General features: G+C 40.3%; 2 protein-coding genes, 1 long non-coding RNA gene and 1 other non-coding gene across 4 annotated transcripts; 3 read left to right on the top strand and 1 right to left on the bottom strand.

The window, feature by feature from the left end:
* Positions 1-8,506: 8,506 nt before the first annotated feature.
* On the top strand, positions 8,507-21,193 carry LOC135538714 (insulin-induced gene 1 protein-like). Its single transcript, XM_064964621.1, has 6 exons — positions 8,507-8,707; positions 8,908-9,255; positions 10,135-10,259; positions 11,292-11,458; positions 16,607-16,706; positions 18,856-21,193. Exons 2-6 carry the CDS (start codon positions 8,922-8,924, stop codon positions 18,883-18,885), a joined length of 756 nt encoding a protein of 251 aa, XP_064820693.1. The 5' UTR covers positions 8,507-8,707; positions 8,908-8,921; the 3' UTR covers positions 18,886-21,193.
* Positions 21,194-43,068: 21,875 nt separating this feature from the next.
* Positions 43,069-47,701, top strand: LOC135538712 (homeobox protein engrailed-2a-like). The gene is made up of 2 exons (XM_064964620.1): positions 43,069-43,887; positions 45,683-47,701. Exons 1-2 carry the CDS (start codon positions 43,404-43,406, stop codon positions 45,997-45,999), a joined length of 801 nt encoding a protein of 266 aa, XP_064820692.1. The 5' UTR covers positions 43,069-43,403; the 3' UTR covers positions 46,000-47,701.
* Positions 47,702-48,598: 897 nt separating this feature from the next.
* LOC135538713 (uncharacterized) lies at positions 48,599-71,876 on the bottom strand. The gene is made up of 4 exons (XR_010455472.1): positions 71,701-71,876; positions 68,256-68,329; positions 53,742-53,928; positions 48,599-49,491 (listed from the first exon to the last, which is right to left on the bottom strand). It is a non-coding gene; the product is annotated as an uncharacterized LOC135538713 (long non-coding RNA).
* On the top strand, positions 58,240-58,401 carry LOC135538720 (U1 spliceosomal RNA). The gene has a single exon (XR_010455474.1). It is a non-coding gene; the product is annotated as a U1 spliceosomal RNA (small nuclear RNA).
* Positions 71,877-72,089: the final 213 nt, after the last annotated feature.

The raw sequence follows: 72,089 nt of genomic DNA, 5'->3' as shown, positions 1-72,089 counted from the left end.
CTAAAGTAATACTTCAAAAGATGTGGCAAAGCAATTCACTTTTTGTCATGAAAACAAAGTGTTATGTTTGGGGCAAATCCAAAACAACACATTACTGAGTAACACTCTTCATATTTTAAAGTATGTTGGTGGCTGCATCATGTTATGGGTATGCTTGAAATTGTTAAGGACTGGGGAGTTTAACAGGATAAAAAAATCTATGAAATGGCAAAATCCTAGAGGAAAAATTGGTTCAGTCTGATCTCCACCAGACACTGGGTGATGAATTCACCTTTCAGCAGGACAATAACCTAAAACCCAAGTCCAAATCTACGCTGGAGTTGCTTACCAAGAACACAGTGAATGTGTCTATGTGGTGGAGTTACAGTTTTGACTTAAATCTACTTGAAAATCTATGGCAAGACCTGAAAATGGTTGTCTAGCAATGATTAACAACCAATTAGACAGAGCTTGAAGAATTTTGAAAATAAGAATGGACAAATGTTGCACAATCAGGGTGTGGAAAGCTCTTAGAGACTTACCCAGAAAGACTCACAGCAATTACAGCACCCTGATTGTTATTTACAGCAATTCAGCTGTAATTGCTGCCAAAGGTGCTTCTACAAAGTATTGGCTCGGGGGTGTGAAAACCTATGTAAACGACATACAGTTGTAGTCGGAAGTTTACATACACTTAGGTTGGAGTCTTTAAAACTGTTTTTTCAACCACTCCACAAATTTGTTGTTAAACAAACTATAGTTTTGGCAAGTCGGTTAGGACATCTACTTTGTGCATGACACAAGTAATTTTGCCAACAATTGTTTACATTAAGGGGGGGGTGAACTTTCACCTTCTGACATCCAGTGACTCCAGCTGTCCTGGCGTCGTGAGGGAGTTTGACAGATTATTTCACTTATAATTCACTGTATCACAATTCCAGTGGGTCAGAAGTTTAGATACACCACGTTAACTGTGCCTTTAAACAGCTTGGAAAATTCCAGAAAATTATGTCATTGCATTAGAAGCTTCTGATAGGCTAATTGACATTATTTTAGTTCATTGGAGGTGTACCTGTGGATGTATTTCAAGGCCTACCTTCAAACTCAGTGCCTCTTTGCTTGACATCATGGTAAAATCCAAAGAAATCAGCCAAGACCTCAGAAAGAAAATGTGGACCTCCACAAGTCTGGTTTATCCTTGGGAGCAATTTCTAAATGCCTGAAGGTACCACGTTCATCTGTACAAACAATAGCATGTAAGTATAAACACCATGGAACCAAGCAGCTTCTGGTCTGATGAAACAAAAATATTTGGAGGAAAAAGGGGGAGGCTTGCAAGCCGAAGAACACCATCCCAACTGTGAAACACATGGGGCTTCTGGTCTGATGCATCATGTTGTGGGGTGCTTTGCTGGCAGCATCATGTTGTGGGGTGCTTTGCTGCTGGAAGGACTGGTGCACTTCACAAAATAGATGGCATCATGAGGCAGGATAATGATGTGGATATATTGAAGCAACATCAAGACATCAGTAAGGAAGTTAAAGCTTGGTCGCAAATGGGTCTTCCAAATGGACAATGACCTCAAGCTCACTTCTAAAGTTGTGGCAAAATGGCTTAAGAACAATAAAGTCAAGGTATTGGAGTGGCCATCACAAATACCTGACCTCAATCCTATATAAAATGTGTGGGCAGAACTGAAAAAGTGTGTGCGAGCAAGGAGGCTGACTCAGTGGCACCAGCTCTGTCAGGAGAAATGGGCCAAAATTCACCCAACTCATTGTGGGAAGCTTGTGGAAGGCTCCCTGAAACGTTTGACCCAAGTTAAACAATTTAAAGGCAATGCTACCAAATATTAAATGAGTGCATGTAAACTTCTGACCCACTGGGAATGTGATGAAAGAAATTAAAGCTGAAATCAATCATTCTCTCTACTATTATTCTGACATTTCAGATTCTTAAAATAAAGTGATGATCCTAACTGACCTAAAACAGGGAATTTTTACTAGGATTGAATGTCAGGAATTGTGAAACTGAGTTGGCTAAGGTGTATGTAGACTTCTGACTTCAACTGTATTTCCTTATTTAATTTTCAATAAATTAGCAAAAATTTCAGGAGGGATATCACTTTTATTGCTCATAATATATCTGATTCCATGCTCAGATTTGCATATTTATATAGCTATGCCTATTATAAAGGTATGAGACTGCAATCTGCCTCTGAGGTGAAATATGCAGGTTTTTTTCATCTCTCTCTTTGATGTTGAAGGACAAAGGGGTGGAGGATTGTGTCCCTGCCACACCCCCAGGCTCCAGGGCTGCAGCCTGCACCATGCCCTTTGTTAGTCTGGATGGAATACACTGTTTATTATAAAAATCCTCTCACAAGACAAAATGGTAGAGAGGAAAATGTATGCAGTGCTGTCCTTGAGCTGTTCTTTCCTACTAATGTTCTGTATTATGTCATGTTTCATGTTTGTGTGGACCCCAGGAAGAGTAGCTGCTGCTTTTGCAACAGCTAATGGGGATTCTATTAAAATACCAAATACTCCCAAAAAATGAACAGGTCAGTGAGATCTGAAGAGCCATGTGTTGGGGTGATGATGGGGGGGTTTGGATAGTAGATTATGAGTGAAGATGAGGGTGAGAGTGTGTGTGGGAGTGAAGAGGGAGCTTTGAACTGATTGTCAATTCTATTGATTTAAACAGAAGACTAGCTAACTCCTATGTTGTCTGGCTGCTTTGGAAATGTATGAACAATTGAAAAATGATTCACTCAAATTAACCTCAGCAAACCTGCATCCATAGACATAATTTTATAATATAATAATATGCCATTTAGCAGACATTTCTATCCTAAGCGACTTACTGTGTGTATACATTTTTGTATGGTTGGCACCAGCAGGAATCTAACACACAACACTATCCTTGCAAGAGCCATACTCTACCAACTAAGCTACACAGGACCATATGATTAAGGCAGCCCCCGCACCTATCTGATTCAGAGGGGTTGGGTTAAATGCAGAAGACCCATTTCAGTTGAATACATTCAGTTGTAAACTGACTAGGTATCCCCCTCCCCCTTTCCCATGTATGTCATACTGGAACCTTAATTCAACGCAGGAGAGTAAAGAGACTTGTATAAATGGGCTGAGGCACTAACACAGTATTATACATAAGGGAAGTTGCTCTAATTTCATCTGGTTCCTTAAAAAAATTAAGTAAATGGAAACTGATTTCAAGTCTTAATCTTGTATCTGCAAGGACAGATGAGGATGTCTCCCTTAGCTTGTTAAATTACCTATATGTAACAAAATACTGTTTTAGTGGAATACAACATAGTTTGTTGCATAGTGAAAGCATGCAAACACTAACGAAACTTCAATAGAAACCATGATCACACCGTTGCAACACTAACTCTATCCTTCCAACCCTTATCAGGAAAACGTGTGGCTCCACTTTTCTCCCTGCTGTTTTCTCCCCACTGTTAACACTGTTTTAACCGGTCAAGTGGAAAAACCATGACCACAGAAGGCAGGCCAAGTTTACTCTTTAACATTATGTTTCTCACTGACACTCTTTCGCAAGAGCTGTCAGGAGTTAAACAGTTCACCTCATGAGTAGATGGAGCCACAAGTTCAATATTCACATGGGATGCATCCCAAATGGCACATTATCCCCTACATAGCACTATATAGGGAATAGTGGGCCATTTCTTATCTGAAGACATAGAGGTCTATTTTTTTAACAAAGTCTCTTTGCACAAATTAAAGCGTAATCTTTGTTATCACTAAAACATTGTCTAAGCTCCAGTTTAAAAGCAGTCTCAAATCAAGAAAACAGTGGCAAAGCAACATTAAGAACAAAACCATTATATATTTTTTATCTTAGAAACACACACCCCTTACACACACACACACACACACACACACACACACACACACACACACACACACACACACATGCCCACACACAAACACACACATGCACAAATGCAAACACACGTTAAGGAATGTGACTCATGCACTGTGAAGGCCTGTCTGTGATTGGTCAACCATGACACCTGAGGAGAGAGCCGGGAGCTGATTGGCTGATGATCATGGGACCTTCAGATCCTGTTTATTCAAAAAGACAGGTTACATTAGGTTATAATAACACGGAGCAGGAAATAAGAGTAAACGCACAATGAAAACAATGTGCAGAAAAAGATAAAAGCACATTCATTCTGTTTGAATTCAGACTGAAGGAATACAAAAAGGGAAAATCTAAACTATGTTACAATGAAAACTGTGTTACTATGTTTAGACAGTGAACATCCTCTTTCTGTGCAGTTTTTATGCATTCCCATCTTGAAGATAACTATGAAGTCTGTATCGAGTCGAAGAAAAAAAAGATAAGAAAATGTATCGATAAAAAGAAAAGCAAGGAGGGTTGTTCAGAGGGAGTAAAGGACAAGTCAGGCATGGAAAACGTTGTGGTGATAAGAACAACAGTTATCACTCTGAACCAATGATGAGGGATATAAATAACTACTGTCAACACAGGTATGCCGTCCCATGCTTGTGTTGAGAGTGTTAAAGCAGAATATTATCAGGGTTGCGTCCCAACAGGCACCCTACATAAGCGCAATACTTAAAATAAAATAAAAGATATATCTTGCCTAGTCCTTACCTTAACACTTACCTTACCCCTATACATATCTACCTGGATCTCTACAGCATCCCTGCACATTGTAACTGACTGACCCTGTGTATACATTGCTTTCAGAACGTATTCACACCCCTTGACTTTTTCAACATTTTGTTGTGTTACAACCTTATTCTCACTGGCATACACACATTACCACATATCGTCCAAGTAGAAATATGTTTGTCAAACAACACATTACTGAGTACTCTCCATATTTTCACGTATATTGGTGGCTGCATCGTTAAGGACTGGGGAGTCTTACAGGATAAAAAATCCACAGAATGACAAAATCCTAGAGGAAAATCTGGTTAAATCTGCTTTCCACCAGTGGGAGATAAATTCACCTTTCAGCAACAATAACCTAAAACACAAGGCCAAATCTACGCTGGAGTTGCTTACCAAGAACACAGTGAATGTGCCTGAGTGGCCGAGCTACAGTTTTGACTTAAATCTACTTGAAAATCTATGGCAAGACCTAAAAATGGTTGTCTTGCAATGATCAACAACCAGTTTGAAGAATTTAGAAAATAACAAAATGGACAAATGTTGCACAATCAGGGTGTGGAAAGCTCTCAGAGACTTACCCAGAAAGACTGACAGCTGTAATTGCTGCCAAAGGTGTTTCTACAAAGTATTGACTCAGGGGTGTGAATACCTATGTTAATGACATATTTCCTTATTTAATTTTCAATAAATTAGCAAAAATGTCAAGAGGGATATTGCTTTTATTGCTTATCGTACATCTGATTCCCTAGTCAGATTGGCATATTTATATAGCTATGCCTACTATAAAGGTATGAGACCCTGCCTGAGGTGAAATATGCTGTTTTTGTATTTCTCTCTTTGATATTGAAGGACAAAGGGGTGGAGGATTGTGCCCCTGCCACACCCCCAGGCTCCAGGGCTGCAGCCTTCACCATGCCCTTTGTTAGTCTGGATGGAATACACTGTTTATTATAAAAATTCTCTCACAAGACAAAATGGTAGAGTGCAAAATGAGCAGGTCAGTGAAATCTGAAGAGCCATGTGTTGGGGGGGATGATGGGGGTTTGGATAATAGATTATGAGAGAAGATGAGGGGGAGAGTGTGTGTGGGAGTGAAGAGGGAGCTTTGAAATGATTGTGAATTCTACTGATTCAAACAGAAGAATTGCTAGCTCCTATGTTGTCTGGCTGCTTTGGAAATGTATGAACATTTGAAAAATGATCAACTCATAATAGCCTCAGCAAACCTGCATCCATAGACATAATTGTATAATATAATAATATGCAATTTCGCTACAATAGAGCCATACTCTACCAACTGAGCTACACAGGAACACATGCATGTCATACTTCAACGCATGACAGTTAAGAGACTTGTATAAATGTGCTGAGGCAGTAACACAGTAATGTACATCAGGGACATGGCTCTAATTTCATCTGGTTCCATTAAAAAAATGTAACCGTAAATGACAAATGAAAACTGATTTCAAGTCTTAATCTCTTTTCTGCAAGGACAGATGAGGATGTCTGCCTTCATAATTCCATGCAGGATTGAGGGAAATAAATTGTCAAGTGCTCGTTTGATAGATCAATTTACGGTTGCCGCTAACGGTCTTGCTCTCTTTCTAATATGATGCTATTTCATTCCTCTTTTTTGGTCTAACAGCAATCTATGGCACGCTTGATCTGCTTTTCATTTGATGTGTCATGACATTCTGCTTTAAGTTCTGATGAAGGGGAGACCTCCTAGGCGAGAGAGAGAGAGAGAGAGAGAGAGAGAGAGAGAGAGAGAGAGAGAGATGCTATTATGTCAAATCATGTCAAGAACCCCACACTTAACTCAAAGGTTACGGTAACATACTGTACTTTAAATAAAGTAACTTACAGGTAACTGGCTGACAGTAAACTATCTTAAAAACAACTGGATTATTTTACTGTGTAATGTTATATTTGACATAGTATGAGTGCTTGTCTGCAGCAGGGTCTTTTGAATATTTTTGGGTGGGGGACTCTTGAACTTTTAAAAAATATTGTTATTGTTCATAGCACACACACAGGAGCAGAAACATTACGCTTTGAAACTGCTGTCATAATTTATCTGGCATTAAATCCTTAGGAGAAATTCCCACATTTTTTAAATAAGTCACATCTATTTTTTTTTTAAATCTCAATTCACACTTGTTAGAGATAATTTTATGCCAAATCAATTTGCAAGTGAAAGTGTATTGGATGAAATTAAGATGTTTAGCCAAGGGATTAACCAAAATAGTTCAGTGGATTTATCCAAATTATCAGCCAAGAAGTTAAAAAATATGGCTAGTGTTTGCTCACTAGCTGCTGGCACTTTGTTGAATGCAATACCACGGGTGAATCATTGTTTTCATGCAAATTGGCTACCGAAATTAAGAGTGTGACTTCCTAACCTAGAGCTAATTTGGCAGGCAAAAAGCACATACTGCATTAATGAGATCAGATTAATTTTCAATTAAGTTTAATTAAAATCATTTTTAAAGTAATTGTTTACTGTATATGTCTCCAGGAAGTTTTCTGTGTTGTTTTTGTGATTTTAGGTACTGCGGATACACAGAATGAGTTAATCATCAGGATGCTTATTTGCACTTAGGCACTTTTGAGGGGATTAGGGTTCTGGTTGCCATCCAAACATCAGCTTCAAAGCACCTTCTGAAACATACAGTAAATGGATTTCTTTGTTTCTGACAAGATTGTTACTGTGTGTATTCTGACAACAATGGAGTCACTGTTGATAGACACACCAAACAAAGGAAACATATAAAAATATTTCAAATCAAACTTTATTTGTCACATGTGCCAAATACAACAAGTGTAGACCTTACTGTGAAATGCTTACTTACAAGCCCTTAACCAAGAGTGCAGTTTCCATCTACCATGAGAATTTATTTGATAGAATTCTGTGATTAGCATTGAACATGTACACTGAGTAAACAAAACATTAAGAATCCCTGCTCTTTCCATGAAATAGACTGACCAGTTGAAACTAGGTGAAAGCTCCGATCCCTTATTGATGTCACTTGTTAAATCCACTTCAATTAGTGGAGATTAAGGGGAGGAGGACAGGAGGACAGGATTAAAGAAAGATTTTTAAGTATTGAGACAACTGAGACATGGATTGGTTATGCGTGCCATTCAGAGGGTGAATGGGCAAGACTAAATATTTAAATGCCTTTGAAAGGGATATGGTAGTGTGTGCCAAACGTACAGGTTTGTGTCAAGAACTCCAACGCTGCTGGGTTTTTCACACTCAATCGTTTCCTGTGTGTATCAAAAAAATAGTCCACCACCCAAAGGACATCCAGCCAAATTGACACAACTGTGGAAGCATTGCAGTCAACATGAGCCAGTATCCCCATGGAACGCTTGACGTGTCCCTAATGTTTGGTATACTCAAGTGTATATTTGGACAAGGCAAATTCTCCAGTGTCTGGCTGACCTGGTTTTTACCAATCTGCCTGGAAGGTTTGTACTGGAGTGGATCTTTAAAAGATCACCTGCCAGAATTTATGTCGGGCCTTTACGAACTATCACACTAACTAGGCCTGCCTGTTGAAGTAGACCTGTGTAAAATGTATACCTGCTTAATCGGAATGACTTTTGAATAAGTTTGTTTCGTTTTCAATTGTATGTTTGCTCACTTTGTTTGAAGTAATTCACTGGTTTACGTATCCTACTCCACCCTTCCACGAATGCAGACAGACAGCACGAACGCAAGCACCAGACTCTTGTGGCTGTCCTGAACGAGGGGGCGGTGGGGTGTCGTTGCGTCATATCACCCGCCTCGCTCCCATTGGCCGACACTACTCACCCGACACAGCTGTGATTGTTTTCTGCAGAGGAAGTCTGTCTCTGCTATGAGGTCTGCTGTTAGGAATGATATAGAAGCTTTTTCTCTCTCTCACCCAAACGATGATGTGACCAAACACCGTGATAACACTCTGAGAGCAGCAAAACGCACAGCATTGTCGGATGAACAAAATCGGGTCTCACTCGATCAGACAGTGTGAACGTCTGGAGAACAAGGTAAGAAGAGATCAATTATATCTGCTTTGCTATTGTCAATTGATATGATAATTATAGCGAGATTGTGGTAAATCAGCTTGAGAAAAGCATGGGCTACAAAGGTCAGTCTGCTCTAGGCACAAACAGTCTTAGATTAGATCCAATTTAATGAGGCATACCTGTGTTAGCTACAATCTAATAACGCATCTGTTGTTCTCCAGCGCTGAAGTGCCAAATGCCAAGACTAGAAGAACACTGCTGGAGACGCTCTTGTACATCGAGGGTGGAATCTAAGAATTATTATAGGGAAAACTGGGTCGCATCGAAAGCTGAAGAAATGATGTCAATTATCACATCAGTGCTTAGCAATGTATACGGCTCGCTGCATAGTGTGCAAACAGCAAACTTAATCAGACGGGGTCTAGTCCTTTTCACCGTGGGAGTATTTCTTGCATTGGTGCTCAACTTGCTACAGGTTCAAAGAAATGTGACTTTGTTTCCCGAAGAGGTGATGGCAACTTTGTTTTCATCGGCGTGGTGGATTCCCCCTTGCTGCGGCACGGCAGCTGGTGAGTTGTTACTTTTCCAAAAACCTTTAGTTTATCATTCTGTCTGAGTGAATGAGATTGCTATGTAGGCCTACTTCTAATTTGGAGAAAGGAATGTGAATTGGGCTTTCAGGGGGGAGCTTGTGTGTTTCATGATGCCATTATAGGCTACCAACTATAACCTGGACTACATAATAATTTACCGTTTTTTTCCATCATTATCATTGTTATTATCCATTATGTAAGTGTTCTCGCAGCCTCGAGGCCATATAATGATGAGTGTTGTGTCTGGGAAAACCATACAGTAGTATTTATATTGCCCTCCAATGCTCCAATAGGCTTCCCTAGAAACAGCCGGACATAGAGAGTCATTATGGGTGTGCTGTGTTTTCATTGGCTGCTTTCATAACGGGTGAGCTGTGGAGGCGGTCCATAATTGGCTGTTGCCTCGAACATGCCACTATCGAAAAAGAGAAACAAGGAAGTCGTGTGCATTGTGTAGTCAGAATTAAGTAAATTATTTTCACCACCAACCCGTCCCCCATGTTCTTGAGAAGTAGGCTACAGTGGTTCACACTTGAATGAAATACGAATGTAAAAAATGTTGGAGACAATTGATCCAACGTTTTTATTTCAGTGATATACTGCAATGTTCCAGACTTATCTTTTATCACTCGGTTGCAGACATGTTTGTGCAAGGACTGATAAGAGAGAAATAATCATGTGTGCCTGAAAGTGAAACTAGAAAGCAATTATGTTTGTTTCATTTCTGCCATTTTTTTACCCCCAAATTGAAACTCAAAGAACTTCAGAATGTTCAAGCCCTTAAAACAACATGAGCCAGTTTGATTTGTATGTAGGCTATTCAGTGATGTACTAACTCAAATGTCCTTTCTGCAGCTGTTGTTGGCCTACTATACCCCTGCATCGACAGCCATCTCGGAGAGCCCCACAAGTTCAAAAGGGAATGGGCCAGTGTCATGAGATGCATTGCAGTATTTGTTGGCATCAACCACGCCAGTGCTGTATCCTTTCTATAACAATGTCACAATGTGCACACTCTCATGTTATCTTCAATCTAGAGACGGACTGACACATATTTACACCAGTGATGTTTAGCACGTCCAGAGCTTAAACAAGGAAGTTGTGGACTAATTAATGTGTAATACATATGAGTAACATTCTGTGATTAGTTTGATATACACGCCTTTTGGGGGCAATAAGCAAGATTTGGTCGGGAGGCCCCCCACCTTGCAGGCAAAACGTTTTAATGCCCCCTCTTGGCAATGCATTTGGTTTATTTTTTAGTGCACAAATGTATTTTCTGCAATTCTTCACATTTTGCCATTACGTATTCCATGTTCATATGATATCTGTGTGAGATAGTCAAAAAAAAAATCAATGGGGGCCCCTGGAGGTCCGGGCCCCTGAGCACATGCCCTGCATGCCCGGTCGTTAATTTGGTGATGATTAGGCCTACTGCAAGGTTTAGATAGCTGGCTAGACTACCTTTCCTAGCAATTGAGTGACTGGCATAACAAGTGAAAAACTGCTGATGCGCTACCAAATTTTTGTAAGTTGAGACCCCGATGGGGTTCCTTTTTTTAGGTTGAGGGCCCCCATGCGACCTCTGGGCCAAACGCACAGCATGTAGTCTGCGTATAGGAAGAGGCGGCACTGTACACTCCATTGTTGTTTTGCTACTTTTACGGCCTTGAAGGCAATTCATCTAGTGTCAGTGGGACAGTGGATGGAAGTCCCAACTGCATTCCTGCTTGTTTTGACTCCTTTACATACTTTCTAAGTATGTATGGAACTTACAGTTGCTTCAAACATACACTGCTTGTGCCACCCACACTAACGCTTTGCTGCAACAGTCAAACAAATACAATATTTTTTTGAAACGCATTTTGAAACGTATTTTAAGGGATTCTTTACTGAGCAGATACTGAGAGAGGATCACAGATAGGGAGAGGTTGTGTCAAAGGACAGTAAGCTAGATTGGAACCTATGCAAACAAATAGTCTTATTTTGCCCTTAACTGCTCCATCTCACAGAAACTAGACTTTGCCAATAATGTCCAGCTGTCCCTGACCCTGGCTGCCCTTTCCCTGGGACTATGGTGGACGTTTGACCGCTCGAGGAGTGGCTTCGGCCTGGGCATTGGGACGGCATTCCTTGCCACCGTTATCACACAGCTGCTGGTCTACAACGGTGTATATCAGTAAGTCAAATCATGCTTTTATTTTTCCATGTTACTCTAAGAGCCAATTTATGCTTGATCCGAAAATGTGGTCAGAGACTCCGTATGGATGGTGTGATGCAATTATGGCGCCTCCGGAGTCACGCAGAGACCAAATTGAGCTCTGTGCTGCATCGCTGTGCACCTCCCAAATGTTGTAACAATGCAGAGGGCTCCGTATATACAGCTGAAGTCAGACGTCTTGGCCAAATACATTTAAACTCAGTTTTTCACAACTCCTGACATTTAATACTAGTACAAATTCCCTGTTTTAAGTCAGTTAGAATCACCACTTTATTTTAAGAATGTGAAATGTCAGAATAAGTGTAGAGAATGATTTATTTCAGCTTTTATTCCTTTCATCATATTCCCAGTGGGTCAGAAGTTTACATACACTCAATTCGTATTTGGTAGCATTGCCTTTAAATTGTTTAACCTCTCTAGGGTACGTGGGACGCTAATGTCCCACCTGACCAACATCCAGTGAAAGTGCAGGGCGCCAAATTCAAACAACAGAAATCTCAAAAATAATTCCTCAACCATACATGTATTAAACACCATTTTAAAGATAAACTTGTTGTTAATCCCACCACAGTGTCTGATTTCAAAAAGGCTTTACAACAAAAGCATACCATGCGATTATGTTAGGTCAGTGCCTAGTCACAAAAAAACAGCCATTTTTCCAGACAAAGAGAGGAGTCACAAAAAGCAGAAATAGAGATCAAATTAATCACTAACCTTTGATGATCTTCATCAGATGGCACTCAAAGGACTTCATGTTACACAATACCTATGTTCGATAAAGTTCATATTTATATCCAAAAATCTCTGTTTACATTGGTGCGTTGTTATGTTTTGTCTCCAAAACATCTGGTGAAAGTGCAGAGAGCTACGTCAATTTACAGAAATACTCATCATAAATGTTGATGAAAATACAACTTATGCATGGAATTAAAGATATACTTCTCCTTAATGCAACCACTGTGTCAGATTTAGAAAAAGCTTTACGGAAAAAACACACCATGGAATAATCTGAGTACAGCGCTCAGAGACCAAAACAAGCAATACAGATACCCGCCATGTTATGGAGTCAACAAAAGTCAGAAATAGCATTATAAATATTCACTTACCTTTGATGATCTTCATCAGAATGCACTCCCAGGAATCCCAGTTCCATAATAAATGTTAGTTTTGTTCGATAAAGTCGATAATTTATGTCCAAATACCTCCTTTTTGTTCGCGCTTAGTACAGTAACCAAATGCGCAAGAACTAGGTCCAGACAAAGTCAAAAAAGTGATATTACAGTTTGTAGAAACATGTCAAACAATGTATAATCAATCAATCTTTAGGATGTTTTTATCAGAAATCGTCAATAATGTTTAAACCGGAGAATTCCTTTGTCTTTAGAAATGAAAGGGAACGGAGCTAACTCTCACGGGTGCGCGCCTGACTGAGCACATGGCCTTCTGGCAGACCCATGACTCAATCAGCTCTCATTCTCTCCCACTTCACAGAAGAAGCCTGAAACAACGTTGTAAAGACTGTTGACATCTAGTGGAAGCCTTAGGAAGTGCAATATGACCCTACAGACACTGTATATTGGATAGGCTAAGAGTTGAAAACTTACAAACCTCAGATTTCCCACTTCCTGGTTGGATTTTTTTCTCTGGTTTTTGCCTGCCATACGAGTTCTGTTATACTCACAGACATCATTTAAACCGTTTTGTAAACTTCAGAGTGTTTATCCAAATCTACTAATAATATGCATATCCTTGCATCTGGGCCTGAGTAGCAGACAGTTTACTCTGGGCACGCTTTTCATCCGGATGTGAAAATACTGCTCCCTACCCCAAAGAAGTTAACTTGGGTCAAACGTTTCGGGTAGCCTTCCACAAGCTTCCCATAATAAGTTGGGTGAATTTTGGCCCATTCCTCCTGACAGAGCTGGTGTAACTGAGTCAGGTTTGTAGGCCTCCTTGCTCGCATGCTTTTTCAGTTCTTCCCACACATTTTCTATAGGATTGAGGTCAGGGCTTTATAATGGCCACTCCAATACCTTGACTTTGTTGTCCTTAAGCCATTTTGCTACAACTTTGGAAGTATGGTTGGGGTCATTGTCCATTTGGAAGACCCATTTGCGACAAAGCTTTAACTTCCTGACTGATGTCTTGAGAAGTTGCTTCAATTTATCCACATAATTTTTCGTCCTCATGATGCCATCTATTTTGTGAAGTGCACCAGTCCCTCCTGCAGCAAAGCACCACCACAACATGATGCTGCCACCCCCATGCTTCACGGTTGGGATGGTGTTCCTCGGCTTACAAGCATCCCCCTTTTTCTTCCAAACATAACGATGGTCATTATGACCAAACAGTTCTATTTTTGTTTCATCAAACCAGAGGACATTTCTCCAAAATGTACAATCTTTGTCCCCATGTGCAGTTGCAAACAGTAGTCTGGCTTTTTTATGGCGGTTTTGGAGCAGTGGCTTCTTCCTTGCTGAGCGGCCTTTTAGGTTAAGTTAATATAGGACTCGTTTTACTGTGGATATAGATACTTTTGTACCTGTTTCCTCCAGCATCTTCACAAGGTCCTTTGCTGTTCTGGGATTGATTTGCACTTTTCGCACCAAAGTACGTTCATCTCTAAGAGACAGAATGCGTCTCCTTCCTGAGTGGTATGACGGCTGCGTGGTCCCGTGGTGTTTATACTTGCGTACTATTGTTTTGTATAGATGAACGTGGTACCTTCAGGCATCTGGAAATTGCTCCCAAGGATGAAACAGACTTGTGGATGTCTACAATTTATTTTCTGAGGTCTTGACTGATTTCTTTAGATTTTCTCATGATGTCAAGCAAAGAGGCACTGAGTTTGAAGGCAGGCCTTGAAATACATCCACAGGTACACCTCCAATTGACTCGAATTATGTCAATTAGCCTATCAGGAGCTTCTAAAGCCATGACACAAATTTCTGGAATTTTCCAAGCTAAAGGCACAGTCAACTTAATGCATGTAAACCTCTGACCCACTGGAATTGTGATACAGATAATTATAAGTTAAATAATCTGTAAACAATTGTTGGCAAAATTACTTGTGTCATGCACAAAGTAGATGTCCTAACCGACTTGCCAAAACTATAGTTTGTTTACAAGAAATTTGTGGAGTGGTTGAAAAACTAGTTTTAATGACTCCAACCTAAGTGCATGTAAACTTCTGACTTCAACTGTACCTCCTCATTGAAATGATTGGTTAATGGTAGGTGGGTGCGAAAGGTCCTGTATATAAACACGGAAACTCACTTCCTTGACAACTTCCTTCACAACAGCTCTGCGAAGCACAGTAAGTATGAATGCTCTGACTTCTGCAGATGCCTTATCACAGTAAATGCTGCACAGCCAATGCAGACGTCGGATTGACCATGCAGCACGAACTGTAAAAAATGCATGGATAGTATATTTTGGTGAGATTATAATAATAATAATATATGCCGTTTAGGAGACTCTTATTCAAAGAATACATTTTTCATATGGGTGGCACCAATAGGGAATGAACCCATATTCCCGACGTTGCAAGTGCCATGCTCTACCAACTGAGCTACACAGGACCATATTATTATGTTATTATACAACGGGTGGGTCAAATTCTGAATGCTGATGGATTAAAACCGCATTCCAGCTGGTGTCTATCCCACAAGTTGCCACAGGCATTTTAATTTACTCTGTTCCATCTGACTGCGAAATCCATTGTCTCATCAGCCCAGCCAGGCAATTTATACATTTTATCTCCACTATAAAATGCATCAAGACATTATCTCACATTTCTATTAGACTAACATTTAGTTTTCAACAGCGGAGATTTGTATAAACCTTGCTGTCTGTCTCTCCAACAGTTGCAGCATTGTTTCAATATTTAAATTCGATCTCCTGCTGACCTATAGCAATGAACGTGTCAGGACGAGACAGGCAGAGTCAAACAGTCAATCATGAATCAGCTGGCATAATTTTTATGGATTTATACAGAAAATGTCAATTGATAAAAGGTAAGACAAAACCCAGCTAATTTGCAGTCTTTCCAGCTTCAGTTTGAAGTGATTGTGAACCTATGACTGTGTTGTTGGCTAGCTCCTCTGAACAACATTGTCCTGACGAGTGAGCACATTTTCTATTCCAGGTGAAATCGCTCCTCATTAGCTCATTGTTATGGATGTATCCAAAAACAAATCACTAGAAAACTGCTTATGCAAATGCAGCTACTTTGCTGTTATTCTGTCTGCACTTTTTGACTTGACTGTAAGTTAGCCGTAGTTGGCTAGGTAGCATACAAGGCATAAGAACGTTGCCAGGCAGTATGGCAATGGAACATTTAGAAAGAACGTCTGGGTCGCGTCCATAGATACAGAACAGCAACCTTAGATTTGTGTCGGGACTATATCTTGTGGAAGGATTAAATAGTATGAATAAATTAATCAAAATAATGTTTTTAATGAAAATGTCAATCATTATTTGAATATGTTGGTAACCCGTTGTATAAAAGTGATAATACCCTCAAAGCCAGTATTTGGAGGATTTATTGGCACGGTTTGCAACAACACCTACCTTTTCGTGGACATTATGGTATCATTTACTTACCTCATAGTTTGAGAATAGCCAGTGAATCAAATGAGGTGTCTTTAAAAAAAAGCTATCCGCTTTGTGAATGATGTATTTAAGTATATTTTCTGGAACTGGTCCCAGTCACTTGATTCCATCAAAGAGGATCTGACCGATGAAATGAAAAGCAATTCATTTGGAGTCCCCCATGCCTCTACGCACAATTATTGGCCCTCCTACCTGCCTCTGTGGAACCTCTTCAAAAATATCCTGGGAAGGAGGAGCACTCTGTTGCTTCAGTGAGGGTTCTTACAAAGAGCTGAGTTCAAAAGGCCTCTGCAGCTTCTGTTGAGTGAAGGGAAGAAGGAGAGAGATGAGATGGAGAGTCAGGATGATTTTATATTTTTTTTACCAAACCTTAATAATGCTGCTTTTCCCCCTTCCCCCATAGGACTCGACACGTTTCTTATTTGAGGCTAGATTTGACTAATGGGGCAGATATTTCATTTAATCTGATGTATTTTTCTCCCTCTCCTGTAGATACACATATCCAGACTTCCTGTATGTGCGCTCTTGGCTTCCATGCATATTCTTCTCGGGGGGAGTGACTGCAGGAAACATAGGACGCCAGCTAGCCATGGTAAGTCCTGCCCCCCCCTCATTTTCTTAGTCAAATTCTTCTGGATTGTAAAGCACATGAACACATTGACACAGCACATTGACATGTTCATGTGGTACAAAGTTTTGTGAGAGGAAAAAGCCTGACACCACAGTGTCGGCAATAATGCCTTTACCAGGTGTACTGCCGAAGTCGGCCCTTATTCTGTGTAGAATCCTTCACGGTCATGTCCGTTATTCAGTTTGACTCAATTAAAGTGTGAAAACAGATTAAGCATGTTGTTTTTCACGGCAGCGAGCCAGTCTTCGAGCCAGTCCTAGAGCCAAATGTGTATCAAAGGGTCATTTTCAGCTTGTTGTTTTTGTTTGATGGGGTTTGAAATGTTGGCAGTTGGCACCAGCCCTTGCTTGCTCTTCCTTTCTTTTTTTTCTCACTCTTGATTGCTCTCTCTCTCTGTGAGATGGATTAAGACTGTTTAACTTTCATTCAGTCTTTTCAAACTTGCATCTTCATGTTTCTCGATTAACCAGCGGTTGAACTGTTGGGACGCTGACTAATACTTTTTGATATCTGACACACACAAACTTTAAAAAATGGCTCCACCCAGCTTTTTGTGCCTCAGAGAGTTTGAAATGGCTGAAATTTTGTCTTAATAAATAACATTATTGAAAGTGCTAAGAGCAATGTGCTATTCCTTTAGTTCTTCATCAGTAGCCTATAGCTGTTTATGGAGCCAGTTATACTGTATATAACTGATTGTATATAGGGAAAGTAAATTAACTGAACAGAGCCCCTGTTCTAAGTTTTGGGATGTATGTTCTACATATGCATAGCACATGAGTGAGTGCTCTGACTGGATGTTCTAAATCGAGAGGAACGGGTGAGAGGGAGCACTTTTTCTTCCAGACTGTATACAGTTAAGGGAGGCCTAGAGGAAGGAATATCACATTTTACTACAACCCCAACGTAGGAGAATCTTCTCACAGCTATGCCTATACATAGGACCCCATGGTCCACTGTAGAATAGTCCTATAGTCTACCGTAAAGGACTCGGAACTGAGCCTTAGGTAAAAGTCATCAATAATGTTCTTCTCTAATCCCCATTGTGGATGATACACTGAGTGTACATAACGGAACGCCCGGATAGCAAGGACCCATAACAAGGAAAGGTTGAAGGGCAGTTAGTTAGTCGTAACAGTATGTCTGTGTCCCAAATGGCACCCTGATCAGAAGTAAGGTGCCCTTTGGGACGCCGACATCACCACTATACCTCCTATATTTTCCAAGATAGAATAAAACGGTATATTAGTGGTCAAAATTCAGAATAAAATGGCATCTACACTGAGTGGACAAAACATTAGGAACATGCTCTTTCTGTGACAGACTGACCATGATCCCTTATTGATGTCACCTGTTAAATCCACTTAAATCAGTGTAGTTGAAGGGGAGGAGACAGGATAAAGAAGGATTTTTAAGCCTTGACAATTGAGACATAGATTGTGTATGTGTGCCATTCAGACAGTGAATGGGCAACATAAAATATTTAACTGCCTTTGAATGGGATATGGTAGTAGGTGCCAGGCGCACCAGTTTGAGTATGTCAAGAACTGCAACACTGCTGAGGTTTTCACGCTCAACAGTTTCCTGTGTGTGTCAAGAATAGCGCACCCAAAAGACATCCAGCCAACATGGGCCAGCATCCCTGTGGAATGCTTTCGACACCTTGTAGGGGCCATGCCACAACGAATTGAGGCTGTTCTGAGGGCAAAAGGTGGTGCAACTCAATATTAGGAAGGTGTTCCTAATGGTTTTGTACACTCAGTGTACAATTAAACAATAAGGCCCGAGGAGGTATGGTATATGGCTAATATACAGGCAACGCAGATTGCCTGGATACAGCCCTTAGCAATGGTATATTGGTCATATACCACAAACCCCAGAGGTGCCTTATTGCTATTGCTTACCGACGTAATTAGAACAGTAAAAAGTTGTTTTTTACAACAAAAGTGTTTTGTCATACCCCTGGTATACGGTCTTTCAGCCAATCAGTATTCAGGGTTCGAACCACCTGGTTTATAATATTATAATATATGCCATTTAGAAGATGCTTTTATTGATTGAGACATTGTACATGATATTTGAACATGGGGTTTCCCCTCTCTCCCTTCAGGGTGGTGTCGAGAAACTGCACAACGACTGAACAGAGATCAGCTGAAGAGGAGCGAGAAGAACGGCAACCAGTACAGAGAACCAGCGTAATGAAACCAAGTCCAACATCGTGGGGAGAGACATTTCAGTTTGAAAGAAAACAGACTCTCTTATTTTTTTTTACTACTTTTCTGTGCATTATAACAAAGAGCTAGTCAGAATCTCATTTACCTAATGTGCCATGACCTCTGTACCTCCTGGTGGCCAAAATACATTTCCTCATCCCTGTTCGGGTCCAGATAGCATGAGGTTATCAGTTAGTTGCTAGACTATTCCTGTTAGGGGCCAAATAGCATTAGGCTAGCAGTTAGCCGCTATGCTATCCCTATTAGAGTCCATGTAGCATTAGACTAGCTTCTAGCCACTAGCTCTTCCCTCACTATGTCAGGACAGTATTTGACCTTCCAGTTCTTCGAAATGAAAAGTTAACTGGTTTCAGAGCGAACTATTTGCTTTTTGCTGGTGTGTGCGTGTGGATGTGTGCAGGTCTTAACAGAAAAGATGAGGAAAAAATGTGGAGCTAAATGTTTGCTTTTTTGTTATGCCCGAGTACAAAATTATCATAAAAGGGAAATGTTTCAGAGCTGTGCAAAAATGTCTGACACTCACAGAGACAGCGACTCGCAGTATGTCACTGATGACGTATTGTATGTTCCCAATATTGTATGTAATTCACCAAAATAAGTATTTATCTCTGAGAAATTAGAATGCCAATACCTATAACTCCCAAACCAAATACATGAGATCGCAGATGATGTGACCATGTTTTGAACAAATGTACCATGATGCTACAATAAGTTAGCATATTCATAGTTGCAGTAAAATAAGTAATGATAAAAAAAGGCACCTGAATATGATCTGGTGTGAAAGCTCACCTTTTGGCTGACTTCCTTGGTGTGCCACCTGGTCTTGACCTATGAACCCTCAGATTAGTATATGAATGGTTGATTTTCCATTTAAAGTTTTCCAGACTAGGCATTAAAGTTTGGGAACATACATTAAGAGAAGGAGAGAGCACAGGACATTTTTATTACGGCCTAGAGGATTTGCAATCTGTGATTGCCCTTGTATTATACAATTGAGTGCTTTTGTCACTACCATACCAGTTCAGTTGTATTACTTGTACATAATTATATATTGCTTACATGTATAATCTCTTCCCTTTATAATCAGACCGGTATTACCACACTATACCTATTTAGTTCGATAGTTGGGGGTCTAGAGGAATAAAAGTGCAATCACATATATACCTGAGCCGATTATTCTTCCGTATTTATTATTTCTGTAAATGGTTAAAGAGGTGAAACTCTGGAATTATATGCAGTGTGGATATAGAAAATGAGCAGGAAAATGAGCAATAACAGCAGTGTTTGTAAAAAAATAAAAGTGTCAGATTACTTGCCTTCTTAGACTGTATACCAATGACTATTCTCACCGTGAGGAGAAGACAAAAAAAACATTGTGTCAAACCGTTTGTAAAAATCTTGTAGTAGTTCAACATTTGTAAATGGGAAGACTGATGTATTTATTATTCTTTTTTGTTGGTGATGCATAGATCACAGAGGGGTTGGTTGGTACACCTGGTTCGGTTTGAATCTTTGTTCAAATTCAGGGTGTCTCCCAAATGACACCCTATTTCCTATAGGTGGGTTAACTGACAACGTCACAAAAATGATGTGGGCACTTCCATGGGGCAGAAGTCAGCGTGTTGTTTTGATTTTGGATGGCCAGATTGCTAGCGCAAATGACAAACTGCCATGTGGGGAATTGTAAGTGGCTCGTTTCAGCTCTTTTTACCTTGTTCTTTAATACGCGTTTTGATTGATTTCATGTCAGTGCTAATATGGCCAAAATATGCCAGCTAGCTAACCAACAACTGTAACGGTGTACTCCAGAGACGACAAGTGCTCATTGTGCAAATATATTTATGTTTTCAATAAACATTGTAGAAGAAATATAGCTCACATGTTGTCAACAATATAAGCCAACCCAATCTGCTTTGCCCCATAGTTGCGCACTCGTAGGTTTTGTTGCTAAACAACCAACCCACCTACGTAGTGCACTACTGAACAGCGCCCTTATGGTCCTGGTCAAAAGTAGTGCACTATATAGGGAATAAGGTTCCATTTGGCAAGCAGTCCAGGTGTGCTGCTGGGAGAAAAGATAGCTTTATTATTGGGGTGGTTGAAGCACCTATTATTTCAATATGTAGAGAGTGAGTGTGTGTGTTTCTCTTATGTCAGCTGTGTATAATTTGTATTACCTTGAATCCAAGTGGAAAAATAAAAAAGAAACTCCTAGTGATGTGTGTGCTTCTACTTTGTTGCGCCCACATATCTTAGCAGAAGGAAACTAGACAGATACAATATGCTTTGTGTGCACTAATCTTTTGAGCAAAATGCATGCAGTATTTGAATGAGAGTTTACCCCTTTGGTAACGTTACCATCGGAAAATGTAATAGATACAAACAGACAAGGTATGCAAATGTGACATAAATAAAATAAAAACACCTTCCTAATATTGAGTTGCACCCCCTTTGCCCTCAGAACAGCCTCAATTCGTCGGGGCATGGGCCCTACAAGGTGTCAAAAGTGTTCCACAAAGATGCTGGCCCATGTTGACTCCAATGCTTCCCACAGTTGTGTCAAGCTGGCTGGATACCCTTTGGGTGGTGGACCATTCTTGATACACATGAGAAACTGTTGAGTGTGGAAAAACCCAGCAGTGTTACAGTTCTTCATACACTCAAACCGGTGTGTCTGGCACCCACTGCCATAACCTGTTCAAAGGCACTTAAATATTTTGTGTTGCCCATTCACCGTCTGAATAGCATGCATACACAATCCATGTCTCGATTGTCAAAGCTTAAAAATCCTTCTTTAAACCTGTTGTGACTCGGGGGCAATATTTTCATTTTTGGAAAAATAACGTACCCAAAGTAAACGGGATATTTTGTTAGGACAAGATACTAGAATATGCATATAATTGACAGCTTAGGATAGAAAACACTCTAAAGTTTCCAAACTGTAAAAATATTGTCTGTGAGTATAACAGAACTGATATTGCAGGCGAAAGCCTGAGAAAAATCCAATCTGGAAGTGCCTCGTGTTTTGAAAGCTCTGTGTTCCAATGCGTCCTTATTGAGCAGTGAATGGGCTATCAACCAGATTACTTTTTCTACGTATTCCCCAAGGTGTCTACAGCATTGTAACGTAGTTTTACGCATTTATGTTGAAGAATACCCGTAAGTGGCTACATTGTGTAAGTGGTCACCTGATGGCTCTCAGTGACTCTCGCGTAAAATACAGAGGTAGCCATTTTTCCAATCGGTCCTACTGAAAAACCAATTGTCCCGGTGGATATATTATCGAATAGATATTTGAAAAACACCTTGAGGATTGATTATAAACAACGTTTGCCATGTTTCTGTCGATATTATGGAGCTAATTTTGAATATTTTTCAGCGTTTTCGGTCGATTTCTCAGCCAAACATGAAGAACAAACGGAGCTATTTCGCCTACAAAAATAATATTTTGGGAAAAAATGAACATTGGCTATCTAACTAGGAGTCTGTTGAGTGAAAACATCCGAAGCTCATCAAAGGTAAACGATTTAATTTGATTGCTTTTCTGATTTGTGACCAAGTTACCTGCTGCTATCCGGGCATAATGCTATGCTAGGCTATCGATAAACTTACACAAATGCTTGTCTTGCTTTGGCTGTAAAGCATATTTTGAAAATCTGAGATGACAGGGTGATTAACAAAAGGCTAAGCTGTGTCTCAGTATATTTCACTTGTGATTTTCATGAATAGGAATATTTTCTAGTAATATGTATGTCTGTTGCGTTATGCTAATTAGTGTCAGTCGATGATTACGCTCCCGGATCCGGGATGGGGAGCATCAAGAGGTTTTAACCTGTCTCCTCCCCTTCGTCTACTCTGATTTAAGTGGATTTAACAGGTGACATCAATAAGGGATCATAGCTTTCACCTGGATTCACCTGGTCAGACCACTAATAAGTCCGGGATCCTTGGGACATCCCTACCTCATTGAAGTGGAAATGTAAAATGTTAAGGGTTAGGGCTATGGTTATGGTTAAGGTAAGGGTAGGTGTTCAGGTAAGTGTTCAGATTTAAGCTAATGCTTAAGTGTAATAAGAGTTGCTGAGTAACATAGTGAGTCATCTCTCATCTCTGGTTGTACAAAGACAAGAAGTGTTGTAGGGAGAAACTATTGTATGGTTAGATTATAATAATCACAAAGTGCAGGATTTTTTTTCTCTTCCATTTTAATCCTCACTGCCCTAATTCTCACTTGACCTGGCGTTGAACTCCACATATGTGTACAAAACTGGATGACAACAATAATTCCTGCCACTTAATTACTGTGTCAAGATGACCTCTACAGCAATGGTTTTCAGATGTGCTGCTCTATTGGAAGCTTGGTTAGCCCGGCTTGTTATTGTTGCGTCTATGGCAGGGGAAGCTGAATAGTCCAAGACAGAATTTTGTCTGAGGCCCTGTCAGTCTCAATTCTCATTATAATGTACTCTGCTTTTTCCCCTTTTTTTCACCCCCCTATCAAACCTCCCAAACCCGCAACCCTTCCTGAACCTACAGTATATACCCTTGCCTGTCACTAGGATCACTATCATAAGGGGGAACACCCTCTCCTCTCCCCTCCCCAATCTGCCGCCCCCCTCCTGACACGCCTTTCTGGTGAGCAGTCTTCTATTTATACCTAGCAGGGGACTGACAGTTAACCTTTTGCACTGGGGACATTTCTGGGAATGAGTCCAATTTTCGGTCTGAATTCGGCCCTCGTTCTGAGAGCGTCAGGTCTCTCCCAACAGGGCAGCGATCTAGCGCCACGGCTACACTCCCCCTCTTATTAACGTCTCCTCCTCCACTCAGGCAGAATAATTGGCGAAGCCTCAACCCCTTTCATTTCCACCCAGAGCTGACTGAAGGACTCCATTAGACAACTGCTCTCTACCAACACAAATCTCTCTCCTCTGCCTACAATGGCTTGTGAAAGTATTCACCCCCCTTGGCATTTTTCCTATTTTGTTGCCTAACAACCTGGAATTAAAATAGATTTTTTGGGGAGTTTGTATCATTTGATTTACACAACATGCCTACCACTTTGAATATGTAAAATATTTTTTATTGTGACATAAGACAAAAAAAATAACTCGAGAGTGCATAACTATTTGCCCCCCCCTCCCCTCCTGCTGCAAGTCTCTTGGGGTATGTCTCTATAAACTTGGCACATCGAGCCACTGGGATTTTTGCCCGTTCTTCAAGGCAAAACTGCTCCAGCTCCTTCAAGTTGGATAGGTTCCGCTGGTGTACAGCAATCTTTAAGTCATACCACAAATTCTCAATTCGATTGAGGTCTGGGCTTTGACTAGGCCATTCCAAGACATTTAAATGTGTCCCCTTAAACCACTTGAGTGTTGCTTTGGCAGGGTCATTGTCCTGCTGGAAGCTAAACCTTCATCCCAGTCTCAAATCTCTGGAAGAATGAAACAGGTTTCCCTCAAGAATTTCCTGTATTTAGAGCCATCCTTCAATTCTGACCAGTTTCCCAGTCCCTGCTGATGAAGAACATCCCCACAACATGATGCTGCCACCACCATGCTTCACTGTGGGGATGGCGTTCTCGGGGTGATGAGAGGTGTCGGGTTTGCACCAGACATAGCGTTTTCCTTGATGGCCAAAAAGCTACATTTTAGTCTCACTTGACCAGAGGACCTTTTTCCATATGATTGGGGAGTCTCCCACATGCCTTTTGGCAAGCACCACAGCAAAACACCACAGCAAAACACCACAGCAAAACGTGTTTGCTTATTTTTTCTTTAAGCAATGGCTTTTTTCTGGCCACTCTTCTGTAAAGCTCAGCTCTGTGGAGTGTACGGCTTAAAGTGGTCCTATGGACAGATACTCCAATCTCAGCTGTGGTGCTTTGCAGCTCATTCAGGGTTATCTTTTGTCTCTTTGTTGCCTCTGATTAATGCCCTCCTTGCCTGGTCTGAGAGTTTTGGTGGGGGGCCCTCTCTTAGCAGGTTTGTTGTGGTCCCACATTCTTTCCATTTTTTAATAATGGATTTAATTGTGCTCCTTGGGATGTTCAAAGATTCAGATATTTTTTTATAAACCAACCCTGATCTACACCTCTCCACAACTTTGTCCCTGACCTGTTTAGAGAGCTTCTTGGTCTTCATGGTGCCACTTGCTTGGTGGTGCCCCTTGCTTAGTGATGTTGCAGACTCTGGGGCCTTTCAAAACAGGTGTAGATATACTGAGATCATGTGACAGATCATGTGACACTTAAATTGCATGCAGGTGGACTTTAATTAACAAATTATTTGACTTCTGAAGGTAATTGGTTATTTAGGGGCTTCATAGCAAGGGGGTGAATACATATGCATGCACCACTTTTCCGTTTTTTATTTTGTATAATTTTTGGAAACTTTTCATTTCACTTAACTTCACCAACTTGGACTATTTTGTGTATGGCCATTACATGAAATCCAAATAAAAATCAATTTAAATTACAGGTTGTAATGCAACAAAATATGAACAACGCCAAGGCGGATTAATACTTTTGCAAGACAAAGTATCTATTTCCTCTGCCTCTCTTCTCTCGCTCTCTCTCTCTCTGTGACCTACTTGTTGTGTGTATGTATTGACATGTATGTTTAACTGATAGACGTGCACACACACACACACTACATGTTAAGTGTATATAAATTGTAAAGCATTTTGTCTGTAATGTCTTTTTTGTTATATGTCAGACCCCAGTAAGACTAGCTGTCACCATTGGCGCCGGCTGATGGGGGATCCTAATAAATCAAATCCAAATCTCTCCTCTGCCTCACGTCCACTCATACATAAAGGAGTTAGAAAACAACACCGGTCCTGACGCAGTGCCCTGAGGGCCAACTTGCCCCGATACTTGACAGTTGGCCTATACATACATACGGTACCTTATTACGCTCCATCAACCTCAGGTGGGGGTCAAAAGCCTATCGTATGTAATCTCAATCTTCTCTGGGGGAGGCCTTAATGTTGTAGTTGTAATGATTGTGTACCTGATTATGTACAGTGAACATGAGTCATCATTTTTCAGTTTCAGCCAACTCCCGATGAATGCACGTCAGCAAGATGCACAGTCCAAATTTCAACAACAACAAACAATTCACTGGCCCTGCAGGCATTCATGACACTCCCAAGCCATCACATAAGGAACACCAGACATTACAAAGAAAATAACTGGTGGTGGTAACAGAGGAAAAAAGAATAGGCTATAAAATGTCAACCGTCTGACTGAAACAAACAAGGGCGCCCGTCCCAAATGGCACCCTATTCCCAATGTAGTGTGCTACTTTTGATCAGGACCTCTGGTCAAAAGAAGTGCACTATGCAGGCTATAGGGTGCCATTTTGGGACTCCGACACGGTCTTCACTACAGGACAGATTCTCCTCGGGGGCAGTCGTCTGCTGAGAGACATGGCGAAGCTCCCACGCTGCCTATTTGATCTGATATCCAGACAGGATCCTCAGACAGTCCAGGAAGGGTTAGTGAAGTCATTATATGTACCCCTCATCAACATGAAACTGGCACGTACCCACCCCACAGCCATATCTAATTCAACTGGGTGACTGGATAGATCAACACACTACACCATAAAGGATATTTTATTTACGGCTGTTAGCAGGTAAAACCCCCGGGAAGACCTTTGGGATGTTATTTTGACTTGGGACAAACACATTGGGTTAACTTTCATGCCAGTAGATGTTACATGTTATGCAAAGCAGAAATATTTGATGATTTTAAGATGTTTTAACAGCAAAGGAGAACAATCCTATACGTTCTATTATGGAGATTCTGATTCTGAAGAGACATTTCTTAGAATGTATGCTATAGTATAATTTGTGGTGCCGCTGATGCTCTGTGTATGTGTGTGTGTGTGTGTGTGTGTGTTTCCCAGAGCACACAGGAGTGGCTGTGCCCCCTCACCTGGAGTTGACTCAGCGGGGGTGGAACCCAGCAGTGGGGCCTGTCCTGTCTCCCCCCTTAACTGATGATACACATATAACTCTCCCAGGCCTTGTCCCAGCAACAGCTTTGATATTCTCCTCAGCGCTCCCTCTCTCTCTGGGAGCACTAAGTGCTTCTAACTGACACTGGTCCCGCGAGATGGGAGTTTTTCTCTAAATCATTTTTTGGATGTTTTCAAATTAAAGGCATGTATTAGTGGCCTACATTTCAAAGATGGAGATGAAGACATTTCTCCTTCTGCTCTCAGAAAAATTAGACCTTAAAAGCGTGTGTGTGTGTGTGTGTGAGAGAGAGAGAGAGAGAGAGAGAGAGAGAGAGAGAGAGATGTAGAGAGAGAGAGAAAGAGAGAGAGATGGAAGAGATATTGAGAGAGAGCGATATATGGGAGAGAGAGATGGAAGAGAGATGGAGAGAGAGGGACCGAGAGAGAGAGAGAGAGAAAGATTTGGAAAAGAGATGGAGAGAGAGAGAGGGACCGAGAGAGAGATATAGAAAAGAGATGGAGAGAGAGAGAGAGACAGAGAGAGATATGGAAGAGAGGGAGAGAGAGAATATTGGCCTATGTGCCCTACATTTCCAGACTATCGACTATATTAGACCAAAGACCAAACATTATGATATAAAAGGACACAACCTGAGAACAGGACAACAAGGCAAGATGCAATAACAATTCAGTGGTAATTGCTTTTGTAACCACCAGATGACAGTATTTATCCTCAGTTTGTCTGGACATCATTGACTTGACAGCTGTGGACCCCTAGTGGTAAGGCTGACTATATCAACCACTCACTTGGCTGGAGTCAACTGTCAACAAATAGTTGGTGGGATGATTACAACTTGGACAAGAATGACTGACTTGTTTCTTAACCAAATGCACACACACACACAAAGACATTGGACATCTGTTCAAATTAAGAGAACATAGACATATACTATTGAATCACACGAACAGATGAAGTGGACTGCAGAAGAAAAGAGCAACAGGATTCCATCCTATCCCAGAGCAGAGTACTTGACTACCGAGGTTAGTCATTTAGCAGTGTGTGCTACTGAAACTAGCGTGATACCCTCAGGAACTGTAAATATCTAGCCGTGATCCGTGTGTATATGTTACCATCTAAAAGACAGATTGATTGGTTGACAAGTACTTGGGAATTGAATTGGAACCTGATTTGGATGAACGAATGAAAAGATAGACAGTGTCCTGTTATTTCAGTGTCTCTAACTGGTATTACTCCTTTACATATAAGGTTGTGTGTGTGTGTGTGTGTGTGTGTGTGTGTGTGTGTGTGTGTGTGTGTGTGTGTGTGTGTGTGTGTGTGTGTGTGTGTGTGTGTGTGTGTGTGTGTGTGTGTGTGTGTGTTTGTTTGAACTGCCAGCAGCCCATTTTCAGTCAGTGAGTGCACATGCAGTGGCATAAAAAGTCATACTAAAAAGCACAGCTTGACAGAAAACACCACTAATGGCTCCAGGGAACTCCATTTCTTACAATTAACTGTCACAATTCAAGAGGAATACAAATGCATTCAAGGGAACACCCAAACAGTGCCTGCGTCCCGAACAGCAACCTATTCCTATTTAATGCACTACTTCTGACCAAAGCCCCTATAAGGAAAAGGATGCCATTTGGGACAGTCAGTGAGTCACACACATCTCAAAAAGGTCAAATGTAAGAATTTGAAGAACAGCAAATGTCCTCGTCTCTGTCTTTTAATAAAACAGCATGGTGGGCCGTTCAGGTCTACTGAGTCTACATTACACTAGATCTACACTATATATACAAAGTATGTGGATACTCCTTCAAATTTGTCTATTTCAGCCACACTCATTGCTGACAGGAGTATAAATTGAGAATACAGCCATGCAATCTCCATAGACAAACATTGACAAGAGAATGGCCTTACCAAAGAGCTAAGTGACTTTCTTTCAATGTGACAGCATCATAGGATGCCACGTTTCCAACAAGTCAGTTCATCCTCGATTGCAACACTTACTACCGAGTTCCAAACTGCCTCTGAAAGCAACATCAGAACAAGAACTGTTCATCGGGAGCTTTATTAATTATTTATTGGGTTTCCATGGCCGAGCAGCTGCACACAAGCCTAAGATCACCATGCGCAATTGCCAAGCGTCGGCGTAAAGCCTCTGGAGCAGTGGAAACGTATTCTCTGGAATGATGAATCACGCTTCACCATCTGGCAGTACGTCCGACGAATCTGGATTTGGCTGATGCCAGGATGAAGGTACCTGCCCCAATGCATAGTGCCAACTGTAAAGTTTGGTGGATGAGGAATAATGGTCTGTTTTTCATGGTTCGGTCTAGGCCCCTTAGTTCCAGTGAAGGGAAATCTTAACGCTACAGCATACAATGACATTCTAGATTATTCTGTGCTTCCAACTTTGTGGCAACAGTTTGGGGAAGGCTCTTTCCTGTTTCAGCATGACAATGCCCACATGCACAAAGCAAGGACCATACAGAAATGGTTTGTCGAGATTGGTGTGGAAGAACTTGACTGACCTGTACAGAGCCCAAACCTCCACCCCATCGAACACCTTTGGGATGAATTAGAATGTTGACTGTGAGCCAGGCCTATCGCCCAACATCAGTGTCTGACCTCACTAATGCTCTTGTGGCTGAATGAAATAAAGTCCCCGGAGCAATGTTCCAACATCTAGTAGAAAGCCTTCCCAGATGAGTGGAGGCTGTTATAGCAGCAAAGGGGGGACCAACTCCATCTTAATGCCCATGAATTTGGAATGAGATATTTGAGCAGGTGTCCAAATACTTTTGGTAATGTATTGTATTTCCCAAATGACACCCTATTCTCTATATACAGTGTGCTACTTTGACCAGGACCCATAGGGCTCTGTTCAAAAGTAGTGCACTATTAAGGGAATAAGGTGCCATTTGGGACACAACCCAGAGCATAGTCACTTCTGTCCTGCCTCTCTCTCTCTCAGTCCCTCTCTCCTTCACTCTCCATGCCAGCATGGAATAATGAATTACAGCTGATGCCAAAGAGGAGATGACTGAAATGGCTGCAAATGGACTCCATTTTAGGTCAAATGACCTACGGCAGATCCCATTCAAATTGTAGTCGTTAATGTTGTACCCTCTCCTATTCTCCACATATCCTTGTCAATGTGATACGGTTGCGGCCAAATATATTGGCACCATTTGCACTTTTCTATTGGCAATTTGCCCCACTCTTCAGCAGCAACCTGCTCTTTCATTTTTGAGGGGTGCCCTCCACCAACCGCTGTTTTCTTATCTCGTCATAGGTTATGGATGTGATTCAGATATGGACTCTTTGCTGGCCACAGAACAGTCCAGCAGCTTGAACCATTTCAGAGTGCTTTGATGTGTGTTTGGGGTTGTTGTCCTTCTGGAAGACCCACAACCTTTAACAGAGACACTGTTTTTGGACACCAAAACACCTTGATAATCCGCTGATTTCACAATGTCTTGCAAACTTTCAAGGCCCCCCCCAGTACCAGGGGTAGCAAAGCAACACAGTATTATCGAACCTCACTTATGTTTGATTGTAGGGAGGGTGTTTTTTGTGGGCCACGTTGCTGGTAGAGAGCTGCAGCAAGCTCATTGATGGTTAAAAGAAGCCTTTGTCTGCAGTCAACTTGCCCAAAAGCTGTATAACCAAGTACTAGCTCTGGGCTGCCAATAATTCTGTCCATGACATTTCTTTTTATTTTCTAAATTAAAATTGTAAACAGAAATGTACTAAAATAAAATTGGTTCTGCAATGTTGAAAATCCGACAGCAAGGTGTGGAGACCAACAGTTTTCTTCAATTTGAAAATATTTTAAGAGAAATAGGGAATTATCTAAGAAAAGGTGCAAAAACTGTATGTACTTTCATAGTTTTCTTCCATTTGAAAATATTTTAAGAGAAATAGAGAGTTAACTAAGAAAAGTGCAAAAACTGTATGTACTTTGTGACAACTGCTGGTGTAAAAAGGGCTTTATAAAATACATTTGATTAATATCTGACCCACTATTTTGACTATCATTCATTTAGTTAGTCCTGTAAAAGTGTTGCAGTTGGCTTGTGATGGTCAATGCCCCCTGGACCTTGAACTGAACCATGCAGAGACCAATTCAGAATACTGCGTCTATAAATGTCTGATTGCAAGATCCCAACAGCAGAAGTGATAGAACAAAAATATTTAAACACCATGGTAAAAGCAGACAATTGATATCCAAGCATTCACCGTATGATGAATATATAACTACTACAGCTTGTGCTGTGAGCAAGAATATACAGGAAAATATACCACAAGTGAATAGCATAGAATATAAATGTAAATATCAACCATGTATTTTAACTCAACATACCCCTTACAATTGGAATAGGAAAGAGAACAAGAATACATGGAGATTAAGGGCTTTGCCTTCTCTGCCTTGATCCCATGTTCTGTGTGCAGTGCTGTATGCTGCTTCTGACGCTTTTCTCTTCCCTCCACAGGACAAAATTGAGTTGACACGATAAACCTCAGGTGATGCCACATTATGCATCTCATCCCAACAAATCCTTTAGAGTGCAAATGAAACACAAAGCGCACACACACATCCCATATTACGGTGTAGATTAGCGTATGGTAAACCGGCCCAGCATATTACAACCTAATCGAGTTGAGACATGGCGTTGCATTGGTAAATAGAATCCATCAAGGTGCACCTTTTTGTGACAGGGTTTTAAAATAAATAAGTTCAGACAATGACATTGATGTAAGGTAACTACCCCGCTGGGGTAACTGTCCCCCCTGTAATGCTCACACACAAAAAGAACTTTATGTCACCAAAGAAATGTGCAACAAATGTTAATAGTCTCATAAACAATGTTTTTTGTCACTAACAAAAGGGTACTGAGGTAAATTGATCTAATATTTCATTATTTAGAAAAAGTTATATAAATTATCTAATTAAGTTAGATTTATAAAAGTGTTATATATATACAGTACCAGTCAAAAGTTTGGATACACCTACTCATTCCAGGGTTTTTCTTTCTTTTTTTCTATATTGTAGAATAATAGTGAAGACCTCAAAACTATGAAATAACACATTTGGAATCATGTAGTAACCAAAGAAATGTATATTTTATATTTGAGATTCTTCAAAGTAGGTACACGTTGCCTTGATGACAGCTTTGCACACTCTTGGCATTCTCTCAACCAGCTTCATGAGGTAGTCACCTGGAATGCATTTCAATTAGTTGCCTCTGCTGCAGAGGATAAGTTCATTAGAGTTAACTGCACCTCAGATTGCAGTCCAAATAAATGCATTACAGAGTTCAAGTAACAGACACATCTCAACATCAACTGTTCAGAGACTGCGTTAATCAGGCCTTCATGGTCGTATTGCTGCAAAGAAACTTTTAAAGGACACCAATAAGAAGAAAAGACTTGCTTGCGCTAAGAAACACTAGCAATGGACATTAGACCGGTGGAAATCTGTCCTTTCATCTGATGAGTCAAAATTTTAGATTTTTGGTTCCAACCAACGTGTCTTTGTGAGACGCAGAGTAGGTGAACGGCTGATCTCTGCATTTGTGGTTCCCACCGTGAAGCATTGAGAAGGAGGTGTGATGGTGTGGGGTGCTTTGCTGGTGACACTGTCAGTGATTTATTTAGAATTCAAGGCACACTTAACCAGCATGGCTACCACAGCATTCTGGAGCAATATGCCATCCCATCTGGTTTGCACTTAGTGGAACTATCATTTGTTTTTCAACAGGAAAATGACCCGACACACCTCCAGACTGTGTAAGGGCTATCTGACCAAGAAGGAGAGTGATGGAGTGCTGCATCAGATGACCTGGCCTCCACAATCACCCAACCTCAACCCAATTGAGATGGTTTGGGATGAGTTGGACCGCAGAGTGAAGGAAAAGCAGCCAACAAGTGCTCAGCATATGTGGGAACTCCTTCAAGACTGTTGGAAAAGCATTCCAGGTGAAGCTGGTTGAGAATTCCAAGAGTGTGCAAACCTGTCATCAAGGCAAAGGGTGGCACCTTTGAAGAATCTCAAATATAAATCATTAGGGGAGCCTAAAGATAAATAATCCACTTGTTTACAGATTGTTTTAAAGTCATCAGTTTTTAATAAAGCAATAACATTTAAGGTTATCCAGTTAGGTCGGTACTTGGGAAAAACACCCCTTTTGTGAAAACAACATTTCTTTAAATAAGTAAAAAAGTGTAAACTGTAACCACTTACATCTCATCCCAGTTTATTTGGCTTAGCATGACCATCATTCACATACCTCATTTTTACCAAACTGCTTTTTGTGTAACCAATTGCAGATATTTCTCAGGAAGCCCTAGTTACCCCACTTGACCCTAAATATACCCCAAAATGAATGTAACTATCAAACACAAAACCACAGTTATCATGTGATTGGGCTTCCACAATCGAAAGAAGAAGAAATAAGGAGAAGAAATTTACCACAAGAAAATCTGTCTAAATTCATAATGCAGTGAAATGTTATTGGTCATCAATATAACGAACTAACTCCAGGCAAGCATGCACGAGCGCAGAAAGTTAGCAAAATATGCAATAAATCAAAATTCATCCTATACCCTATATTAGAATTATTACATCTCCGTTCGTTCAATACTAATTACATATTAACATATTCGAGGTACAGGATGCAAGAACAGAGCGCCAGACGAAAAAAGTGCAGGTGCATTGCCCCGAGCAACTTGAGAAACACCTGTTGAGACAGAGATATAAGTGTCATGGATGTGAAGGTGGGTGTTCGGTGCCTCATATGACCACGATAGAGATTAAGTGAATGCATATATACATTAAATTATCAGACGAATTTGACCTAATACGAATACTTTTCAACTTTATTTTGCCATGTGTGTAATGGATGAGAAATCTTACTCACTTGAGTTCTCACCCCATAAGTTAAAAAAAATGTAGAAACAAGTTCAGAATCACTTCCGTATCGATTGTGTTAGTAACAACACCTTTTTTCAAAATTGTTTACTTTTGGACCCCAAAGGCACCATATAGGCAACTAACGTTCAATAATGTATCTGCCTTTTCTTGCATATCTTATAAACAATTAAGGTCAACGTGATAGATTTGTAAAACATGTATGTTATGCTCTTAAGACGTTAAGTCTTTTTGAGTTATAGTTCATTTAAAGCGTGACCGTCTTTAAAGAAAATTAGGCTACCGTATATGTACAAAATGTAAAAATGTAAGAATTAAAGTGTAGGCTACTAAGTGCAAAATCTAACCGATTTAACGGAGGCCTATAGTATTATCACGAAAAACATATTTAAAGTTACTCAAGAGTTATAGGCTCTACATCAGACAATAATGTTCCCACTTCTGACAGCCGTGTATAGCCTAATGAAACATCGTTGAATTGAGGTCATTTACTAATACCGCCTGTCGATTTAAAAGTCACCGTCAACATATTTCACCTTAGGGGGTAAAAACAATTCGGGTAGAGAGGGGTGAAAGGTGCTTCATCGACACATGCATGCTTTCATGAGATCCTGCAGCACTATTTTGGCAAGTTAAAACTGGGGACAGTGCAGGGGCATGATGCCACACAAGAAGAGGGGTCAAATAACCTCTCATAACGATTGACCTCTTCCCTAAGTTAAAAGTAAGCTGGACCTAAAAGCATATTGCAACTGGCCACTCACATTTATAACTGAACGAAACATTCGATTCAAATTGTCAAATTGTCCATTTATGCTATTTTTACTTTATGATTCCACAGTGCTGTAACATTAACCTTTACACATAATTTAGGCTAATTCATGATTTTGAGTTTAGGCCTAAAAAAGTGTATAGGCCTATAGCCTATCTGAGATTAATGCAAAAAAAATATAGTCCTATATCTAGTGGAAATATCAAAAAACGTTCGAATTGATGATGAATAAACATTATCGACACCCTTAACGCATAATAATTTCACAAAGTTGATTGTACAACCGTTTAAACCATTTTAGAAACTTGAAGTTGTAGTTAACAATGGGCTACATTGAGTTTATAGTCTTGTGGAAGTGGTTGGGTTTGGAGTAGCAAGTGCTTCGCACCTGTCGAGGTCCCTGGTAATTGACTGCAGACCTCCTCAGACAGGTGCAGGGGGCATTTCGATCATCTTAAACGCGCGAGGCATCCCGGACACTGCAGTAAAACAGGCAAATATTCAAGACCCATATACGCTTGGGTGGGGGCCTGTCATATACGTTACAGAAGTTGGATCAGGTACCATACCTCTACTTTATTGTTACTGGGCTTTTGTGCGGTTGACCTTTCAGCATGTTTACATTAAATAAGTATATTGTTTGGCCTGACCAGGTTTTATTAATGAGCAGATTTGCATTGCCAATTGCCTGAAAGTGCCCCCTCCCCCTGCAGGGTATTTGTTCTGTATGACTGAGAATCTAAACCCATTAACCTCACGGAAATAGCCTACAAGTGGCGTTCATTCTTTACTGTCACAAGTAAGACGTCGTGACACGTGAAACGTCTGGCTGACCGGCTGTATAAACGTACATGTGCATGCGCGCTTTGATGTTCATCAACAGGATAAGGTTGCCGATGTATAGCCTATATGCTACCATTGGTGAATAAAAACGTCAACACGGCAAGGCTCCAACATTAGACTGGTGGTAAAATGGTCCTACAATATTAAGTCCAATATTTAAAAAAAATTTTTTTAAGATAAATAAGTATAGCAGTTTATAGCAATAACTCGAGCGAATCCTAGAACTTTCGTTGAGTTTTGAAAGCAGGCTTAAGACTGGCCTCTACAAGGGAAAATATATATTCTCTTCTGGACAAAATCAGTCTTTTACCCAGTCTTTTTTTGTAAGGTCTTTGACATGCAAATAGCCTTTACTGTAGACTTCTAGGACACTTTTTTTCGACGTAACTTTTATAGCCCATACAAGGTTTTTGTGGAATTCAAACTATTAACTGATAAGTTTTACATAGACTGAATTACCGAACTGCACTTCAATAAAATATATATATATATATTCTGAATCAGAACAAAAAAAAACACAATATGCTAATTGCATGTAAAGTGTCAAAATTGATGTTACCTGCATTTGACACTGACATTGTGTCCGCATTTGACACTGACATTGTGTCAACATTAAAACTTTGATTCGTAAACGTTATCCTATATTTGTACATTGTTGGCATATTCGTGTTATGTTACATTGATTGAATGCAACATTGTTTATAACTGAAATAAGCTCCGTTTATTTTAGAAATAGACTATCTATCAAAAGTTCTTGGTTCAGTTGACATAAATAGAAATCCGGATGATAAAGACAGCTCAGCCTTCTAAACTTCTGGAACACATTTTTTATTAAATATTTTCAAAAATCTTCACAAGATATCTTATAAGAATATCAAAGACCATAAATCATAGCCGGATGCTTTTGCAAACAATCAGAAATGTAAGCATGTGGTATTTTTGTTAACTAGGCCTAATGATTGACAGCAGAAAACATTTATCAATTAAAGAAAAATGCGTTTGATCTCCGTTGTATCTATTGTAATTAGGTCGTAGCCTATAGAACGGAATTTGATGGTCAGACATTTTGGGAATTGGTTTTAGGCCCACCTATACACAATAGGCCAAATCACCACCATGCTCTTTGTTTTTCTTGTGATTAGATACGAGACTTTAATAGTGGGTCTAAACTTCTAGAAATGTAGCTGCAGACAAACATTTAAATGGACGACACTGACTTTAACCAAAGTTATAAATAGTTTTTCTCCCAATTCTTCTGCATCTTAAACTCAAGCAACACCAAATAAAATATGTAGATGATTGCAAATAAACAACGGACTGGCGTTCAATTAGCTTTATCTGATCAAGACCTTGATTGCGTTCGGGGGATGCAGCGGTGGTTCTTCAGGGCTGCGGTAAACTCGATTAGGACCTCTATGGCGAAATCCGAAGGGATCCCTAAAGAGCCATCCCAATTCAAAGGAGACTTATCTACGCCAGGGCGATCAAGTGGATTTAAGAGTTATTAAACCTACAAATGATCTCCACCCAAAACCTTCAAGTGGCCATTCGCTAGGCAAGACCTCGACGATGACACGGTCAGATTAGCTTGAAGAAACATTTATCCTAAAACAAAGGATGGGGATTGGACACCATTAAATCGTAATTACATAGGGTGGAGAATCGAAACTAGATTTTTGGGGGAGCTTCAACTAGGCTATAACCTCGGGTCCCATCACATACACTCAAACTTTAATGAACTTTAAGTTAAAGGTCCAATGCATACGTGTTTTATCTCAATATCAAATAATTTCTGGGTAACAATAAAGTACCTGTGATTGTTTTCAATTAAACTTGTTTTAAAAACTAGCTTCTTATAGCAAAGAGCAATTTCTCGAGCAAGAATGTTGCTAGGACTGTCTGTGAGTGGTCTGAGTGGGGAGAGGAAAACTGAAAACTAGCTGTTATTGGTAGAGAGGCAAGCCAAAACTCCATCCAACCAAAACCTGCTGACATTTCAGGCAGTCTTTTCAAACAGCTCTAACACTAACAGCTCTAACACTACTAACAGAATTTTCACAATTTCACAGTATTTTTCCAACCTCATAGTGTGGAAATATAAAACACAGGAATATCACGTTTTTGACTCCACTGGGCCTTTAGGAATAGGGAACAATAAAGACAGGGAAGGTTTTGGGCTAGGTTTGATGATGTGTGGATTTGATCTGTACATTGACTTTGATATGACTGTTCTGTTCGTGAGTGACCCAGGATGACAAAAAGCAACTCTCACCTAGACAAAACCACAGAAATTATACAAAATCGTAAAAATGGGGGAGATGTGCTTTCACGTTTTGAAAGGGCACATGCAGGAAGCTGGCGGATTTGGGCCGACCCCTGGAGACAGAGCTGATATCTTAGCGACCCCATTCGACGGGAGGGGCGGTGGCCGGGGTAGGAGAGGGGGGATTCGAATAAGGCACATCTGCAACGGTCTCAGAGCCCTATGATCTGTGAGCTGGCACAGACTGTGCACGGTGTCCATTCACAAATCCTTCCCTGCGCGTCACCTTTTGCAATGGGGGTTCTCAATCCATGGCAGTGAGTTCTTATGACGTCTCAGAAAAGCCAAAAGAAAAACACAGGACAAATAGGGTTAGGGACTCGAGGACGGTTTGCAGTAGGCCTATACGCATACGCACACGTAGGCCTAGGCTAACCAATGTCTATTTCAAAGGTATCAGTGGGGAAAACGCTTGTACGCGTGTATGCACAATTGGTAGGCATATAGCTCATATGAAATGTATCAACACTGAATTTGGATCAAATCAAAGATATTGATCATTTGGAATCATTGATCATTTGGAATCAAAAAGGTTTACGAAAGATCTATCGAACGAACAAAGGGGGCTTATGGTGCAGGGATGAGTACCCTGCCCTGAATTTAGTCAGTGTCACCAGCCGGCTACCACCCGGTCACTCATCCCTGCACATTAGAGGCTGCTGCCCTATGTACATAGACATGGAACACTGGTCACTTTAATAATGGAACACTGGTCACTTTACATATGTATATGTGATGGGATGCATAAACATTATGGACAGTATGTGGATAGTATGTTAACATTCTTAAAGTGACCCGTGTTCCATTATTAAACACCGAACTCCGACATAGCTCGTCCAAATATGTCTATATTCTTTAATTCCATTACTTTACTTTTAGATGTGTGTGTATTGTTAGGTATTACTGCACTGTTGGAGCTCGGAACATATGCATTTCGCTACACCCGCAATAACATTTGCGAAGCATGTGTATGCGACCAATACAATTTCATTTATATAGAGGGGTGTGCCATAATTGTATGTGACGTAATTGTATGTCACAACATCTTCCAAAGTGGACAGTCTTGAACAGTCTTGGATTGAAATAAACTAACTGTTACTTCTCTGTTCATGTATAGGCTCGTCTACATTAAACATTTGCATAACATTTATTAGTCATTTAGCAGGCACACTGCAGGTTTGTATATCGACTGGTTTCGAGGAACACTTGACAGGTTTGGGTTGTATGCATGCATGGCCTTAAGGATGATCATTATTTCCACCTCCCCTGAAGGTGCACATCATTTATAAACGAAAACATACATTTTACATAACCATAACTGAGTTATTGGTTAAAACATTAATAGGAGCAGCATTTCTGTCCAATTTTAACTGAATTGGTTAGGATACGAAATGTGAACGTTCGTAATAAACTACGGGTGGCATTTTATTTATCGTGTTAATAACCTCTTTAATCAGACTCAATTGATTTTTAACGTGGCTATACTTACAATCATAGGGGAAAGTGGCATAGAATGATTAGGTTACCATACGCATGAGGGCCTATACCCATAAACTACATAACTGATATTACCATCATTATTTGCCAACTATCGCAAGAGGTGTTTTGAAGAGTAAATCCCTAGGAATTCGTTGAAAATGTAGACCTACTGGCTTTGGGTAAATATCTGATTTCCTTCGTCGCGCCAGTGTCCAGGGAAAAGTAGACCTATAGGGTTGCTGTCAAGGCGCGATGTTTTTTTCTTGGGGATTAGACTGGTGCAGAAGTGCGAATACCCAATACATGTTTAGTAAATCATAAGGGTATAACGACCGTTAAGGCATTGACCACCAGCTGAATGATACACAATGTGCACAACAACAACAACAACAACACATGATAAACAGAATGATGTCACATTCAGGCAGAATAAAAATGTCAATGTAGCACAACCCTTTACGCATCTCACTACGTTTTAAAGGGGGCGTTATTGCCAAACTGACGCAATGGTAAAGCATACATCTAATATAGGCATACCATCGTAAAACTAAATGATATGCACAATGCATAAATTCATAACGAGGGCATATTGCATTCAGAGATATCGGTAAAGACTGTCCTAAGAAGGTTGTGAATAAATGCAAGTTTATTATCTTGTATTAATAGGCCTATAATGTATCGACATGTATAATTTATTCACGCATTTAACATAGCAATAGGAGAATATAGGCTATGGATCCACACCAAATTAGTCAGATTCCTTACAAGAATAAACTATAGGCTACAATTGCAAGAAATACAGGCCTACAGCGAAAACAGATTATGGGTCACGAAAAGCTGTTGGAAATTATACAACAATAAGGCATCAAATGTATGTGTATTTGTTCCTTTTAAATTCATCCAAATGAGTTCGTTTAACCTAACCTTTAGGTAACATAAACCAAATAACAGGATATCGAGACAACGCGGTCTTCTTAAAACATGAAAGTGTGCAGCATAGCCTACAAGGTGCACAGTGGAAGAAAACGTAAGGTATGTTGGCCTCTATGTTAATATTTCAAGAAAAGTCTCTTAACCGGGTGCATGTGACACCACAATAGAAGACGCCTACCAATTAATGGATATACTATGCCATATTGTCCAATATAATCAATAAAAAACAACGTAGCCCTTCAATAGCGGTCTATAGGAGCCGGCATAAATTGAACTCGATTTTCTCAATATTCTGCAACAAGAAAACCAACATAGAGGCCCATTGAAGCATCATGTTTATTATTGGCTGTGGTTTGATCTGTATGACTCTTGACTCGAAATCGTGTGATTTCCTCCACGCCAGCCCTGTTTTGCTGTGTCTGGCAGCGAGAGACCCGAGAAGCGGGGAGGGGGGGTTAGAGGCCATGCCTCGGTGGTAACGGGTATGTCTGGCCGCCATTGTTTCCTGCTCATTTATTTGTGCTCTGGATAATCTGGACATCCCTCACAAGTGAGAAACAATCACAGCTTGAGAGTGGCCTATCTAATTACATCCTTTACTCAGAACTTTCACTATCAGCAGGAGATATAAGACGGTCACTGCATGGTGCATGATGGTTGTGCAGGGAGCGCCGCCGCTTTCAACCATGTGGCACTTCTAGAAAATGAATGACGTATGGAGATCGCTCTATGGTGGAAATGTAGGAATGTATTAACCGCTTTCAAAACCACCAGAGTTAGGCTATTGGTCAAAATGACATAAGAGTAATTTAGCCCATCATTAATAAAGCGGGCTCGGGTGATTTGGCCGTTTTGCACGAGCCAATAGGCCTACACAATGTGGAAGAAAACGTTTGTATGCCTGTTCTAAGTTTATTCTCTGTTGAGCTGACAAACTTTAATTTTAAACGTACACAAAGTGAAAACCAACAGTAATGCAATAGGTCACACACGAAATAGGGCACAGTACCAGGACAATACAGGACAATACCTAAAAAGATGCAGCCTAATTATAGGGTCTTAGTATACCACAGAGGAACTGTCATTCTAAAAACGCACTATTGCAGAGTTATTCCACCGTTCCCCAGCACTCTTTTGGGGAATGAATAGTCTATGAATGTTCGGATGCACCATTGATAATGACCTACACAAAGTTGATATAGGTAATGCACCCTTTACGTTTTGAGGAGACTGAGTTGAAATTATAGACCAACTTTGTCCTCTTAATTTTGTAATGCCAAACTTTTTACATTTCTATGGCACCTATAGGCCTACAAAGAATTCGAAATTAGACACTTCACGATTACCTTGATAAGAATTTACATCGGATATTGCCCACTGGCCCAGGAGAGGTTGAAAAAACAATTCCATAATTCAGTTTTTTTTGTTAACCAAAATTTAACAAATTCTATATCCTCCTTCACTCGCGCGCTGCAGTCCTTCAGTGATGCCCTTTTACGCAGTGCGTAGCCTACAGTACATTTCAGATCAAATAGCAATTTAACGTTGGCGACTATTGCAAGGCACACCCTGAATCCTGATTTAAGAGAAAATAGTAAAGGAGTTGGTCAGTAAAGTTACTCCCAAGTTTTGTCTTTGGCGCGACTCTATGTCATGTGCACCGTGAATACAACAGTTTGTTTGCATCACTGATTTATTTTAAAGGGCTACGGACCCATTTTTGCTTCGAACCTCTCGTTTCTAGACCTCAGACTATCGAGCGCAACTAACCAAAGACTCAACACTATCTGCACTTTAAATAATTATGGAGGGAACATGAGGAGATGAGAAGGAGTTGGAGATTGCATGACTGGCTATGATTGCATGACTAGCTATGAGATTGCATGAATTGTCAATTTACTATGGCGCTTTAGAAACTGGGGCGGTCAATGCCCTGTCATTGACATGATGCATGCAAGACGAGTGTCAGCAATAGCCCCATTAAATATCACTTCTCAAAATTAAGAGCTCTATAAAGTAAAAAAGGTACACAACGTCCCAAATAGAAAACGCGCGAGTTAAAAAATAACTTAAAAACCCCAAACCCAGTAGCCCACGAGTTCGAATCAGCTTCGATGCGAGCTATACACGACAGACTCCGGTATCCCCACCCAATTCTGGTTGCAGAGACTATTCTTAGTAGCCTAGTTGGTTAGGACACAGCTTCGACAACTACGAGGCTATTCATCTGTCTGAAACAAAATAGTTGTATAATGCAGACTCCGGTATCCCCCACCCAATTCTGGTTGCAGAGACTATTCTTAGTAGCCTAGTTGGTTAGGACACAGCTTCGACAACTACGAGGCTATTCATCTGTCTGAAACAAAATAGTTGTATAATGCAAACTTCACACCGCAGGCTATTAACCGACTCTCCATATTTTACCCAATCTTACAATAACATTTTTAGAATGAGTCTATTTCAATATTCTTCTTAAGAAATGGCGATTGACCGTTTCCAGATTCTGCATGCATTACGCATGCAATACGCGTGAATTGAAAACAGTAACCTTCAACTACAACACAAAGTCACCAATATAATAGACAAATCAAACATAAGAGATATTTAGGGTAGGTATTTCGTTTTATTTCAGAACGCTTTTCCTTTAAAAAGGCGAGGCTGAACGTTTGTCGATTCGCTCACTCGTCACTGTCATGTGGTAAAATATCTCCCAGTCTATTGGTCCAAGGCACGTGTCTAGGATAACTGCTGCAACGTCACTTGGGGGCTCGTATTGAAAATAAGAACAAAACTCAAGAGTGAATGTGTTTCAGGATCAGTTAGAAGCCTCTTTATTTACCCTTAGTTTAGTCATTGAAGCACTTTTATTGGATAGACTGAAAACGGATAGTACCAAGTTGGATGGCCAAATGACAAATGGTGTTTATCCTGTGCAACAATATAGGATAGCCAAGTTTGGGAATATATGACCAAAACGATGTTTTTGTCTGTGGGCACTATCGCAAAGGGTTGCATGGTGTCCTGCACACTCAACAAGATTTGAGTTTATTTTTTAAACCTTTATTCAAACATTTAAAAAGCTACGCGTGACATAGAAGTGGATTGCGCTCATTTCGGTGCGGGAGAGCAATAAAGGGGTTAAAGAAAGAACATTGGAAAGTGTATCAGTATGGAAGAAAATGATCATAGCAACAGAGATGAGGAACGTCAAGTGTCGGCGGATGAGTCAAACAGAGCGATACTTCCCCTATTACAAGCGCCGGGAAACATTCAGCAGATCCCGCATCGAGTCACCAATTTCTTCATCGATAATATCTTACGGCCGGACTTTGGGCGGAAAAAAGAAGGCAACACAGAGCAAGAAGAAAATAGTCACGTTACCAGAGAGAACCATAGCCCGGCTGTTCCAAGAACGGAGCAAGTGGGGAGTACTGTGCCAACGGAAGGAACTTCCACTCCTCATCCAGGCGGCGTGGCCAATAAGGCTGAAATAGTGACCGAAGAGCCCCTGAAACCCCGCGGAGAGAATGGAGATCAGTGCCTAAGCTCGGACTCGGATAGTTCTCAAGCCAGCTCAAATGTACCATCCAAACAGCCTATGCTCTGGCCAGCTTGGGTGTACTGCACCAGATACTCAGACAGGCCATCATCAGGTAGGCTACGATTATTTTCCCTCGTCTTTGTATCCTGAAATGCCCCAACCCGTTGTAACACTGACCTCAAACGCCTCGACCGAGTTCTATAAGGAAAGGAGGGCAAACAGTGTTCGCCTCTTTTACGACATGAAAATGGAAAATAGAAGGTTTAACCTTGCAAAATATTCTAAATGTGTCCGTGCAAACATAAAAATAACACTAAAAACATGACATACGATATCATTATCCACGAAAGCTATATAGGGAACAATTTCAAAACTAATTAAGCGCTAAAAATAGCAAAAATGTTTAAACGCAGGGGTATTGGAAGTCTACAGAGTAATGTAGCCAAGGTGTGCGGGATAAATAGCCTAGTAACATGAATGGATGAATGAATCGAATTGTAAATAAATATATATTTCAAAATAGGCTATCAGCCAACAACATTGTTGAAGTCATTTTGGAATAGCCTCCCACGAATTGTATTTTATTTGAGCGTTTAGATTATAACCCCATAATAAGAATATGCTAGTTTTGGGCTAGATCATAGCCAATTAACTACTAGGTTACTACTACTAGTTTATAGGTTACTACAAACATCTGCGCGCATATAACTAAAGCAATAATCGTCCTCCATAGAATTCTTGAATATCCCAAAAAATATGTTTAACGCCTTAATAGCATACTTTTCCTCGATAATTCTGTCGTGCAAATCCACTGTTTTTGTTTATGCATGAGTTTTCGCAATGGAGCTGCCTTGGTCTCTAAAATATTTAACCTAATTTAGCACAGAAAACATGAACGTTTCCATCACTATTCTATATAGTACTTATTCCAAAAATCGTATTGTACAAAATGTTCTCATGCATTACGTAACGTTCGTTGTATGGAGTGCACTATTATTCGATGGCATCCCCATTGGCTGCCTATCTTAAAACGTTTTACGTCGTTTTATCATCTCCAGCGAGCTCCAAATGTATTAAATAGTATTTATTTGATTGTCGACCAGGCCTACTTACCCAAACAGATGTCATCACTTTTTCATCAAATCGTTTGGGCTGACGATCTTGTAGGCCTAGGACTCAAAACAATTAAGCCCAAATAAAACCATCAATGCTGAGGTCAATGTTTATTTTTATTAAACAAATATTCAAATACAACCAATCATGCTTACCCACCAAAAGTGTAAACTTGGAATAGTATTTTGCAACAGCCAAAGACCGAATTCAGAAACCTGCTACGATGTATTCCACTAGACAACATCAACAAGCCTATAGGCTATTGCCTCTACTGTATATGAAAGTAGAAAGGCGGTCTTGGAAATCAATTATTTACGAAAATATATTTTATATTATTCAGTATTTCAATTTCAGACGGGCATTGCAGTTGTGCTGATATATTTCAGGCCTTCTCAGCAATTCCTCCAATGACCATAACAAACTTCGACATACTCCATCAGTAGCCTATTAGCTCTCTATATCTCTTCCAATGCATGGTTGTAGTCTAAGTAGCCTATTGAAGTGCGGAACTACGGTTTCATTTCTAACTATTTTGACAATTATTGTATAATATGGATTAGTGTGCGTTGAAATTACCAAATGACACTCAAATTCATATTTTGCATTACGTAGCAAATGGGTTATTTATTGGCCTACCTACAGTGCAATAATTAATACATAAGTAGGGCCTAAATTAACGAATTCATTACTACAGTCGTAGTAACTGGGACACTTACAGCCTAGGCTACACTAAGCTCTCACATTTCATATTATGATTGGTTTTGGCTAATAATATATATATATTTTAAACACAGGACCGAGATCTCGAAAACCAAAGAAGAAAACCGCCAGCAAAGAGGACAAGCGACCAAGGACGGCCTTCACAGCTGAACAGCTTCAAAGACTAAAAACCGAGTTTCAAACGAACCGGTATTTGACCGAACAGAGGCGACAGGCCTTGGCCCAAGAACTCGGTCTTAACGAATCTCAAATCAAAATCTGGTTCCAGAACAAAAGGGCAAAAATCAAGAAGGCCACGGGCGCAAAAAACACCCTAGCCCTGCACCTGATGGCACAGGGACTGTACAATCATGCTACGACGTCAAAAGATGACAAATCAGACAGCGATTGATTTCGAGATACAGATAACAATGCAATAATTTCACCGAATAAAGGGCCAGTGTATAGAATATACCAGCATAAATTGATCAATATATATAGATATTTCTGCAATATCATGTCTATGAAAATATGTTGTAAAAAAATGTATGTTTTCAATCTCTTGTAACGTGTGTCGTTTTTCTTCCAGGAAAAGTACAAATGCTTATTATACGCTTCATTTTATATTGCTATTCATTTTCGATTTTTACATTATAGCGCTTTAAACTGGCACTTGACGTTGAGATCTGTCAGTGAAGTGAAAAACAACCTGCTTAAGTCCAAAGAATATTTTCTGCTGCATCCAGGCAACTGTGAATCTTAATAAATTTGCTGACAAGATATTTTATTTCCATGGTTGTTATGGTTTTATTGGGGTTGCGTTTAGTGTAAAAAGGACATAGCAAGGGGTTTTCGAGTGTCAGTGCTGTGCAGAATTAATTGAAAAGTAGATGGATTTTGATACTATTTTTTCGAAAATTCGTATTATCACAGAAGTGATTGATTAGCAATGTTTTGGTTAGCAGACAGAACACCTAAATTGCTAATACGTAGGATAGCCTAAAGCAAGTTCATTTACATAAACAATTTGCGTGTTCTGTGTTATATCAATGCACCCGAGGCCTCTATACATAGTTTTTGAAGAGCAATATAAATCATATTTTGTAGCAGAATGTTTTGAATTATTATAATGCTGCCTATAACGCGAGAGACAACTCTGTAGCATAATGACAATGATGACAAAACGTTTCGTGCACTCTTGGCTGAACGTATTATAGGTCTATTTTATCAAAAGTAGACACAAGGTATCGGAACATATGGTCTATATACATCCCATGGAACTCTTTCTCTATATACATTTTTATTTCATATACATATCCATATATATCATTAAACACGCGAAATCGTTAGTGACTGTATAACAATTGTTGAAAATCTCGTTTATTGTTGTTGAAAAGACTTCATATGTGTATTTATATAGATTATATTGAGAGAAGAAAAAAATCTATCCAATGACCGGTGTTGCTTTAGAGTAGACTTCTGAGGTTTTTACACGGCTTCTTTATCTTGCAATAACTTCTTTTCGTGAATGAAATTGGTTTATGGGGCCTTTGCATGAAAGCTGCAATTTGTTATACTTGGGCAAATAACTGTGTTTATAAACTTTGTTGTTTTTTTTGTCGACGAGAGTATGATCGAGCTAAGTTTTAGACTGTATCCATACCAAATTGTGGACTTTTGCCTTTTAATTGTTTTGTTGTGTATCTGGGAAAAGTGTGTGTGAATTAAAACCCACCAAACTGAACACACTTTGCCTTAAAGTTCAAGTGAGAACTTTTTATGAAACAGAACTGTGCCGAATCAGAGAAGCAGTAGCCTATCACTTCAAAATGCAGACTATTGATTCAAGATTATTGCCTTTATGAAAAACTGCTGGTATGACATACAGAATATATTCATCAGCGAATATCTATCTATAGGCCTAGGCTAATATGTTTAAATGAAATTACAACACGGAGTTGTATTATTATACAATGTTATTTTTAATTATTTGATGTTCAAAGTATTCTTTGGTATAATGTACATCATTTGTATCATGTATGTATTCATTGTGTAATTAACTTCCTCCTGAAAAACTGGAAAAGAAAAGTAAATAAACCTCGAAGATAATACACTTAAAACTTCTCTGGCATCATCATTTTTTCTATAATCCAGAGTCCAGGATAACTTAACCATGGAAACAGAATGAATTCATTCTATTTATATGAACGCCTGTGAGACATGACCATCTCTATGCAAACACAGAAAAATCGGAAAGAAAACGTTGACCCTCCACTGACAAATGGTTAGTGCTATCCGGGATCCTTGTGATGGCCCTACCCTAAACCCTAACCCTAGCCACTATCCTTACATCAAACATTGCCCATAACCTGAACCTATTCCTCACCCGAACCTTAACCCTTACCTAACTGTTCTACATTTCAACTTCAATGGGGTGAGGTCAGAGTTGTTCCAAGGAGTCCATTTGGATGGCGTCATTGTTTCGGCAACACCACTGGGAAAATCACCAATATCATTTGTAGTAACCTTTCGACCAAAAAGGTCAATGACAAAATGCACCAAAAAGCTCAAATCTAGAATATTTACATGATTTGGATTTTGCCACCATTTGTTGCAAATATTACTACCCCGGAGAGGTTAGGTCCAGCCTAGAAGGGTGCATTAGTTTAAGTGGTGAGTACTCCCCTTCCCCAGACCATTGACATTACAGTTATCTTATCAATAAGACTACCAGATAAATAAAAAGGAATAATGACACCCCAAAAAAAAAAAAAATTCATTTACAATGGCCAACAATAAAATAGCATTATCAACAACAAAGCTGGTATAAGGTTGGCTTAAGTTCCAAGTAGGCCTTATAACTGTGATGTGTGCTCATGAAAAATGTGAATTTCCATCCAATAGCTTTACGTTCCCAGGTTTGTGTTGTCATCACACAGGTCAGGTTAGTCCATAAAAAGGTGACAAACATACAACTTTAAAAACACAGACATCACACTTGAGTATGTCTTCATTTTTATTATGAGAAGGACAATCACAACATTACACAAAATGGCAAATAATATTTTTCTCATCACTTTGACAAAACATTTTTTACAAAATAAAGATGTCTCAAATGTATTGGATATAATTTGAGATAAATGTTTCTATGTTTCCATATTCTTCCTCATACTACTCCCAGCCTACGACTGGTTCAACTTGTTCAATCATCACAATAACCAAAACCACCATTGGACTACTCATCCATTTGGACTGTTGTGGGATACTTGATTAAGACAATAGATATACTGTGGATATATTTTTTTAAATATATTAAAAAAACATGTTGTACATACTTACAGAGCTTCTATGACTTACCCAAATAACATATAGCCAGCCTGCAACACGTAATACTAAACAGGCTTGCTTTATACTGTTTTGATTTTTTCCCCGTAAACGATACATGGCAGTTGTATGTTTCCATATCTAACAAACTATGTAGAATGTTTATCTGAAGGATTACATTCGGGCATATAATCAGCAAACTGTGATAGGTCATTGTTAACGTCATCTTAAATTCAAAGAAACAATAATATGTTATTTACATTGAGGGCTCTCATAATCTGCGTGTGTAGATAGATACCTCCGCTCTACAGATCCGTCAACAACTGAAAATGTTGGCAAAACTTTCAAAAAAAATGCACCAGGCAGTGGTACAAGTGGTGGACGGTGACCATTTCCAGGCATTTAAACCTTTTTTCCCCTCTTTCATTTGTTACAATGATTTATCTGCATTTCCATACTTGTGGCACTAGTTTTTGAACAAAACGCCTAGAGCAGTCAGTGACTGGCATGATGGAAGAAAGGCCAGTGTCTCGCTTGCAGACTGGTCAGTCCTCACTGCTTCTGAAAGGAGTCTGTGGTTCTGTGGCCAGGCGGGAAAGGAAAGGAGAATGAAGAAGAGTGAGACAGAAAAAGGAGGAGAAGGAAAGAGAGACCAATGAAGGTCAAATCCTCTGTCATGGCTGCAGGTGGCTCATTCCCACCCCACAGTAACCCATTCTCAATAGACAGTACTTTCTCACCCACAAACTCAAACTCACTCCCCCATTCCCTCCCTCCCTCCCTCCCTCCCTCCCTCCCTCCCTCCCTCCCTCCCTCCCTCCCTCCCTCCCTCCCTCCCTCCCTCCCTCCCTCCCTCCCTCCCTCCCTCCCTCCCTCCCTCCCTCCATTCTTCTCCTCCTTCCCTCCGTTATTTCCCTCCCTCCCTCTCGTCCACACACACCCACACACTTCTGCAGCTTTTCGATGGGAACCTCCGTCAATTTCCAAAGTTTCAAACCCAACATCAAAACCCATCACACTTCAAAAAACAAAATATCTGCTAAGCCCCAAAACCATTGCTTGTCGTGTGAAGGTTAAATGTAAGCATAGAAAATGTTTTAGAAACCATAACTTTACTGTGTTTGAGAGCTACCTATCCAAATAAAACATTGGTTCCCATTGAGATGAATGGTTAGCTAACTGAGGGAGCACATTACCTTAAGAAACAACTGTATGAACATGCATGTGTGCATTAAAATGCGTACTTCAAAAACAACAATTTTAAAGGAGAGTAAAAGTTCTCCACCAACAGGTAGTTAGGTGACAGAGAGAGAGAGGCCAAGAAAGAGGAAGCGGGAGATAACAGAAAATAACAGAAAAGTATTACTGTCCCTTGCCTACCTAGGATCCCATCCTGCTATGCCCTCACCCTCCCCTACTGTGTCCTTTTACTATAGTTTCTAAATGCTTCCTATAGCTCGAGTGGAATCTGCTTCGAGGTGCCCAGGCTTTGTAGCGGAAACATAATTAAAGTGGTGAAAGATGTAAAAGGTGGAGAATGGGGATGACATCGGGCCAATTTCACACTTGGCACTCGAATGGCCAGGCCCAAGCCAGGACCCTTGCCATGCAACACAGATCAAAGCCCAGTGTCACTGCACCACAGCAAAAAAAAAAAAGGCAAAAGGGCACCTAACTATGCTAATCCCCAGGACAAATATATTTTAATCTGGTTAGAATACAAGTTAATGCCAGAGCTCAGTGACTGGACATTGTGGAGAGAACCCGAGTGGACAGATGCCCCTTGTACCTTTCCAAATGAGGTACTTTTGTCTGGCACTGCTTGACCATAGTCAGGTCCAACTTTCCTTGGGTAACCACCTCAATGCATTATCAAGCTACACATACACACACTGCACAGAGCTGAGGACCGTTTACAAACAGCAACTCCAGCAGTTGTGTCATTGACCCTGTCTGAATCCCCAACAGGGCGCACCTAACATGCAAAGGAAATTAGTATTTTGTGGTCCAGTTTGTACCCTTTCACATTGAGCCCTTCTCTCTCTCAATAGCACCTTGGTAACCCTTGATCTCTTATGTATGGGACTCAGGGCACTGGGGCCTGTAGAAGTTGACTGGGCAGACAATGAGAAGCGGACGCCTTCTAAGAAGTCGCACAGAAGGCAACTCTCATTTCACACACAGTGTTTGAGTGACCCCTTGGCAAAAGAGACACAGGATTGTTTTCATCGGAATGCTAGAAGTTTTTAGGGAACTTTCCATTTGGCTGTTTTCTCATGTAGGATATCGAATGACCCTTCCTGGTGTAGGCCACCCTACCCATTCTCTCACTTAGGAAGCATTTTCATCAAAAAAGTTTTTTTTAAATAAAAAAAGAGAAGAAAGATATCCAATAGAATTTAAGAATCTAGAAACTTGTTAAAACCACTTCCTGGACTAAACTAACCAATGAAATAAGGTTGCTTATTGATTGATTGATGCACACCAGACATAATTCATTTCAATTGCTGAACGATTCGATTCACTTGCAAAAGTAAAAACATGCTACGATATTGTTGAGGGACTGGCAGTCGGGCTCAGAGAAAATAGTAAAAAATGAACGTCAATAAAGCATTCGCTCCAATTCCCCACAATTCTTTAATTTTCATGCCCAAACAACTTTTTCCTCCAATGCTGAAAGTACATTCTGAGTCCACATTTGACATAACAACCCAGATAAAATATTTCTGTTCAATGTTTATAAATGCTGCAGTGAAATACAATAGCAGTGTAGGTGGTTTTTGATTTATTTCATGCCATGGTTTCTGGTTCCTATTCACATTTCACTTACAGATTATGAAAGGAGGAGTATAGACAGACGAGTATGAAAGGATGTTCATTGCACTGTATGATTTTTCATTACACCTCAGTCAGTTCTACACTTAGTCTATAATTTGGAGTTGACCAAGAAACTTTTTTTAGCACAGACTCTTGACACCCCGCGTGTCATGGGCTTCGTTTGGACAGGCAGTCCAATTCAGATCTTTTATTTTTATTAATTGGTCTTTTGACAAATAAGATCAGCTCTGAAAAAGATCTGATGTGATTGGTCAAAAGACCAAATAGTGGGAAAAAGATCAGAATTGGGCTGCCTGTGTAAACGCAGCCATGATGTAGTTTTCATCACAGAAGCAATCTGAGACCCCCTGATGAACTAAATGCTGAACTCTGCAAAACTAGAACAGTGGTTCCCAATCTTTGTTGCTGTGGTTTTTAGACATTCAATCTTTTTTTTAAGACCCAACAAACAACGTTCCCGAGTAGAAATTGTCCACAGTATGCGGCTGGGTTTGACCCACCATTTTGGGAGCCCTGACAAACATGCCGCAGATCATGAACATAGGAAATGGAGTCAGCACATAATTTGTTCCAAACTGAACTGTCATGATCAATCTCTCATGGTGCCAAACCGTGGGATACACAGCGAGAGAAGGTAGGTTTCTCATAGTCAATATTCCGTACCATATTCAAATCCTTCATTTTAACACCGAACATTGTAATTTTTCTTCTTTATTTATATCCCCAAAACAGATGTATTCTCTTTTGCGTCCCTCAGTGTGTGCAATGTTTGGTGTGGAGTTCTTTTTAAATGCCACTTTAAACGTGTACATGATACTGCAACAAAACAATAAAGTCAGTAATTATAAGTAAGTAGATCTCCGATATAGAATTGTGATGAGGCATACATCTGGGGAGGGTATACAACAACTTCTAGAGTGTTGAAAGTTTCCAAGAGCACAGTCGCCTCAGTCATTGGGAAATGGAAAAAGAATATAGAACTACCCAGACTCTGCCTAGAGCTGTCCGTCCGACTAAATTGAGGAAGTAGGACCTTGGTCAGAGAGGTGACCAAGAACCCAATGAAATCTCTGACAGAACTACAGAGTTCCTTGGCTGAGATGGGAGAACCTGCCAGAAGGACAACAATCTCTACAATACTTCACCAATCTGGGTTTTATGGGAGAGTGGCCAGACGGAAGCCACCCCTGAGAAAAAGGCACATGACAGCACGCCTGGAATTTGCAAATAGGCACGTGAGACTCTGAATGCATAAGGCAAAAATATTTTGTGTTCTCATGAGACAAAAATGCATGCAAAGCACTACGTCTGGAGAAAAGCAAAAACACAGCTCATCACCCATCTAACACCATCCCTACCTTGAAGCATGGTGGTGGCAGCATCATGCTATTGGGATGCTTTTCAGTGGCAGGGTGTGGGAGACTGGTAACGATAGAGGGCACAATGAATGGAGCCAAATACAGGCAAATCCTTGATGAGAACCTGCTTCAGAGTGCAAACGACCTTAGATCAGGACAATGACCCCAAGCATACAGCCAAAGCAATGTTGGAATGGCTTTGGAACAAGAATGTGAAAGTCCTTGAGTGGCCCAGCCAAAGCTTAGACTTGAATCTCATTGAAATTCTGTGGAAAGGCTTGAAGATTGCTGTTCACCGCCGCTCCCCATCTAACTTAACAGAGCTTGAGAAAATCTGCATGGAAGAATGAGAGAAAATCCCCAAACCCAGTTGTGCATACCCAAGACGACACAAAGCTGTAATCGCTGCCAAAGGTCCTTCTACAAAGTATTGACTCAGAGAAATGAGCTATTTCTGTATTTCAATGTCAATACATTTGCAAACAATTGGCATTACGGGGTATTGTGTGCAGATGGGTGAGAATGTTTTATTTATTGAAGCCATTTTGAATTTCTGAAGGCTCTGTATGTGTCTGTGTTGCTGCGAGAAACAAAGGTAGCCAGACAGGCAGGGCCAAGGGCACATCCTACTCACCTCAGGCCCCCTATGCTGTGTGGGGACCAGGCTGTCACTCACTCTCTATGGTTACGCATCATGGCCAACAGAGACACAGTGAGAGAGCCACCGCTACAGTACATCACACCAACAACATCAGTGCAGAAACCCATCCTCAGCATGACATCTTCTTCCTGGTGCAGAGCACAGCCATCCGCCTCACACGCTGTGAGGGGGGAAAAAAACAAGGAAACAAATACATTGTGAACCAATTGTGAACCAATGAGAATGTCATATTTACCAGGGGTGCCTACAAATAGAACTTTGATTTATATGATCCAGCCTAATTTTAACACCATTGCATGATCCAACCTATTTTGTCCTATCTATTGCGTGTAGATTGGATGGCAATGCGCTGTATACTCCATCACACAATTAATTTCCCAGACAAAATTCAGGTTTGTCAATATATTGTAAAGAACAATCCCATAATTAGGCTACATCTAAAGTTGCTGGTGCACATGAGCAACAAAATAACATACATGTAATGCATATAGTGACTTAGAAGCAAACAGATAAGAGTATCGCAAATGGTGTTTGTTATCTTATTCCGTAAAACAGTCATTAGGCATCAATGCCGTATAATCACCACAATGAACCGAAGGTCAAATATATTCACTCATTTGAAGGTTTACCATGTTTCAGACCACTCAATGCCCTCCCTACACCGCAAAAATCCATTCTACTTCTGAGATACAGCACAATTCTGGAATTCAAATGACACAGTGTTCTACGGTGACGCGAAGGATCATCGGAGACATGATACCGCAGAAAAATGGCGCGGCCGTGTTATATAAGCGGGAAAAGATATGATCATATAACCAAATCTCTGTTTGCACACATCGATTTGGTAGATAACACATACATCATCAGGAAGACATTTCAATGCTAAACAGAGGAGCTGGTGAAATTGTGCATAAAACCTCCTTGCCTCCATCTCTAGTGCTGATAACAAAAACATATCCAATGCAAGAAGATAAGCCTCACCGCATGATGTACTGGTTACTGTATCCGAGTGAGCAAAACGTCTAAATAGACATCCTTTTAACGACACAACTGGTTAAAAAGACGTCATTTTGGCTGTAAAACGGGTTAAAAAGACGTCATTTCAACCAGTGTCGTCACAGGGATGACTATCCCTCGTTGCTTCCTAGACAAACGCAAAAAACAGCCGCCTAAAAGTCATTTTTCACAAATAACATTACTCGCTAATCCAGATCAATGTACTTCTGTGCGGTCTGCCACACATTTTCATGGCGAGGCGACATCAAAATCTATCATTGAGCCTCTGAACGGCCTGCACTGTCAACCATTTCTTGTGGTTACAGTCATTGAGAAAATGGTGGCGGGCTAGGCTACCCATCATCTGTATCAGTAGTATCTTCTACCTGAGCTGTCCTATGCAAACGATTCATTCCCTAAGCACTCACTCACACAATAACTCTCGCCTTCGTATACTACTGTGCTTTAACAGTTTAAAAGCACCTTAAGACGTATAGAGCGCCCCTAAGCTCGGGTATGGTGAACGGGAAGGGTTATGGTTCAGTGGAGTGTGCCACAGCAGCCACATAGCAGTGGTGGGCGCATCACTCTCTAGTCTCGCTCACTCCATTTTACTGCTAGTCCTGAGTGGCAGGCGAGAGGGCTGGGTGGCAATGGCGGCCATGATGGAAGAATCACTACACCCACTGTTCCACAGGAACAACCACTGCTTCCTGCAGCTGGCTGTATTGCCGGTGAATAGGCGCCAGTCATCACAGACTATGAGAAAATAGTGGTACTACGTGGTAATAACGCTACATGAGTGGGTTCTCCTTAAAATATGTGCATTGTGAATATGCATGTGTTGCAGAAGATTTTATTTGACACAATGCGCAGCAAAAGTCAGCAAACTACGTAGACACGTTTTGTTACCATTTATTAACAGTGACATTACATATTAAATCGAGAAACCATAATGTAAAAACTGAATTATTTGACAATATTTGATCAATTCTGTTCTCATATAGTCAAGTGGGTGGCTAAGCTGAGTCAAAACTGGCAACGGACCAAATGGATATCTCATGAAATGATACAGCAATTCGTGTCCCTCAACACAAAAACAGTAGTACTGTTTTTGAGTCAACTTGTAAGAAATCAATGCAATGCCTTTGAGTCTAATAAGATTTTTTTTTCTTCCCAAAACATTTAAAAAAAAACATTTACCTTCTTATTGCACTGTATTTGTACATAAAGTTAAGGGGGAAAAAAATCACAAATTACTGAAATGTAATAATAGAATACAAATGCGTTGGGTTACTTTACACATAACCAAAGTAATACATTTATTTATGTATACACACATACACATATATATATATTAAAAAAAGATAACTTACTGAAAACTTTTTGAAATTAGATGTCAGAGGAAGTCCAACTGTAAAATACTGAACATCCTGAAAAAAAGCTCCCATGTAGATCATCTGCATGTCTTGGTCCCAGGTATAAATCGGCTAACAAACCTATTAAATCTAAATGCTTGTTTGCCTCTCAGAACAGTTAGCTCCACATGTTCACGGAAAACTAAATAAACACAAATCAAATGAAACTTCAGAAAAACTTTTGCATTCATGCTAGTGATCCTTTCCAGAAGATTGTATATTATGTGGGTCACATCCACGCCCCCGCTCTTTTTCCCAACCCCTCAACCCCTCCAAATAAAAAACATCCTTTTGGATGACCAAAGTGACTCTTAGCCAACTGCATTTAAGGTCAGAGTTCATCATTTCCCCTTGGCAACACCACAGCAACCTGCGACACTGTCTAGACAGGGCATGGTGGCCACCACCCCAGGCCAACCCCCCCTGGCTCTTTCCGGAAGGAGGTGTCAGCAGCAGCCAAGTACAGGGTAAAGAAGGCAGGTCGGATCGTCGCCATCCTCCCTCCACTGATCAAAGCTGACGCTACTCCGTGCCAGGGCCCTGGTCAAAGGGGGCAGGGCCGGGAGATGAACTCTGTGTTTCTCTAATCTGGACGTGTCCAGACCAAATTGTCTCCTTTCACAGCCCAGAATGGACCCTTCCGGTGCTACTGATTACATTAGGGAGGAGAAGCTCTTTTCACAGGGGCCGTCTGCACAAAAGGGGAGCTTCTGTGCCCCTCCGCCATCTGGTCTCCAAAATAAAAGAAAGGGTCCCAGGAAGAGAATAAGCCCAGTGAGCCACGCCTCCCTTTAATTAAAAGGGATGCTATTTGAATAGATGGGATGGCTGGACAGATAAGCAAACATACAGTAAAGCCTCACACATTCAGCCCAGAGATTGGAACCCAATCTGCATTTGCAAATAAAGCCAGTGTGTACAGCTCTGTCAGAAGGGCTCTAACCATTTTGGAGGATTTATGTAAATATGGATTTTTGCTGCAGAACAGCAGAAAACAACCAAAATCTAAATTCGACTGTCGAGCACCACTCTCAAGCCATCTGTTAATAACCACACATTTGAATTCCTAATTAAATCAAACATTTGAGAATGTCTTTGAATTGACAAATACATTGCTGTAGTGTAGAATGGAATGTGTTAATTATTTTGATGGCAAAATTATACCTGGTTGATCTGAAGGTGATAGTTACCAAAGCTTGTCCTTTCTCAACAATGACAGGCCGATGTCTCTTCTTGGCCAATATTAGGGATTTGAATGGTGTCTCTCTGGACATGGTACAGTGTGAGAACAAGAGGATCCAACCGGCCAGCTGTCCTCAAAGAGAGGAGGCCCCTTAACACTTTATCCATTGTATCCCCATTGGAGGTATAGACGGCCATCTTCGAAAAGACACTGGACAGAAACTGGTCTCAATGTGTCGATTCAGAAGCTGAAAATCCTTGCAGATTGCAATTATCTCCAGAGAACTCAGCAAACGTCGTCTACGACTAGACATAAAACAAAATCAAGTCTTTGTGTAACATTTTAGAGGACATTGCAATTACGTAACTCTCATTATCAGCCATCATAATAAGATTCGGAGAGACCAGGGTTGGAGGTCTCACGGGTTGGTTGACACAGTGCTAATTACTCCCAATCTAAATGGCACTGTGTAAGAACTCATCCACCTGGTCAATTCATGTCATTGAATTCATGTCATGACAAAACATAGAGGTGAGGGGAATGTATATTTTTCATAGGTGAAAGTTTAAAAAAATGACTTATTGGTGTTTTCTTTGCAAATATTTGAATTATGGGAGTATCCATGAACAATGATGTTGTTGAAAGGAGAAAATGGAGAGCTATATTTCGAAACTATTTCGGAGTTCGGATCGTCACCCTCGGCTCGTCGCCCTCATTAAGATGCTAGTTACCATGTGGTAACTAGCATCTTAATGAGCACATGGAATGTAGGGTTGATTGTCATTATCAACATTGCCCCTGCCAGTACACAATACACCTCAAGCTCTTTTGCGCTTGTGCCATTTTATTTAGTATTCATTAGGATCCCCATTAAATACTTACTGTACCTGGCAGACACCTTGATCACGAATGAGGTTCACCTAGGGCGAGTCTCAACCATTGTACTCCGGCCATGCTGACCCCTGCGAATTCCCCAAATGTGGGAATCTAGACAGTAATTTGTGGTAGTGGGGGACTGCATCCACGCTCTCCCATGATTGTATTGCTAGGTATTACTTCAAGTATTTCTAGGTATTACTGCACTGTTGGAGCCAGAAACACAACCATTTCGCGGCACCTGTGATAACATCTGAAAATGTGTGTCCTCGAACAATACACTTTGATTTGATTTGGATTTGAGCTGCTGCCAAGCTACCCGGCACGGCCAAAAGAGGACTGGCCACCCCACATAGCCTGGTTGTCTCCTGACCCCTCCTGTCTCAGCCTCCAGTATTTATGCTGCAGTAGTTTGTGTGTTGGGGGCTAGGGTCAGTTTGTTATATCCGGAGAACTTCTCCTGTCCTATCCGGTGTCCTGTGTGAATTTAAATATGCTCTCTCTAATTCTCTCTTTCTTTCTCTCTCTCGGAGGACCTGAGCCCTAGGACCATGCCTCAGGACTACCTGACATGATGACTCCTTGCTGTCCCCAGTCCACCTGGCCGTGCTGCTGCTCCAGTTTCAACTGTTCTGCCTGTGATTATTATTATTTGACCATGCTGGTCATTTATGAACATTTGAACATCTTGGCCATGTTCTGTTATAATCTCCACCCGGCACAGCAAGAAGAGGACTGGCCACCCCACATAGCCTGGTTCCTCTATAGGTTTCTTCCTAGGTTTTGACCTTTCTAGGGAGTTTTTCCTAGCCACCGTGCTTCTACACCTGCATTGCTTGCTGTTTGGGGTTTTAGGCTGGGTTTCCGTACAGCACTTTGAGATATCAGCTGATGTACGAAGGGCTATATAAATACATTTGATTTTATTTGATTCCTGGGGGTCCAAACAGAAATAAACAATTACATCACAACACAACAACAGCCTACATCATAAATAAAACAATTATACAATATATTATTCAAAATTTACCCTATTACAATGTGTGTATGTAGAGTGTGTGTGTTAGATTGTGTTTGCGTATATGTGTCTCTCTTCACAGTCCGCGTTGTGCCGTGAGGTGCTGTTTTATCCGTTTCTTTAATCTGATTTCACTGCTCGCTTGAGATATCTGATGTGGAAGAGAGTTCCATGTAGTCACGGCTCTATAGTACTGTGTGTTTCTTAGCCTCTGTTCTGGACCTGGGGTGCTGTGAAGAGACCCCTGGTGGCTTGTCTTCTGGGGTATGGGTGTTTGAGCCGTATGTTAGCTGTTGGAACAGACAGATCGGTGCTTTCAACACATCAATACCTCTCACAAAGACAAGTAGTGGTGCAGTCAATCTCTCCTCTACTTTGAGCCAGGAGAGATTGAAATGCAAGGTAATGATATCAGCCCTTCATGCACAGTTAAGAGCCAGCCGTGCTGGTCTCCTCTGGGCCAACTGTAATTGCCTATCGGTGTGTCCTTCGTGGCACTTGACCATATAACTGGGTAGTAGTCCAGGTGGGATAAAACTGGGGCCTGTAGAACTTGTTTGGTTGATTGTAATGTAAAAGAGATCCCTTTGTTGCCTTTCTCTCTCTCAAAAACATTTATTTTGTCACACACCGACAGACATGCACACAAAAAGTTACTCAAAATGTCAGATGTTATTCTAAAGACATAAAATGCTGCATTTTGTGAGGAATATCGTTTGATCAAAGAAAGTTGGCTATTTCTAAGACTTTGTTTACTATATCGCTTCACTTCCTGTTACAAAATAAATAAGCTACTCGCAATCATAGCGACAACCAACTCCATACTGTGTGACAACCAACCCCACGATGGGGCAGGTGTGTGTTTGATGGCTTATAACTCCATGTTGGAATAAGATATGTGAATAAAATCGGGTCCCATTTCAAACCAAGACATTGGCCTTTCTCCTAATATTGAAAACGGTGATATACTGGTGTTGTCAATAAAAAGTACAGATGCGAGCAGAAAGTGTGACGACCAATCGTTCTCCCCTACACTCTGGATAAGAGCGTCTGCTGAATGACCAAAATGTAAATGTCATACTGTAGCAATATTCCGAAGATTTCTTTACATTGTTCAATAATCCTCCAGGCACCAGTGAAACATTCTTAAGGGTGAACGTTTTCTGAACAATAAGACTTTGATCGTCAGTTCATTCTGGACTGTAATCACTTTTAATGACTTGTTCCTCCGCAAATGACACTTTAAGGCTAAAGGGCATTGTGATATTGCTGTTGTGATTTCATCTTGATTGTGTGTGTGTGTGTGTGTGTGTGTGTGTGTGTGTGTGTGTGTGTGTGTGTGTGTGTGTGTGTGTGTGTGTGTGTGTGTGTGTGTTTGTGTCTGTCTGGGGGTTAAGGGTGAGGTCTACAGATGGATGTCTGAGACTGACTCAGTTCACTTTGACAGTTTTGGGATGACATGGGTGAGCGTGGGACGAAGAGGGTAGGTGTCTGCAGTCAAGTGGAGTATATGAGCACAGTCCCCGTTGTAATTACCGTTTGTTCCATACGAGTCTTTTCCGTGCAACAAATGACGTTATCGGGTCTTATGGTTCCCCATTACTTCTGGTAACAAACGAATTGAAAACAACTTCCAATCCTACAGAGACCAGCGAATGGCGTTCCAGGGAGGGACTCGAGTCACTGTGTGAAATGAACAAGAACAGACACGACACCTGGCATTTCCCAGCCAAAGTGTGTCGTTGTACACTGCTGAGCACACTGCTGGAACAGCCTGCTTAATTGTGCTAGTTGAAGAGACTGGTGGAAATGGCAGTCTAACCTACTCCACTTTTGTTTACTCCAGCAACATTCTAAAAAAAACCTGGGGCTTTATTGACGAAACGCTTCTGAAAACTGTTTTTCTTCTCGCTATGCACAATTCCTGCTAAAAGTAACCAACAAAAACAGAGACAAAAGCTTTCCAGTAGAAATAAAATGCTTAACGCCATTGCAGCCTGGTGCGATGCGAGCTACCGATGCATAACGGCTATCCAAAAGACATAGCCTGTGGTTTCCTTGGCACCACTATTTGCCCACAGTCCTGAAGTTAATGAAAGTAAGCAAAGTCTTTAACAATGAGCGCCACGGAAAAACATGCAAAACGCTTAAAAGGGGGGAGAGTAAAGCTACTAGATGGCAAACCAGAGGATCAAATGTGATGTTTTATGAAAATGGGTCAAATAGAGGGAAAAAAGACAAACCCCACATTTGACTCATAAACTTGAGCATTCTACTGATACGCGGTTCCTAATTAATAAATTGGACTTCACCAGACTTTTTTTGTAATATGCACAAGACTTGACATGATCATAAACCCATCTTTAATTATGCCCTAGTCACCCAAATATACTGCTCGGTCACAAATGCCATGAAACACTGCATTTTCACCACGAGACATTTGCATACAGCAACTGAGAGTTGACACAAAATATAATTCTGCTCAGAAGACCCCTTTAATATTGATCAACCTTGAATTTTTCATGAAAATTATGTTCACTTGGTGCTCGTATTTGAGCTTCTGTTTGCTTGATAAATAAGGGCTTACGTAACGGCCCCACAGGTGACCAATAATACAGAGAATGAGATAATATTTTACTCCTGCTTCTTCCATTTTCAAGTGATTCCTCCAAGTCCAGCCAACTCATTACAACTTTGTTGAAGTGAGTAATTAGCCAACAGTTTACAGCCGTGCAACCATCCATAAGATGGTGTTGAAGATGAAAGAGGTCAAGTCAAAACAAACTTTACCATTGAGCTCAATGAGGGATCCTAGAGGTCATGGCAGTAAGCCCTGCTAAGAGCCTCAGATGACACAAACTGAACACTGAGCACTTTGTAAGTGTCTATTAAAAAAAAAAGCCACACAAACATGAAAAATATCAATTTCACATTTGGTTTAGCGCTTTACCACCTTCGTGTCACCGACACTCTGAGAGTTGGGCTGTGGAAGACAAAACACAGCTCCTGGATAAGGATTGTGTTATTGCCTATCAATTAGCATCAAAAGGGGATTAACCCACATGGCTGATGGGGTGAGGTGGTGCGGGGGCCCGCGCACAGTCACTGAATACCAGGGGTTAAACCTCTGACTTCATTAGGCCTGACCTTTCCACACCATTGTGTGACAGGAGAAAGGACATGGTGCAGTCTGCATTTCCTGTGCTCATTTTGACTTCTGTGGAGTTAAGTGTTTAAAACAAGCCAAAGGCATGCTAACTCGCGCTCCGTGAGATATGAAATCCACCCTAAAGGTCTCCTGACTGATGTGGGTTTCCACGGTTTGCAGCAGGTGGGCATTTACCCTCCGACCCCCACCCTCTCTGTACAATAAAGAATTTCCTCCACCTTTGAGCGAGGTGAGATTGACTAATTAGTCATGGTGTGTCGTAGTCTAGTTATGAGGAAACGGCGGGGTAGACTGGTTCTAACTCTGCTCTGCCTGGCTGTCAATTCACGAAAGGTCACAGTGCTTTAGGAGAGAGAGCAGGTATTCCAGCTGAAGCTAATGAGAGACCCTAATTAAGAAAATATATGAACACACCTGCAGGACTAAAAGTGCCACGCATACGAGGAAGTGCATAGGAAGGAATACTCCAGGATGACCGCTAACTTAACTATGCGGGTGATAGGCTATGTACTGTATTTTATTTCCTTTGAGATTTTTTGAATTGTAATCTCCAAAAAAACTCAGCTGACTCATGGTCAGCCAAAAAGTACAAGTAGTACAACCAAATTTGTATAGAGAGAGAGAGAGAAACAGTACATTTTATTAATCTGCAAAACCGACACCTCCAGATAGGAATACAACTCTCTCATCTCCCTGTTTTATTAAAACCTTCCCATTTGTAGTATAAACAAAACAATAATGACGGAATAGCATGAATAGCATGAAAGCAACCCATGCCCATCTGTACCACTGGCCAATTTATCCCAAGAACACAGCGACATGGCATAAGTGCGTTGTACTGTATCTTACGACGAAAGTGATGCACTTCGTGGTAAGAAAACAAAACGTGTTTAACATAAAACGCCACCAGAGGACAAAAGTTTCCAGCCAAAAGGTCTCTCTATTTCAATCTGGACAAGGCTAGGGGTCACAGTCACCCACCCCATACCGCTTTTTCTTTACTCTTATGGAGAGTTTTATAGATGAGTACACCCCATTTAAAAGGCAGTGGCTGAAGGATTTGCAGTCAAATGAAAACAGGGGAAATTGCTGGAGCTGTCAGTGTTACACAGCTGAGTGGGAAGGACATGCTGTGTGTGCACATCCTAAAACCAGCAGCTGCATCTAGAACAGTGGAACATGGGAAAGCACTTAGCATTCACACGGAGCAGCGCAGTCAACATCTGAAACAAACCATTCACTTATTTACCATTCAAAATAAATAGCGCGTTCGCAACTGCACTTTTAAGCTGATGTTCACTCCATGTTTCCATTGGCAGATATTATTTGTCCCGCTCATCTTTTTCTGTCTAAAGAGACCCTCCCACCCAAATAAAAAGCCGACCCTTCAAATAGAGACCAGTCAAAAGAGGATCTTCGATGACTTCCAAGGCATTCTTGCTATTTCGGATAAAAGCAGCGTCATCATTGTCTTAACCTTGTCCTTTGACTTTTGAGCGACACGTCCATCCTATTGCAGATGACCTCCCAGTAACCAAAGATCTGCCTGTCCCAGACATATAGAGGGGTCATGCAGACAACTTTCAAGACGGCTTGATCAATTCTCTCATTTATTAGTGAGGCGAAAGCAGATCCTCATCAGGTAGGCTTTAATGTCTGGGAAGTTCGCCCAGGATCCTGGTAGACGCGTACCAGACTTGAACGCACGAGTAACGTGAAATGTGTACTATACTGTACAAACATGACACAGTATTATTTGTTATTATTACAACGTCTCCTTAAATGATTTTACATTTTTGCGAAGGCTCCGGCCTTGTAATATCAGAAGAAACATTGTGTGAGAATGTGTCCTAAATATCAAGACCTTAAAAGTGGGATAGTTCACTCAAATTACAAAAATACATACATTGGTTTCCTTACCATGTAAGCAGTCTATGGACAAGACCACTATACATGCTTTGGTTTTGTTTACTTGACCAATGCTTACTCTTTAGCAATTTTGACAATATCCCTGATGTGAGTATTTTGGGCATTAAAGCTAGAATCTTTATTTGAAATAATGTTTTGGTTGGGCCAGGAAAAAATGTAACCACTCCAATTCATAGACAGAGCTGTGGATGCACGGCTTGACCATCCATGATAGGGCCATTATAGTTTTAACCATGTTTTGAGGCTATACACAGTTTGGTTACATTTACTTTGTTTACAAACATTGGAGTATATTTGGGGTTCTGATGGAGTACGACATCTGAACTAAGCTCATGAGGCATTTACAAATTATTTTATTTAAGAATCAATGGGTATAAGTCCAGAAATGGATGTAGCAACTAAGGATTCGAGCTTTAAAGTAACTCTATTAATTAAGCTATGCAGTCCATTTGAGTGACTTTGTGATGATTTGGACATAAAACGCAGAAAATACTAATATAAGGTCAGGGGACATGTGTCTTTTCTAAATTCATACCCATAGCCCTATATATGGATAACCCTTTAGACAACGGTAAAAACAAAGTTAGTTTACTTATACATACTGGATTACATTTAACATGTATAGTCATTTAACAGATGCTCTTATCCAGTGCATACATTTTCATACCGGTCCCCTGTGGGAATTGAACCGACAACCCTGGCGTTGTGTGCGCCATGCTCTACCAAGTGAGCTACAAGGGAGCAGAGCATAGGCTAAATGGTAGATTGTTACATTATGTTACGAAATACATTTCCTTATATCGAAACACACACTTTCAACTATCGCAACTGCCTAGAAATGAATACACACATATTTTTTAACACAGGCAACCCTGTTGTAACTTACTTCAAACCTCTGAGTATTCATACTAATAACACAGTTTAACACCAAATAAAGTTATATAATTCTTCAGCAGAATTTGCATTGTTGTACTGTTTGTACAGTACAACATGTTACTAAAGCTCAGTCATGTAGTGCCTTGTTTCAAACTTTAGGACCTCTTTACATTTTTGGTTGTTGAGGAAATACTTCAGCCACAACCCCCAATATCAAATTATCTCTAATGCCTGTTATATCAGCCTTTGTTTTCCAAACCCAAATGTGCCCCAGAAATCTCACTGCACAAAACTCAGTGCACAAAACACAACTGTATTGGGCATTGCCTTGTCTCACCCCAAAGGTCAAGAAGTTTGAGCGAACAGTGAAAAATCAAGGACTATAGTGCAGACAACCTGACATTAAGCCGAAGCTTGATTTTCCTACACCACCACCAACCCTCAATGCCCACCCCCACCACCACCGCCCTCCACATCCTGACACGCACACAAACCAACAGTCCTCTTTCTACTGTCGTGGCGAGGGAGTAGCATGCCAGCTTAACGTGTCACTGGCAGCCATTCTTGTGTTAGGTGGTATAGAAACACAGGTTGACCTTCGTAAAACTTTATTTTTACAGGAAAACCAAGGCCACCATTCAGAGCGTGAAAGTCAGAGGTACCAGAAACCTACACCCCACAATTAGAAAATAGTTTGTAGCTACAGTTTTTACTATATGGGAACATGTTAAGTTTACATTATGAAATACTTTCAACCAGACTATTCAAAGGACAGAGAGAGAAATTTAAATGTAAGGAGATTTACAGTTTAAGGATTCTCTTTGGTATACCATTTTCTCTCACTTTTTGTTTTTTACTTTTAAAAGACCTGATCATGATTTGCTTGTTCAAAAGCATGTTGCCAAATAATATATAGAAAGGTAATTACAAGTAATTCAAAATAATGCGGGCAACTATAAAACTGCAAACTCAAAGTCGAAAAGCTTTAAAGGTTTAATTGCAAATGTCCACTTCAGGGATTGAGTTAATTTGTTAATTCACTCCTCACGCAACATCCAGTCAGTTATAGTGCAACGATTGATTGAAACATTAAAGTTACCCTTATTGCAAAAGTACACTCATAATATCCGTTTGAGTTTTGCAGTAATGATGAGTCGCAGTAAATATTTCACTTGTGTGACAACAAATCACTGCTAAAAGATACAATATTAAAGTACAAAAATTGATGGGTAACCTTTGTTTGAAAAGCAGTCAAATACGATGGGAAATTGCAACAAAAAAAAGAAGATTAAATTATATGCCAAGTAACGTATCAAAGAATCATTCTATTGTATTTTACAATAATCTAATCAGTTAATATTATATATTGTGGTCTGTATATGTATATGTGTACATCTAATTTGATTGCAATTTGTCAAGTTCACAATAAATAATAATTTGGTTGGAAAATCTACTAAACACATTTTTTCTTAATATATGTATTATAGAAGCAGCATCTGATAATATTTGATACTAAAGATTTGGTATGTTTTTTTAAATGAGGGAATATATAGGTCTGCATGTATCCTCACTATCTGTATTTATTGGGGTTAGATGCTTATTTTAAGACATTGCAAAACAACGGGATAACCTGTTATAAATAACCTGAAAACTGAAAAAAAAAAAAATATATATATAGAAATCTTTTAATTAATTTTATATTTTAAATATGTTTCACTTAATTTTGAATCATATGATACGTTGGATCGCGATCAAATGTAAAATCATATAATTTAACTGTGGAGAACAGTCAACCACAAAACAGACAAATTCATATGATAACATTTGATGCAGATTTTGACAAGAAACTTTTGGGGATAGCCAATTAAAAAAAGTGAATGGTTACCCGTCTCAATGCAATCATCTAAAATCGAACGACCTTGTACGAAGGGGGCGGGGGGGGAGATTAAAAAAGATAAAAAACATAAATCCATGTTCAGGGACCTCTCATATTAGTTCCCTCACTGACAATTTAACATTGTTCAGTTGCATATCGTTTTTTTTTTTTTTGTAAAAATTGTCCTGGTTCCTAATCATACGCCCTGCATTTTCAATTCGCCTGATCCAGTAGCTACATTACAGCGCAAACTCTTTCCCCTTTGGCTGCACCGTAAAATGGAGGATGCTGGCCTTGAATTTTCGACAGCTAAGACCAGCAAAGAGCACAGCTGTGCAAATAGTCATGATCTTGTGCAGCCATGGGGGAAGAGGCAAGTGGGCCCATATTCTGGCAGACTGCGAGGAGACCCTTTCAAATACAGCAAAGGCTTTGATTCAAAAAATATGCCACACCAATATCAAAGGAAACGCCCTGTTCCCAGAGTGCAGCGTCATTACGTAGTCAGGATAGGAAAAACAACCAGCCGTTTAGAAAGCAGCATTGGCTGGTGTCGCTGTTGTGCAGTGCACTGATAAAAGATTAAACAACCAAATTTAACCTACCGTAATATATTGTATGATCACAGATATCCCCCAAAAAGTGTTAAAATAAAATAGAAAATGGCTTTAAGATTAACCACATTCTCTCTGGGCATTTCCATGATGCTAGAATGTAAATCGTGACTGCGGCCACTAGAGCGAGGAAAGCAAAAGGGAACCGATAACAGAGTAGTAAAACGATTCTGAGATATAAGTCAGTATTTTTTCCCAGCTAAAAGCCTCTGGTGAAAAGTTATCCGATTTCAGATCCACATTTTGTAATTATCTTGTGAAGAAATCAACAATCTGAGTTTATTAGAAGTGGTTGCTGAAAATGAATGGACTGCAGAGCTGAATGCAAAGTGCCATTTCTCAGCAACAGATCTGACGACGAAAGCTGCTACTAATTTTCTGTTAATATTAGCCTGTGCAGCAGAGTCATGCTCCCCCAAGGCGATAACACTTGCTCTCTTTACCCAACACCTTATAGCATTCCTAGCGTTACTATTTTGTCCTTGTAACATGCCCAAATGTGCTTTAGCGAACAGGTCAACAATATTCTTACCATCAGCCATGGAACAGTGTCCTCACCAAAGACATGGGGTTTATGTACAGGGTTCAAGATGTCATAAGGGCCTTCTGTAAACAAAGACAACAAACATTTTAATATGCTGCTAATGTGAAAAACAAAAACATAACCCATGCTTGACATAGGATTAAAGACATGAAATTAAGGACAGAGTCCATTTTAAGTGTAACTGAAATGTTCCTAATCATTATAATTGCATAACAACCCATTGTACCTGTCTGCTTTCAGTAGTGTTAGTGAAAAATGTACTTTAAAACATTTATTAAAAATGTATTTCAAATATATGTTGATGAGCATAGCAGGTTTCCCAAAGGAAGCCAATTTTGTTACAATGTCATCGTGCACAAATTGTGTGGATTTTGAATTTAAACCAGGTCCATTGGACCGTCATGAACATGCTTACAGACAGACCATCACCATGAGCATGGCTTGCAATGTTTTTCTCCCTCTCTAATTGCAATTGGAATATTGTACATGTCAACCATTTCAGGTCAGGTTGGGGACAAACCCAACCTAGGGTTTGAAAACAATCTTAAACCACTCAAAAACCATTAAAGTAACTGTCCTGTGAAAATCTAATTTTTAAAAGTTCATATTCTGTTTACTCATACCCAAATAACGTTATTGACTCATCTTATACTTGTATGCGGCCAAAGCATACATTGGAGGGGAAAGAAACACTTCAAAAACCCCACCTCAAACTTGTATCTCAAACAGACAGTTTTAAAAATGCTTGTTATTTCCTCACAGAGGATAGTGAAATGAAATGGCCAATCAGCAGTCTACTCGCATTAATATATTTTATGACAGTATATGCCCACACTATTCTGTCGTTGGGGCACGCCCACGCCATTCAAACACAGAAAAGCTGCTTTTTAATAGCCATTTTTTGGAAGGAAAACTTTTTCACTCATATTGTAATTATAGGTCATATTTCATAGAAATCTGGAAAACTCGAGACAGTTACTTTAAGACTCAGTGAGGGTGAGGTTGGACGGCAGATGCACAAATCAAGCGTCAACAGGTGATCATTAAGTGATCTGTCCAGGCCGGTCACTGATAAGACTCACAGATTAAACATCACAGAGCCGGCGATAACTTTTACAGTCAGACTGCACCCTGATGGGTGTTTAACAGCACCCAAAGAGTCCTTGCGTCTATTACGATCTCTCTTTCGAGGTCTACTGTACATCATTAACTTGTCTTTACAACTCCTTCTGATAATGTGTGGTTTTGTACACTTTTTACTTTATTAAAATGTAGGCTAAGAGATCTTGTGTCCATTAACCACATTTGTTTAATCAGAATCAGCATCAAAGACATCACTTGCATAAGTTATTATGTCAAACCATAAGGCCATGAGCCACTATGTGCCATGAGCAAAATGCTGATGGCTGTACCTGTAAGATCTCAATGTTCCAGGCTGCCCTGCTCATTTTCTGAACTCTGTCACTCCCCTCTACTGTGACGACGAGGGGCGTAAGACTGAATACTATGGATATTTTTGCTGAAATATAAACAAAACCAGACAGTGGGATAGTCCATATCATGCGTGCATATGAACAACAGGGTTGATGTGGGAAAAAGAGACTAACAGTGCCCAGATTTTTATTATTATTATCAAAGAAACAAAAAGGGGGTTTTGGTGCAATGAATGCTCACTTTACATTCAGCAGTAACAAATAAATCTATGCTTTCACTGATCTATCACAGATAACCGCACTGTGTTCTAGTATTCTGTCCAAGGTTTGTCTCATTACATTCATCAAATAGCCAAAGAATCAATAGGCGATAGAAAATAACAATGCTTTGAGATTTCAGCAGCCGCCATCTTGTCCTGTCAAACCAGAGGCGTGTGGGAGGGTAGCTTCCAAGTCATGTGACTACTGTTTGTTTAGACAGCTACAATGACGAAGCAAAGGTGTCTATTTCACAAACAAAGTAGAATCTCTGACCGAGGCAACAAAAACAAATGAGGATATACCCGCTGAAGAGCACCTTCTTATATAAAATGTCAAATTCGTAGAAGCTGATTGTGCATGCAATGGAAAAATCTATGAACTATGTAAATGTTTCAGGCTACACAAATTCATTTTTTAAACACAGTCAATTCAAATGGCTTCTTCAATAAAAACTTAACAGTAATTCTAGTGTCCTATACCAAATTCAGTGAATGGCAAGAGATGACAGGAAACCACCTTCGACAGGTACAGAGGACTACAGCTAATACACATAGGCTAATAAACATACTGGCTGACACAAATCACCTTTTGGTTCATCTTCAGGGATATTTTGCCTTACCAGAAGTAACAATTTGTGGGCTATAGGCTATTACATTGATTGTATAAATTTAAAAAAAAATGCTACCTGTTACTCGTGTTTTGACACAATTCCAGCATCCAATTTTCATTACTAAGAGCTCTTTTGGCAATTGGTAGTTTAGAATGTACTTTTTGGGTTATGAGCCATCTCATGTGCTATCCTGCCTTAACTTAACAGGTAGACGCCAATTTTACAACACCTCAGTAATTTACTTATCATTTACTTGTAATTTACTTTTTCAACCAGAACCAACCTTTCAAATAACTGCTCCATTGAAACGCTCCATTAGGCTTAAACTTCGGGCAAATAGGCTTTTTGTCAGGACGGAAGAAGATGATACCTGCGGGTGAGGAGCACACTAGAAAACTATTTTTTCCACATGCCAACAATGGCGTGGTATTTACCACACGCGCAGTGCGGCTACACTACATCAGTTCAATTTTCTCATGTAGCCTACAATGTTGCTGAAAAAAATGTCGTAATCCATCAACAAATTAGAAATATTTGGGAGTAACATGTATCCAGCGTTCAAGTGCTTGTCGGAACTTTGACATGTTCGACTTGCTAAATGGTTGTAGCCATACACGTGCCACGTTTAACCAGTTAGCATGTCGGACATTTCCGACTTTCCTAGTTCCGACTACCACATGAACTCGGCATAACACATGGTTACTCGTGTAACGTTTAAAAAAGGGCCATCATCCTCTGGCTCTGAAAATGCTGAACAAGTAAGCGGCACTCTCTTGTGAGGTGCTCAAATGGTTAATAGGTATTCACGTGAGCAAAGGTGCGTCACCTGCGCATCTTCACAAAGTAGGCAACAGGACGAAGAATGAGGGATGCATATTTCCTCAAAAGCAACAATGCTGTTGTCTGTTTGGCAGTGCATAATTCACATCACATAAAGGAATGCGTTATATACAGCAATGAAGTCAATTTAACAGCATGTGATGTCTGTTGATTATTTTTTATATAAAAACACATTTCCCATTCTATATCATAACATATGACTTTTAACAGCAATGAACGATAGCATTTATTTAGTAAGCTTGTATAAAATAGTAATCTATCACGCTCTACAGACGGTTGGTTGTCTTACCTGTAAATAATGAATTGTCTGATGATAAACATTGAAAAAACTTTCAAAGCGTCAGCCTAAATATTGATTGATATTGCGCGGTAATTCAATCGCTAGCGTTGTTGAGTGATTGTAAATTCCCATATTCAATTCATTATTTCTTATCAATTTAGATGGAGACTTAAAACTCCATCTCCAATTTGTTCAGTTTCAGACAGACTCCAGACAGTCTCAAAACAGTTACGTGCTTGTCTGTGCTGCGCGTGCACGACCCGCGCAAAAAAATGAGCAACACTTCAGACTGACAGCCAAAGAGCCAATGGCATTGTGAATCTGAACCTATCATCCAATGACAAAGGCCGTAATGATAACCCTGGTGCTCGCATGCTGGGGTTGAAATGAATCATTCA

Source organism: Oncorhynchus masou, unplaced genomic scaffold (genome assembly GCF_036934945.1).
Source record: "Oncorhynchus masou masou isolate Uvic2021 unplaced genomic scaffold, UVic_Omas_1.1 unplaced_scaffold_38___fragment_6___debris, whole genome shotgun sequence".
In the NCBI taxonomy this organism is placed as follows: Eukaryota; Metazoa; Chordata; class Actinopteri; order Salmoniformes; family Salmonidae; genus Oncorhynchus; species Oncorhynchus masou.
The sequence above is the reverse complement of the archived record's forward strand: the minus strand, read 5'-3'. Positions and strand labels throughout refer to the sequence as shown.

What these genes read in the sequence shown, in the direction of transcription:
- LOC135538714 (XM_064964621.1), top strand. Translation starts at nt 8,922, where the DNA reads ATGCCAAGACTAGAAGAACACTGCTGGAGACGCTCTTGTACATCGAGG. An exon ending in GCATCAACCACGCCAGTGCT is followed by an intron (nt 10,260 to 11,291) that starts GTATCCTTTCTA and finishes TCCATCTCACAG; the next exon opens with AAACTAGACTTTGCCAATAA. An exon ending in GTCTACAACGGTGTATATCA is followed by an intron (nt 11,459 to 16,606) that starts GTAAGTCAAATC and finishes CCTCTCCTGTAG; the next exon opens with ATACACATATCCAGACTTCC.
- LOC135538712 (XM_064964620.1), top strand. Translation starts at nt 43,404, where the DNA reads ATGGAAGAAAATGATCATAGCAACAGAGATGAGGAACGTCAAGTGTCG. An exon ending in CTCAGACAGGCCATCATCAG is followed by an intron (nt 43,888 to 45,682) that starts GTAGGCTACGAT and finishes TTTTAAACACAG; the next exon opens with GACCGAGATCTCGAAAACCA.